We start from the raw sequence: 59,925 nt of genomic DNA, 5'->3' as shown, positions 1-59,925 counted from the left end.
ACTAAATGCAGCAGAATTGTTCTTACAGGGCTGCACAATTTATCAAAATATTATTGAAATTGCAATATGGCCAAGTGCAATATCCAAAAAGGGGAAGCTGCAGTTTTTGATGAAGGTGAAAAACCGCATTATGATAAAGGGCTGCAGTAGAGCAGAGGTGTTCTGGCCTACAAATCTTGTCCTCCAGATGTGAGAAAACATGTTTGTTTGGTAAAGACCCCAACAAGTTTCCCATCATCATGATTTTATTGTTTTCTAGTTGTTTTTTTTAACTGAAAATGAATTCAAAATATCTGTCACAGTAATCGCAACATGAATCTTGTTGAGTAATGCTCCACAGTGGGAGAATAAAAACAAAAACTGACACACATTGTTATCATGAAATCACGATAGTTCAAAGGCCAGAAAAAATGTTTTCAGGCAAAGCACGTCTGACTGTAACTCAGTCTGCATTTCTAACCTTGTTGTTAAACCTTTATAGGTCAAAGTAACAGAGTGCATTTCGTGTAGTGCTTGTTTACACGTTTCCTTTGTTTGTATAGCAGTGTGAATCTTTCTCATGATGGTTGGTTTATCTAGAGGGTGGGAACTAGTGGGACAAATTCCTCCTTGAGAATACAGCAACAGGCCTGTTCTCTCTTTGCACATCTGCTGACTACCCCTCACAACTACACCGAAGGCTGTCTTTATAGCAGGTTTATGAAACAACAGCAGCTGTATGCGGTCTTGTTTTGAGCTGATAGGTGTGCAGTGGCTGGTTAGTTTGATCTGGGCCTAGCTCCCCTTGCTCCGAGTACTGCGTTTTAGCCTGCCTGTGCTAAACAAAAGACCAGCAGCCAGGAAATGCTCTAGCCAATCAGCAGCTGCCTTACATCTTGCTAGCATGCGTGGCCAGTCTCAGTGTGCCTTCTATCAGAGCAGTGAGTTGGACAGCTTGGAGAGCCGTGGCTATGCTCTGAGCAGGGTGAGGGCTGACAGGGCTGTCCTCCATGTTTTAATAAGCATTGACATATCACACAGAGTTTTTAGCCATGCATCCACAGAGGTAAGCCTTATTTTCATTCTTTCACATGTATACTATGTTGATAAGGCACCAGCCACTGTGTGTGATCCATGCCTGAGTAATAATACAGGTTTGCCTGACAGACTGGGGGAGGGGGAAGAGTGTTTGTCACCCCACAGCATAGGAGTGGAGCCTGGAGGAAGAGCATAGCATGGTTCAGTACAACAGGCTGCTTCTGCTAACTGGGTGGCTTTCTGGATACATGCAGTAGGGGGTCATGGGTCAAGTGTAAGGTCATTGTATATTCATAGTATACTGACTGAGAAAAACCTGCTTTCTTTTGTCAAGATCAAAGGAGGATTGAGTTTTTGTGGCTGCCCCAGGCCTACGCTGTCAAGATGGCAGGCCTGGTGAGGAATCCAGCAGGATGGAAGAGACAGGGAGCAGTGCAGAGGGGAGTCCCCAGAGGAATTAACAGATGGTAAACTGACAGCACAGCAAGTTTAATTTAGGCCTCAAACTGGCATGAGGATAAGGCAGCAGGGCATGGTTGTTAATCGTTTGCCAGACTAACATGGCAATGAAGAACAGGCTGTAAGTTGTCTAGTTGCCTAATCTTTCTACATATCACCCAAAACCCAGTTCACCTAACCATTATTCCCTTTTTTACTTGGTGAATAATAAACTTGCTTTTAACAGGCCTAATCCTGTAAGATGCTCACCAGTTCTCTAAAATAACCAATTATCTATGGACAAATATGCCGTAGCAGCTTATTTATCACAGGGTTAGAGGAATTGCCTGAGCCTAATGGTGTGCACTGCCTCCCAGTGTTGTTCTCTGCTGCCGAGTGTCAGCCATTTTAGAGAGCTTCCCCTTTCTGTCCCTCTGCTCCAAGCACACTGAGTATTTGTGTGTAAGGGAGAAGGAAAGGAGAAGGGAAGGACTTCCTCTGAAAAGGCTCTGCATAGAAACCTCATCTCATCCAGAGAGGGTTGAAAACCTGTCTGAAGTCGACCAGGTTAGAATGAATTCTGTATATATATATGTTGATGTTAGTTCTCTGTAATGCATGCATCATTAATAAATGTTAAATTTTGGTAATAATTATATCTATTTATGGCAGTTTATTAATATTGTTATTTTATTCTTGAACATTAGATATATTCCAGGTGGAATGTGATATGTGTTTTATCATTATTAGTGAATGATGCCACAAATCTCTGATTCAAATGTGACAAGGGGGACTACATGTATGTCCTGGATATAATGGCACACATAATGTTGCTTGACCAGGGTTCAGTCTGCATTGACTGAAACAGCAAATCCCCCCCTCAGTGTTTTGTGAATGGTGCTTGGTAATTCGTCTAATCCCTTCATTCCACTATGGAGTGAGGATTGGTGTGGGCACACTTAAATCTGCATTACACCGACACACACAGCCTGTTTAGTTTGGAGTGTGTCTTTAAAATATTCACCGGCTGACCTTCTCAGACCTGTGTAGACGATGTTGTTGGCCTTGACATTTTGGCCTGGATATGTTCCTCTTTTAAAGGATCGTTTATGGTTGTGTTGCACTGCATATGTACCTGTGTGTTTTAATTATGTGTATTGTTGGGTTTATGGTTTGAAGTCTAATAATGAATTAAATGAAATGCTTGTATTTGGAAATATGTTGCACTGAAAGATGGAAAAATTCTAGCATTGCTCTCAGTTGTGTTTTCACTGTGCTGTTGCTCACACTCAAATCTCCAGGCAGATATTGATTATGAGACAGTGTGCTGAAGAGCCATGTGTGAGAGAGGGAGGGGGTGGTGCCTTCAATGCTGTCTGAGAGGCCTGTGACATTTTCAGTCCTGTCTTTGTGTCCAGTATTCGGGCCCATGCTGCATATCAACATGCTGGGGCACACAATAAGCTGCATGTGGTCCTTTACAGGAGATTTGACTGGTGCCGTGTGTACGAGCTGTGTGTGTGGTGCGCACAGTGGTCAGAGAGAGAGAGAGAGAGCGAGAGAGAGAGTGTGTGTGTGTTCAAAATGGATGCCATACACATACAGTGGCTGAGAGCACAGCGAGGGAGGGAATCTGATCCTCTCCCTGACAAGCCTGTAGAGCTGCATCTACATGTCTGATAAAAGGCACACTGCCGTTGTATGTCTGAATGGGCTTTAAAGGCAGTGAGGGACTCGGTTTTCAGGAGGTTTTTTAGCAGGAGCAGTCTTCTCTGCATTGCAGCACTGTGGCTGAGGAGAGCGGGGAGAAGAGAGCCTGTGTGGCACACCGAGCTGAGCGCCCAATCAGGCACCTCCGTGTGGTGCTCAAGCCAATCGGCAGCCTGCAGCCGAGGTTAAAGATTGACAATTGCAGGAGAGAGCAGCAGGGAGAGAAGGCCTTCTGGGAAACCTGGACCCATCTTTTTCCCTCATCCCCCAACGCCCTCAATAATTGAAAAAGATTTAAGAATAGGCTGAAGAATCTGTGTGTGAGAAAGGAGAAAGGTATGCTGTTGATTTCCTACATTGAAGCATGGATGTTATGGCTGTGGTGGGTGTGGAAGGGGTTGTATGAGGAGGTTACAATAGGCTGTATCGTGTGATCTGTGGTGTGTGATTTCAAAATGTTTTTGTCAGGATGGGCAGCATTGATTTCCTCCTTGTGCCTGTCCATGTCTTTGTCTTTGTCTTTTGTTGCTGTATTTCCTGCCCTGGACAGGACAGGATGTTGCTGGGGTAGATTGTCTGAGGCTGTCCAGACAGGTTAGATGAGGAGGCCAGTGAAGCCATTTCACTGCACTCCTGTCTCTGCTGCTGTGCTGTGTCTCAGTCTGTCATTTTTATCCTTCTTTAGTGAGGGATGAGGAGGAGAGATTGTGAACAATATTATTGAAATAGAAGCAGTATTTTTGTTTTCAGTGAATGCCTGTCTATTTTTTTAACCCAAAACATTCAAATGGTGCTTTCCTGAGGAGCAAGTGAAATAAGTATTGGCAAAACTGAAGCCATCTGAACAGTGAGGCCGATGCATCTGCGTCAGAGAAAATGGCAACAATAACAGGATCGACAACAGGGCACCTGCAAACCAAGGTGAATCATGTTAGACTGATACTGAGAAAAACCTGTTGGGCACATTTTAAATAGAAGGTGCTTTACAGCAAATTGTCACTTGCATTTCAAGGAAATGTTTCTCAACTGAACTGGGGATGTGATTATGTAATCCATAACGATATGCTGTCTGTTATCAGGTCACTTGATCTTTTCTGTGGTTGTGTTAAAACAGCAGGCAAGTCTATTTACCTGCTTTTCACTTGTTGGATGTCAGATGGGTCAGACATTGCACATTCTACTGTTCTGTGTTTTCACGTCTACTATTTACAGACCCGTGGTCAGTTGAAAAAGGTGCTTGCTATTCATAATTACCTCTGCCAAGAGGGTTTTGTTCCTATCCGTTTGTTTGTTTGTTGGTTGGTTTGTCTGCAGAATTACACAAAACTACTGAACCGATTCCCAAAAAACTTGGATGGAGGCTGGCTCTCAGAATAGACCCCATTAGCTTTTGGTGCGGAACCGGATAAAGAGGCGAATAAAGATTTTTTTTCCCCCACATTTTTTAAGATTTGCGTGATAGATAGTTTTGGGGCATTTTTGTATTCTCAGGGAGTAATGCATTAATCTTGATGAAAAAAAACAGCCGTATTTAGTAGTAGTATTTAGTTTATTATTTGATGGGGATCCTAATAAAAATCTATTATTCGTTCACAACACAGTGAAAATCATGATTCCATCTGCATTGTTTTGTTTCCTTGTATTTGGCTGTCTTGTGAGCTTAAATTGTAGTTCAACAGTTATGGGTGGTTTAAAATTTAGAGTGACACAGGGCTGTTGAGTTTGATATTGGATTACACTTGATTGAATTAAATGGGACTGTTGGGCCTTGGTGGAGGTATGCGCTCTACTGATTGCCACTGTAATTCGAGAATGGCTTCACGCAGCTGCCTTTGCCCAAGTATTGGTAAACGTTTGACTTAACTGAGTTTAAGATATTATTGAGTCACCAAGCTATGGTTGGATTAAAATGATTTTGCATGTGTCTTTAACCTGTTGATGTATTGCTTGAGTAATACACATCAGATCTTGAATGAATTCAAGTTGAAAATCTTTACTGGTGTACATTGTCAACCCATTGAGGGCTGGATTCAAAATCACACAAAAATTTAAATCACAGGGTGATCTAACTTGCATGAATTTTATCACGGCAACTTATCGACGACTCAGTTGTGTGTATGGCCCTTGCGTGCATGTATGCACTCCCAACAACGTCTGGGCATGCTCCTGATGAGTCGACGGATGTTGTCCTGGGGGATCTCCTCCCAGACCTGGATCAGGGCATCAGTGAGCTGCTGGACAGACTGTGGCGGTACTTGGCAGCGTCGGATGCACCGATACATAATGTCCCATAGGTGCTCAATTGGATTTAGGTCAGGGGAACAAGAGGGCCAGTCCATGCCTTTGTCATCCAGGAACTGCCTATTAACTCTGGCCACATGAGGCCGTGGTGTCCTGCACTAGGAGGAACCCATGGCCCACTGCAGCAATGTAAGGTCTGACAATCGCTCTGAGGATTTCATCCCAGAACAGTACCTAACAGCAGTCAGGGTATCGTTGGCTATGACATGGAGGTCTGTGCGACCCTCTATGGATATTCCTACCCAGACCATCACTGACCCACCACCAAACTGGTCATGCTGAATTATGTCAAAGGTAGCATAACTTTCACCACGGTGTCTCCAGACTCTTTCACACCTGTCACATGTGCTCAGTGTCAAGTGCCAGTGCCAATCAAGCTGCACGGTGCTGGGCTATGAGCACAGGTCCCACTACAGGATGTCGGGCCCTCATGCCACCCTCATGGAGTCTGTTTCTGACAGTTTGGTCAGAAACATGCACACCAGTAACCTGGAAGTCGTTTTGTAGGGATCTGTCAGTGCTCCTCCTGTTCCTCCTCACACAAAGGAGTAGATACCGGTCCTATTGCTGGGTTGATGCCCTTCTACGGCCCTGTCCAGCTCTCCTCGTGTAACAGCCGGTCTCCTGGTATCTCCTCTGTGCTCTTGAGACTGTGCTGGGAGACACAGCAAACCTTCTTGTGACCGCATGTATAGATGTGCCATCCTGGAGGAGCTGGACTACCTGTGCAACCTGATTGGGCTGCAGGTACTGCCTCATGCTAACAGTAGTGACAAGGACACTAGCAGAACACAAACTGGAGAAGAATCAGTCAGGAAGGATAAGGAGGGAGAAATTGTCTGTGGCCAACACATGCAAAACCATTCCCTTTTTGGGGGTTATCTTGCTTTTGCCTCTCCATTGCAGCTGTAGTCACTTTTATTTGCACCAAAGCAGGTGAAATGATGCACTTGTGCTTCCTAAATGGACAGATTGATAACCCTGAAGTTTAACTGACTTGGTGTTATACTGTGACAATGAAGTGTTCCCTTAATTTTTTTGAGCAGTGTATAATTTTTTTGAGCAGTGTATAATTGCTATATTATCATTTTGTTTTCAGTCAGCAGTCACAGTTTATTTTTGTTAAAAAGTCTAAACAGTACCTGTATCATAGACAATACTCTATGTCTGTTATTAGGTATTTTGCAGACTCTTTCCAGTGATCCTTTAATAGTCACGCAGTATAGTCCTACATTTGTTTATTTTGTAATAATCAGAAGTCACATAACTTTAGTAGAGTGGAAAACAGATGTTATGGTCAACTGCACATTGTGGTGTTAGAATCACAATTTACTTGTCATATTTCAGGATTTTACAATCCCAGACAAATAGAATATCTTGATGAGTTGTTGTTGAAAAAACAGGCAAAATGTAGCAATTTATGATGCTTCTTTCCTAACTGAGCACACTGAAATGTACCGACAATTATGTTAGCATCAAGAGAGAGGAAACACTGACCTTTCTTATCTAGAATAACCCCATTTCAGTCGGATGAGGAGAGTGTATTGAGCGGTAGGTGAGACTGGTGTTAGATAAACTTCTGCAGAAATGTATTACAGTCTCAGCACTGAATATTTGATCTGAGAGTCATAAGCAGAGTTGTTTGGATTATGTTGATACTTTGCCTCTGAACCAGTCTGTGCTTTGTTTAATGATATAAGATGCTCAGATTCAACGTCAGATTTGACTCCACTTATGACTTTTAAATAAAAAATATTGATGAAATCCCAGCATCTTTCAGTTAACTAGAGCTACGATGCTGCTTCATGCCCTAAGGACATAATGTTCTCTAAACGCTATAGTGTACATCTTTTTTTGTGGGTAGGAAATCTGCTTTTAAAGGATAGAGTGTAGTAGAGAGCTAGCAGGAAATGGGGGGCCTACATCTTAAACCTCTTGGCCACAAGGATGCCCCAACTATAATGTACCTCCAAAGAACTTGTTGCTCTGAGGAACAATCTCAAATAATGTAACTTTATGGTCACTTTATGGATAAGACAGATCTTCAGCTGTAGTGTAAGTTTGACTGGCAAACCTTTGACAATGCTCTTTCCTACATCAGTGTGCCAGAGGAGGAGGGAAAAACTGAGATTACAGCAGAAGGAATGGAGATCTCAACACGTTCCAAAGGTAGGAACATACTATACAAGTTTGTTTTTACATAGGACGGCAGAGCTTCTTTTCTGTATTAAGGTAGTAAAGTGTAAAGTGGTTTTGTTTTATATCATATATTAGATATATACTGTATATGTATCTCATCATGTTTACTGAAAACTGGCTGTGTGAGTGCAGGATAACTGTGGTGTGTCATTTCTGATTTTTGTCCTGCTCTAAGTAAGCCATCAGAGTGCCCCTCTTGGTTTGTGTAATCTTTGACCTTTTTGACCTTTGTTTGCAATACCAGACACGGGGTCAACAGAGCGGACGACCCAAAAACGAAAGATGCCGAGTCCCTCTCACTCATCTAATGGTCATTCATCTGCTGAAACCTCGCCCTGCCCGACGAAAAAGAAGAAGAAACCAGGTGCTCTTGGCAGCAGCAAAGACCAGGTAACTATTGCTGTCACCCCCAAACTGATTGATTGATTGTCACAGCAGCTTCTGAGAATTTTTTAATCATCGAGAGGTCAAGCCGAAAGATATGAATAGATTTAATATGATAATAAAATGTATAGTTTATATAAATCAGTTCACCCAAATCACTACAAACATATTTATCAGCCTACCCCCAGTCGTATATAGCAATGTGGATAGTTCTGGAGATATCTGCAAATGAGACGTCTGCTGCCACCCTCAAACATGTTACTTCAAATGAAATATTTGTTGTATATTGTTAGTTAAAACATGGTAAGGACTCTAATGTTATTTCCAATAATTACAACTGAATTCACATGAATTACTATGAAATAGTAATGGTTTCTGTTACTAATCATGGGTTAGTTTAACCCCAGATGAATATTGCACCAAATAGACATCTTATTTTGTTTTCAGCTCTCCTGGACATTTTTGTTGTGAGATTAATTTTCAAGATTACAAATTGGTAGAAATCACAAAGCATCAACAACACAAATGTATATCTGCATTTTTTACTCCCTATTTTTACTTAATTTGAAGGACATAAGCATGATCTGCTGCTAGTTTTCTTTTTTTTGGTCAGCCCTCAAATTCAGTAAATTAGGGGCACTGATATGATCTATACACACAGATACTTTTGATGACACAAGCTTTTTGCTGTGGGGAAGAAATGGTTTGTTGTGATCAGTGATTCATATTCTCCTGCTCTCCTACCCTTCTCCACATCACCATACATTACACACAGATGCATGCTTCCACACCTGGAAGCTGCCCAGTATAACCACAATCTGAACTGTTGGCCACATAGCAGGTCTGTTGGAAAAGATGAGGATGTTCTTTATTTTGGAGTTCTTTAGCCTGATTCATTAATTAAATGTAAAAAAAAAAAAAAAAAAAGAGAGCGAGAGAGAGATGCTGTATATGCAGATTTTTATGTTATTCTCAAATGAGCCCATTTTGCCATTCAGTACTGCTTAGCTGGCATCAGTGGCACAGCCGTTTAAGCTCTGACCTGTTCTATGTTTGATACTGAAGACTTTTGTAATATTGACATTTGAATAATAGCACATGTTTTTATGTAACTGAAACTCTAGCTATGACAGATAGCTATGCCAGCTATCTGTTATCCATTTAATCAGGGGCCAAATATTTTGAAAGTATTACAATATAACTCATATGATATATATGAGTTACCCTGTGGTTTCCACATCTAGTCTACTTCTGTAAGTTCTAGTTAGTTCTAGTATTTCAGTATGTCATGCACTATAGTAGCATATTTTGCTACTGTGTTTTACAGTTTTATGTTTAGGGTTGTCTACCATATAAATAAACATACATAACATAACTGTTCAATGTCATTTGAAACTACTGATGACAGATCTTCCCTTAGCATTGGCCCATGATATACATCTGCTCCAATATTATCTTCTGATGATACTATCTGTTCACATCCAATTTTAACAAATGCTTTTAGTTGCAACTGTTTGAGTAATATTCTCCCAAATCTTAAAAAGTATTAGTTAACTTTTGTTATTTACATGCTTGGCTGCCTTTGTGCTTAAAGCAGTTCACAAAGACACAGTGGGTAAATGAATGCTCATACCTTATGCTTGGCACACATAGACAGGCCTATGTCCACACTTCGTTTTAGCTCTGTGTCATCTGGAGAAAGGTCTGGCTAAACCATTGTCATTCTGGTACTGGGGGAAATGGCTCTAGTTTGTTTGTATTTCTTTAAAACCGATCACAGTTGACCTGGGTGGCACTAAACCCAGGATGCAGCGAGGGTGCCCCTGCCAAATAGTGTTGATGCAGAAAAATGGCTTAATCCCTGCAAAACAGCCAAGCAGGCCTGCGTCATTTCACCATCCATATCTCACCAAAACTTGCCATTTTCAGTATGTAGGGCTATTAGCTAGCTGTTGCTGTTGTTTCATGTAGTGACAGGGACTTTGAACGTTAACATGCAGATAGTAGAAGGGGAGGAGAATACTGACTGAAATATTCGGCGAGGCAAACTAATATCAATAGCCTACTTCCTGTGAATCAGACTAGGTTGACCTTTGTAAATGATTAGTATCTATCGACTCTAGCTTTTGCTGGTTTAATCAAGGCTGTACACCATGTTTACTTTTGTGCAAAATGGTGACATTTGTGTACCAAACTACAGACTTAAATCAGAGAAATCAGTTACATGACTTTATCCTATTTTCAGGCCATTTCCAGCAAAATATGTGATTTTGACTTGTCATTCTCTCACCTCATCGACCAGCAGTTAGTATGTAACACTTGTTCTTACCATGACTCACTGCAGTCTGTGTTTAGGACTTGTGGGTGTCTTTTGTTGATGCTTTGCATGTCTGCTTGGCTTCTCTAATCTCTGGCCTGATTTTGACCTTCCCCAACTTTGTGTTTCTTTTGCCTGCGTTCCAGTCAGAACTAAGACATGGTCCCTTTTACTATGTGAAGCAGCCAGCACTCACCACAGACCCTGTTGATGTTGTACCGCAGGACGGCAGAAATGACTTCTACTGCTGGCTGTGCCACCGCGAGGGCCAGGTGCTCTGCTGTGAGCTCTGCCCCAGGGTGTACCACGCCAAGTGCCTCAAACTACCAGCCGAGCCCGAGGGCGACTGGTTCTGTCCGGAGTGTGAGGTACTCAACCAGGAATGTGTAGAGTGTATGTGTGTTGTAAGCGACATCCCAGAGCCTGTAGTCAAAACCTATAAGAATATTTTTATAGTTACGATGGCGTCTCAGTAAGTTTTGACGAAGTGTTAAAAACATAAACAACAAAATTATGATAACAAAACTATTTTCCCCTTGATGTCTTCCAGAAAATAACAGTTGCTGAGTGTATAGAGACTCAGAGCAAAGCCATGATGATGCTAACATTAGACCAGCTGTCTTACCTACTAAAGTTTGCCCTTCAGAAGATGAAACAGCCAGGTGTAAGTATTCTGGTCCCTCTGTCTTTTTAGTGATTTTATGCTACTAAACAGATTACATTCTATTGAGGCAGACAGTCTAATTACTGATGGGGTACTCTTTTTATTCTCATTTTATTTTCACTTGGATATTGGCATGTATTCTTTTCTGGCTAGTCTCAATTTTTATATTGCTTATGCAACCAAAATACACGCTTTTTCTGGTCATCATATTCCCAACAGTCGTGCCAGATGTTAAGATCTGTACCCTGAACTGCTGCCTGTCCATATATCAGTCCAGCATGATATACTATTGATTTGCATGTGCAAATGATTTCTAATAACAGAACTAACAATCATAGTCTTGTACTATAATGGGCCTGTCATGGCTGGAAACCATGAAGGTGAACATGCTAGCTGGTGGTGAGGATACAGCTGCCCCTCTCGCTCTCTTTCAGGATCATCCCCGCTTGTCATCTCGCCCCCCCCATGCAGCTTCCACGCAGAGAAAGACTTTTAATTGGGTAATCAATTACACCACTAACAAGACCCCGTCATGATTTCTTCCTCCACTGGTTCTCCTTTTGTTTGAAGCGGCTTTTAGAGTAGTAGTAGCATGGTGGTAGCATGTTCTTGTGTGCTATAGGGGAAGGGTGTGCAGTAAGCTCAGCCTGAGAGTTTGTCTACCTTCACTTTCTTTTCTGTCTTCTGAATTTTATAGACCGAACCCTTCCAGAAACCTGTCTCTCTTGAACAGCATCCAGATTATGCAGAGTACATTTTTCACCCTATGGATCTTTGCACACTTGAAAAGGTAAACCACAAGCTGTCACATATTTGTCTTTGATAGTATATATGTAGAAATGTTTGTCAGTTTTACACAATCTTTTCTTTTTGCATCACAGAACATTAAAAAGAAAATGTATGGCTGCACAGAGGCCTTCTTGGCTGATGCAAAATGGATTCTGCACAACTGTATTATATACAATGGAGGTATGTTTCGTTAAGTAAGGCTGGGTAACATTGATTAAATCATTATCATGCCATTAATTAGAATACATATATTCTATGTCATGAAATAGTTTAGTTTAGAGTTCCACTGCTGACTGTCAGATGTTGATAACTTATTTTGATAATTTTAATCGCATAAAATATGGTTAATAACATGCTGTCACTACAATACAATTTCAATGAAGGTCCATTAACTATATTGAATCACTCTGTCTAGTGTATATTTAAATTAACATAAATGTTTTTCTTTCAGGCAATCACAAACTTACAGCTACTGCGAAAGTGATAGTAAAAATCTGTGAGCATGAGGTGGGTATGTGGTTTGGGTCAGAAAATGTTTTATATTCGAGCTGAGTTTTGATTTGTTGATTGATTTAAACACAAGACAGGACAGTTGAAACTTAATTTAATGTCTTTCATTCTTTAATTGCAGATGAACGAGATTGAAGTTTGTCCTGAGTGTTATCTGTCTGCTTGCCAAAAGAGAGACAACTGGTTCTGTGAGCCTTGTGTAAGCTAGCTGAGTAACTTGGAAGTTTCTGTTGATGATTCCACCAGATTGTTTACTCATTCAACCATAGATCACTGGAATACCACCACTTAGTTCCAGTGTTTTACTGTATGTCTGCAGAGTAACCCGCACCCTCTGGTGTGGGCCAAACTGAAAGGATTTCCATTCTGGCCTGCTAAAGCTCTGCGGGACAAAGATGGACAGGTGGATGCTCGCTTTTTTGGCCAGCATGACAGGTACATTTACATTTAGGGCATTTAGCCGACACTTTTGTCCAAAGGTATCAGCCCTTTGTGCTTCACTTACTTGGACTATGAGGCACATTTCAGGGTTTGCTTATGATGTGAATCTTTATCCCTTAGGGCTTGGGTTCCTTTAAACAATTGCTACCTCATGTCCAAAGAGATTCCATTCTCTGTGAAGAAGACCAAAAGCATCTTCAACAGTGCCATGCAAGAGATGGAGGTCTACGTGGAGAACATGAGGAAGAAGTTTGGAGTATTTAACTATGCCCCCTTCAGGACACCCTACACTCCTGACAACAACTTCCAGATGCTGCTGGATCCCTCGAACCCCTCATCCACCCCGATCAAACCTGAGAAACAGGAGAAGATCAAGCTGAGCTTTGATATGACGGCATCACCCAAGATCTCTTTGGCCAGGACCATGTTGTCTGGGGCTGGAGTGGGAGGGAGCACAGCAGGCCGGCGGCTCCCTCTCAGTGACATGCCTCGCTCCCCCATGAGCACCAACTCCTCTGCCCATACCGGTTCAGATGGGGAACAGGAGACAGCAGACAAGTCCCAGACAAAAGCTCCAAACAATCAGTATAGTACGGGCGAAGAGTCCATGGACTGTACAGGTATTTCACCAGGTGCTTTTTGATGTACCAACATGTATGGTGTGTCCTAAGGGAAGAGACTTTGTTTAATGGTTTAATTTCTCTAAACAGCATCGCCTGCTCATCCTCGACCTGGTCCTGCAGGCAGTTCCTTGGACAGTCCTAAACCATTCCACTCTCAAGCTCCTGGCATCAACAAGCAGGAGAAGACACCACCGACTGGAAGCATTCTGAACCTCAATCTAGGTGAATCTTTAATGTCAATAACATAAAATGCATCAAAGTGTTAAATAATGTTCATTCTGTGTGATTGGACATGATTCTGTAAGAAACACAGTCCTTCTCTTGTGCAGATATTGCTATTTGTAATTTTTTTTATGATGTATTCTTCCAGATCGTAGTAAAGCAGAAATGGACCTAAAGGAACTTAGTGAAACGGTTCAGCAGAAACAAGGAGCCACACCAGTCCTCACATCTCCAAAGAGACAGATCAAGAGCCGTTTCCAGCTGAACTTGGACAAAACCATCGAGAGTTGCAAGGCACAGCTGGGTCAGTAGATTTCTCATGGAAAAACAAAATTCTGAAGTATATCTGTTGTTGATTGTGGGTAGAATCATTGCCCAAATTGCTTAACAAAATGCATTTTGGGAATGTGACATTGAATATAATGTTGTGTTGTGGTGCGGTAACGAGTAGGGATAGACTAAACATTTACCTGGCTTATTATCGGATCCAATATTTCATATACTTCCAATTATTGGAAATTGCTTTTTTTTTGTCCTATTGCTGATTTAATACATTTTTATTTTTAAAAAATGCGCTACTTGGGCTCTGATGCAGCCAAAATTAGCAGAAAATGCAAACAATGTACCTCAAAACTGTACTTTAGTACAATACTTGAGTACATTTTTACATTCCATCACTGTTTTTTTTAAAATTTGTGAATAAGAATATAATTTTTACAGCAAATGTATACTGGTTATCAGTTTTTTTCTTTACCAATAATCAGTATTGGTATTGGCCCTGATAAAACATATTGGTGTATCCCTAGTTTTGAATAATTCTGGTCCAGTTACTTGCTTACTTGTGCTTGCTCCTCTGTAGCTGAACCCTGTAACTTCCGCATCTTGGTGTGATGACCCCCCTATTCCTTTGTTTTTCAGGTATAGATGAGATATCTGTTGATGTGTATAAAGGTGTGGAACACAGTGACTCAGAGGACTCTGATAAATCTGACTCCAGTGACAGTGAATATGCCAGTGATGAGGAGCAAAAGACCAAGGACGGTCCGGATGCAGCACCCAGCGATGAAGCTCAGAAGGAGCCTAGTAAAAGTAAAGTCAAAGACCAACCTTCCTTGAGCCAGGAAAAGGAGAGTAAAGCTGATACACTTGCGACATCTGAGTGTACAGCAGGCGACACCACTCCAACAGCATCAGATGCTCCAACTAAAGAGAAAATAAGCAAAGATGCTGAAAAAGAGAGCCTGGACAAGACAAAAGCACCCCCAGCATCACCTAGTCCCAGAGAAAAGGCTCAGGTGAAAGAAGATGCAAAGAAGTCTGTGCCAGTGGAGGACTCTGACTCAGAGAGAGAGCTGGTTATTGACCTTGGAGAGGAACAGGGAGGAAAGGACAGAAAAAGGAGCAGGAAAGACAACGCCACTGGTAAAGACTCATCTGCTGGTAAACCTGAAGGTGAGAGTTTTTTCTTTTCTTGGCTGAGGGAGTAATCAAACACACACCAAATGTAATGCCCATTTTAGCATTTCTAACATCTGGAAACATCAGCCATTTTTGAATTGCTTAATGACATACGTACTGTCCCTTGTAGGTAAAGCCCTAACCCCATCGACACTCCCGTCTCAAAACAGTACAGCTCCTTCCACACCTTCCAGTGTTTCCACGCAGTCCCCTATGGCCATTCCTGTCACCATGGTCTCCTTCACTGCTCCCTCTCCTGCAACCATAAGCCTTACAACCGTGTCCAGTGCCACTGCAACACCCCCTTCTTCCTCCTCCTCCTCAGCCTCTGCCACACCAGCGTTGAAGAAACAGCGGCCTCTGCTGCCCAGAGAGACGGTGCCAGTGGTGCAGAGAGCCGTGGTGTGGAATCCCACTGCCAAGTTTCAGACTTCCTCTCAGAAGTGGCACATGCAGAAGGTGCAGCGGCAGCAACAGAACCAGCAACCTGCTGCAACCGCGCAGATACCGGCATCGTCTTCCAGACAAGGCCAGGCTCAAGGGCCGACCCAGACGCAGGCCGCTGGGAACGGCTCGACAGCAGTATCCTCATCTTCAGCACAGCAGTCTTCACAAAGCACACGCTATCAGACCAGGCAGGCAGTTAAAGGTAGAAAACATGGTATATATTCTCCATAATTCATGAGTTAAAATATTACAATTTACACACAACAGCAACAAATCAGTTAGTCTATAAAGATATTTCTTCTGATTGTTGTTTTAAATTCTAGCTGTTCAACAAAAAGATACGCCGCTCAGCACATCCACGTCAGCTGTCACCCTGGTATCCAGTAGCCCAGCTTCTGTTGCCATGATGGCAGCATCAAGTTTAGGCACAGCTGCCACATCTTCACCAGTGGAAACAGACCTGTATATTCCCACTGCCTCAGCGGATGTGGCTGCAGACATTGCCAAGTACACGAATAAAGTTAGTATAATTTTTGGCAACATTTACTTTGTATGGCGCCAAATCCACTGGATCTTAGCACTGACTGATCATTCTCTGGTTAAATAACTGAGATGGAAACAAGCCGTGGGCGCAATTTCGTTTAATTTTTCTGGGGGCGGGGGGAGTGTACAAATTTCTGGTGTCTTCACATTTTCACATTTGTTATTCTACTAAAAACAGAAGATATCAGTTCTTGATAGCTTTCAAAATGCATTTTTACTGCTAAATAACTTGAAGATGAAAAAACAAAGAACCAAATTGACACTGTTAGTTCATTTGTCAGTCTGATCCATCACAAAATATATCATTATTAAAGAAGACATCAGAATAATATTGTCCACTAGTGGTATCAGACGATATTTGTCTTGTTGACTGATATCAACCTATCAGCATTCAAGATGATATGCACTGAGTGTTTATCTGTTGTGTCACATAAATTTGGCAATGGCACATTCATGAGGTATTCACTCGTCAGATCACTGCCATGAGTTTGTAAGGCTATTTAAGTAATGAAGAATTTTTGTCATTGCGTAGGTAGATGTATATCAGGCTAAAAAGTATTTTTGAAGCAGTTAATTTTTTAAAAAAAGGTTATTTTTCATGTGAAAGATATTAAAGGTCATTTCCTGAATTTGTATGAACAAATCTCATGTTTTTTGAAATATATTGTAATGAAGGGCTGAATGACTTTAAAATAGTTACTTTTTAATAATAAGGATTTATTGGTTTCCCTGGCACAAAAAGGGGAATAAATAACAACAAATACAAAATAACAACAAAACCATATCGGCATCAGCTATTGGCCAAATTGTCCTTTTAAACATCTGTATCTTGCCAGACTTTCACAATGGCTGCATTCCTATTCACTATTTTTCAGATAATGGATGCAATCAAAGGTACAATGAATGAAATCTACAATGACCTCTCGAAGAGTACTTCAGGGAATACAATAGCAGAGGTAAGTGTTTGCTTTTGGCTCTTTAGACACAGAATACTATTCAGATCATTACAGTGGCTTTGCATGTGACCGCTTACTTACCCTAATGTGCCCATGGGTTTCAAATTCAGATCAGACGACTGAGAATCGAAATAGAAAAATTACAGTGGCTGCATCAACAAGAGTTGTCAGAAATGAAGCACAATCTTGGTGAGAACGTAATCAATCAGAAAATACCATGCTTGTAGTTTCGACTGTGTTATAAGTTTGTTATGTTTGATTATGTTTGTGTACTTCAATGTAGAGCTTACAATGGCAGAGATGAGGCAAAGTCTGGAACAAGAGAGAGAGAGGTTGGTGTCTGAAGTGAAGAAGCAGATGGAGCTGGAGAAGCAGCAGGCAGTGGATGAGACAAAGAAGAAACAGTGGTGTGCCAACTGCAGGAAAGAGGCCATCTTCTACTGCTGTTGGAACACCAGCTACTGTGATTACCCCTGTCAGCAAGCCCACTGGCCAGAACACATGAAGTCCTGCACCCAGTCAGGTAACAGCACGAGCCAGCATCAGCATGCTGTTGGTGGAATTCACAAAATAATAATAATAATAGTCCTTCTATTATTGTTTCTGTTTTTTTTTTCTTACGGCAGCTATTAACCCTGTCTGGGTGTCTCCAGTCCTTTGCTTGCCCGCATAACCACCAGCAGTAGCATTACTACTAACATTTTCATAGATGTAATGTATTTTTTCAATTTTGTTCTATTTGTAGCTACAGCCCCGCAGCAAGAACCTGAGGCTGAGTCGACAGCAGACCTCCCAAATAAAGGTTTAGGGCAGACTAGCAGTGGGCCCAACTCTCTCAGAGACACGCCGGTCTCTGCACCATCAGACAAAGACTGTGACATGGAGAAGAGCATTGACGTCGCTGTCACTTTGTCCTAACCAGGCTGATCATACTTGAAAATGTAAATGCATAGATGTTTTTTTCACTACAAGGATATGTATATGTAAAGTGTTCTGTTCGAGCAGCTGTTAAGGGAGCAATCTAAATTTAGTTATATATTTTTGTTTGCCTGTCAGGACTGACATCCTGCCCCCTGGTGCACTGTGGTCTTTGAAACATTCAAAATGTGGAAACAAGACTGGCATAGTTAGTAGCCACTAGAGGGGGCAGTTTAATAAATGTATACTGCCTATTCATGCACTCCTTTGCAATCTGCAGAGAGCTGTCCGTATAAAGATCTTAAGAGCATGCCTGAGTGTCACAAAACACACACGTAGTGTAAAGGACAACAGTTAAACAGTTTAAGACTGCAAGAAAAATGTTACTCATGTTAATGGATCGCCCCAGCTTTAGGTTAGAGGACTGTTGACAGAAATGTCTGTAAATTACTTATTTTGTATTCTATGTTAATTTATTTGTTATTCTAATGTTGCCTGCTGTATACTGCAAAGAAAATAACAAATACAAACGTTTTAAACAAGCTGTTTCTATGGTTACACCGTGGTCTAATAAGTTATGAAGCCGTCTGCCAACGGCTAGCATAGTTTCAACTGTGGGTAGAGTAGGTATGTAAACAAAGAAACTAATATCTGAACCATAAGCTCAGACAATCTTGAAGTATTGTTGGTCACAAACAGTGCAGTCTTAAATTGTATCACATAGTTATTTCAGAGGAGCTTGTACATGTGTTGGATTGGTTTTGGTGCATGTATATTCTATAAGACTATATGTTGTATTCTTTAGGTGTAGCACATTTTAATATTTCAGGACTCCGTACATCAGAGGTCCTGAATAAGAGGTTTGTTAGGTCATTTAATACAGAGTTATGAGAGGTCAGAGGCAGTTTTGTATCAAAAATCGCAAAAACAAGTCACAGATAAAAGTCAAAAATCAAGATTCCCTCAGCTCACAACTGCAACCTCTCACTCACAAGAATGAAAGTTTATCTGATGGACACATTTTTAAAAAAGTGACCAAATTCAATATACAGCAAAATGAAAAAAGTAAGACAACTGCCACAAATACTCAATATACGTATTGTCTGCTAAAGGTAGGCACATTCACATTTAGCTCAAGGTTGTTTCCAATAAAATATAAAATCACAAACTTTGCACTTTGTAAATGTTCATATTTGCTATTATTATTATATCCAAAGTATCCTCATAGCTTGAGACATAACTACAAACGCTAAAAGGCTGTGTAATTATCAACTTCTACTCTTTGGCATACAAGTTGAACAACCTCCTCCTGGCCAGTGGGGGCGCTGTAGACGCAGCCAGCGTATTCTAAACCGTCAGCCATCTGCCGCAGTCAGTTAGCTCCAGCGGGAATGGAAAATGGAGGATTGACCGAAGAGCGAGGGCATGCCATCGGTATTTCTAGCATGTAAGTGGGTAGAATGTATCAACTTAATATTTCAGTAACGTTAGTGTCGAGTTTAATTTTCGTGGGATGCTTCCCTGTCTCAGCTTTTGTCCCATGCAGGGGTTGTCCTGCTCCAAGGATTCGAGGCGATGTTGAACATGTTGCGCAGGACGTTAGCTGTAACGTTAACTTGTCTACAAACTACGCGATTACATCTGAGTCTGGTCATTCACATTGGTCAGTTAGATTTGACTATTGCTATACAATGAATGCCTCTCATAGTTCGCTTTTTGGTAGTTATGTGGTAAAGGGTTGGGGGTTATTTCAATAATATCTACAGGTTGAGGTTGCGTTTAGCTTGCCAGTGCTCGTGGTGGCTAATAGCGCTAGCTGGGCTTGCTAGCTACAAGTGCATGTTTCGTAAAAACTCAGCCCCTCGTTGTTAAACCAAACGCTAATAGACCTGAATTATATAAAGGAAGAATATATATGCAAATATGTGGTTACCGGTGCAAGGATATGCCAAGTGCAGCCCGCGCCCGGTAATGCAACACAATTTGTTCTTCTGTGGATTACGTTAGCTAACAGTAGCTGTTCAGTTGGTGGTTTGGCAGGATGTTGGCTTTGCGGCCATCATTGGTGTCGGGTGTGTTAAAGGAAAAAATCCTAGTCCGTTATCGTTGTTTGTTGTCCGATTTCTCTAATATATTCCAACGTATTTCATGCACATTTATAGGTCACGTTAGCTAATGTAAATCTGATAACGATGCATGGTTGTGATTTGGATTTTAGAGTTGTATCATTGTAAATAGGCCCTGTGCAGTTTCCCTCTTTCGGTGTCGGGCAGCCACTACTGAACATCAGTAAATGTATTACAAATACAGCATCACTAAACATGTAATAGAACTGAATCTTTCACGTTACATGTCAGGAAATTTATTTAATTGCTTGGTCTGGATATGTTATACGCTGGTGTTAAATTTGATCTTCGTTACGGGCCCCTCCCACCTTTCATAGCAACAGTTCCCCCTCTACATTCACGTGGCAGGGTGTCGTGACTACACGCGCACCATTGGAGGGATCCTGTTTAACCCCTTTCAGTGGATTTATTTCATGTGTTGACGGTGCAGTGTGCAAGGCTCATCAATACCTAGATTACAAGCAGAATTAATATGGATTAATTTAGGGCGTTATTTATTATTATTTATTTTTTTTACAAGTGCATTCAACTATTACATAATTTAAATGATTCACTCAGGGTTTCTACTGTGAATTGTCAACAAATTGCAAAAAGCTACCTCCTGTGTGCCCATTCATATTTTGTTCTTTTACCCATTTGCAGTTACTTTAATTAAGTCTGCAAAGTCATCATTGTGGTCCATTAAAATCATTGAGTATAAAGTCACTTTTGTTCCGTGTATTTTTTTTTTAATGGAATAATGTTCAGATTTCAATTGAGCAATATTCCAGTTAGTCGACGTCTTGCATTTCCAGTCAATGAATATGAACATATTTTTTTTAAATGATCCAAAACAAGACCTCCGAACCCTAACCCTCACTGTTGTTGCATCCTAGCCACTCTGTGAAGTAATGAGCACTTTGACTCTAACTTGTGTTTTCCTCTCTCTGGCAGATCCTTTATCCTTGCACCAAGGCCGATATTACCTGCTATGAAGCCTTTGTTGTCTTTGAAGATGCAATCTGTTTCCCATTTCTGCTGACCTGCAGGTACAGAAATTAGTTATTTTCATTATGTGCTCTTAAGTCAAAGATTTCTAAATTTGTCCTTGCAGAATCTTGTTTGAAGTACAGTTTCCTTAGTTCTCATTTGCAGTAAAACTAAAAAATTCAATATGGATCAATATGAACAATTTTCATAATGTGTTGGCCCATAATACATTTTGTTGTAGATTTGTGAATGCCTGAAATGGCTAGGCTATTAAACATTGTTTTTGAAGTTCTAATCCCAACTTTCAACCTAAAACTTAAATTCCAAATTATTCAAACAGCAAACCTTTTTTAAATTTTAGGTGAGAACATGTAAGATTTTAATTGTAATTTTCTACAAAAGTAGTCATTTTTCAATATTATTCAACCTTAAATTGCAGGATTAGACTTTAGAATGTATGCATGTGATGTGACCATAAAAAAATTAGGCCCATATTTTATAGACTGCAGTAGGCTTAACATCTGAATGTTTTGTCAGACCTGACCCACAAACAGAATGAATGAGATGAGGTTTACTCTCCTGTGTCTTGACACACACATACAGCATGTATTTGTGATAGGAAACTTGCCCACACCCAACCAATACTGGATTTTTGAGGCAGATACTGAAATTGAAATTTTGGAGTTTTAAAAAAAATCTGATAATGATGAGTCAGCTGATAGTAATTTTTCAACACTCACAACATAAACAGCAATCTTAATGTGTATTCCTGTGTGTGTATTAGATTAAAAAAATAAATCATTGTGACCAAGATTCGACCTGAGTGGGACATTTTACAGTTTTAAAATCAACTTGTCAGTGCTGTCTGGTAGACAACCTATGTGATATAGACAATAAATGAACTCTTGTTAATCCCTAATGTAACAATTTTTGTAACTTACCGACATTCACCAATACAATATATCAGCTAACTCTAAATTGTATCACATAGTTATTTCAGAGGAGCTTGTACATGTGTTGGATTGGTTTTGGTGCATGTATATTCTATAAGACTATATGTTGTATTCTTTAGGTGTAGCACATTTTAATATTTCAGGACTCCGTACATCAGAGGTCCTGAATAAAAGGTTTGTTAGGGCATTTAATACAGAGTTCTGAGAGGTCAGAGGCAGTTTTGTAAAAAATCACAAGAACAAGTCACAGATAAAAGTTAAAAATCAAGATTCCTTCAGCTCACAACTGCAACCTCTCACTCACAAGAATGAAAGTTTTTTCTGACACACATTTTTAGTGACCAAATTCAATATACAGCAGAATGAAAAAAGTAAGCCAACTGCCACAAATACTCAATATACGTATTATAATATATGTGCTAAAGGTAGGCAAATTCACATTTAGCTCAAGTTTTTATTGTTTCCAATAAAATATAAAATCACAAACCTTTCACTTTGGATATAGTAATGATAGCAAATATGAACATTTACAAAGTATCCTCATAGCTTGAGACATAAATACAAACGCTAAAAGGCTTTGTAATTATGAACTTCTACTCTTTGGCATAAAGTTGAACAACCTCAGCATTGTTCACTGTGTCTGTTCAGCCTTCCTCCTGACCAGTGTAATTCTAGTCCACAGAGCACTGTCTGTCAAGGGTGTGTATCAATTGTATGCATTAATATTAATACTGATGGCCTTAATGTTTTGAAGATATGTGTTTATGTTCATCCTCTTAGGGCCTCTATTGTATCACTCCCCATTCATAGCAGCCATAACGAGGTTGTTAACTACTCAGTGATGGCAGTGCTATCATATGCTACAGTGACGTTATTGCATACTCTGCGTACAGCTGCCATAACAAAAGATTTGTTGAATTAGCAATGCATGGTGCAAATACGTTTAATATTTGTCACAGTATTTGGAGCAAGAATGTAATAGAAAAGAGTATATTTATATTTTTAAGACCTGGAGCATACCCAGCACTGCCTACTAAATAAAAGTGCAGTATCTGTCATATAATGAACTGTAAAGAGTGACTCACAGCTGGTCTCTTTTGCTCTTCTGTAGTTTTGAAAGTAGTGGTTGACTCCATCATCTATGGAGAAGAATGAGAGGCCTGAGCTCTGTCTAACTCGTGTGCCAGAGCAGAGCCAGGACTGTATGGATAGCTTCTCTCAAGGTACCTTGGATGAGCTTCTTTTCCCTTTTTAATAAAAGGGTGGGGACCTTGTAGTAATACTAATGGTGGTGTCAAGTTCTATGATCTTCGAATGATTTTAAATTTTGCTAAAAATGTAGGGTAAGTAAGGGTCCTATCCAAATCAAGCAATCATTTTCGAATTAATTTGATTCATGTGTATGCTTAATCACAAAATAATCAGTGGTTTCTTTGCTATGGTGTTATTTTGCACTTTGGGGATTGCATGCTGTTATTTTTTGCAAACAGCCATCTTTGATCGTCTGTTGACAGGTTTTGGAGAAGGGGATAGTGAGCAGAAGGAACAGTTTGACACCGAAAACGAAAATGTGGCAAAAGAGACACTAGAGGAGCCAGATAAATCTTCCAAGGCCTACAGTGAAGTGAAGAAGACTTGGGGTTTCCGACGGTCCACTGTTGCAAAGAGAGAGATGCCAGTAGAGGCAGCAACCGACAGCCCTGAAAACCGCTGTCCTGTACGTCGCAGCGGCAGGCAGTCTAAGCGCACCGACAAACTAGAGGAATTCCTCTTGACTGCCAAAAGAGGTTCAAGAAAGAGTGCCCCTCCCAGTCTGGAAAGTGGGGATCCTCCCTCCCAAACTCCAACCGATGCAGAGACTGCCTCAGAGGCCAGCTTTGATGGTAATGCTGACACCAAGACTGTAGAGGACAAGGTAGAGTCCCCTGAGAGAAGAACCAGAAGTGTCGCAAGGAAGCCAACGCAACGGAGAACTCGAGGTGGTAGGCAGGCACGAGGAGCCGGTAGAGTGTCAGTCAAAGATGAGGGAAGCTCTGAGAATGAGGAGGATGGCAGAGATCCTGCTGATAAGGACCAGTTACTGGAGAAAAAGGATGAAAATAGTTATTCCAAGCCTGAAGATGTAGAGAGCACTAATACCGTACAGCCTCAGCCAGAGCCAAACTCTGAGAAGAACACGGGGGCCGTCGAGCAGAAGAACGAACATGGAGGTGAAAATGACAAAGTGGAAACGAAGGAAGAGACTGATGAAGAGACTGAGGACGATGACACAGACGAGCCTGCAGCTATATCAGTAAAGCGTGGACCAATAAGAACTTACATAAATAAAAAGAGGGCAGCTAATAAGAACACTCCCTCTGTTAAAACTCCTGCTCCTGTCAAGAGGGAGACCTTGGCCAGAGCTACCCAAGCTTCTGGAAAGACACACCAGCCCCAGACACAAGAGGACAATGATGGTGAGGAGGAGGAGGATGAGGAGGAGGAGGATGATGATGAGGATGACTCCTCAACATCTTCTTCTTCATCATCGTCTTCATCAGAAGATGGAGGTTATGACCCCAATGCACTTTACTGCATCTGTCGACAGAAACACAACAAAAGGTATATTGTTCTCTTTCTATCCATTATTGGTTTTATTATGATCACAGTGCCTGCAGTGACTGTTTAACGTGTTAACAATGAAATGCATTGTACACTTCAATGAACATATCGCATTTAATGGCTGCAACTACTGATTATTTTCATTATTGATCAATCATTTAGTCTTAAAAATGTCAAAGAAATTGTGAAAAATGCTCCTTACAATAACGAACAGCCCAAAGTGATGTCTTCACATTACTTCTTTTGTCCAACCAAAAGTCCAAAACCCACAGACTCCATAAATGATAGAAACAAGCAGCAAATTCTCACCTTTTAAGAAGCTGGCACCAGCAAATGTTTGACATTTTTACTTGAAAAATGACTGAAACGATTAATACATTTTCAAAACAGTTGCTAATTGATTTTCTTCTGATTGGCTAATTTATTTATCAACTGATTGTTGCAGTTCTGTTATGATTTTTTCTTTCCCTCGATGTTGTCACAGGCAACACAGGCTAGAGTTCAAAGCATTACTTTGAAGAAAGGTGGCACTGTAAATATTCTGTCCTTACCAGGTTCATGATCTGCTGCGACCGCTGCGAGGAGTGGTTCCATGGAGACTGTGTGGGCATCACTGAGGCCCGGGGCCGCCTGATGGAGAGAAATGGCGAAGACTACATCTGCCCGAATTGCACAGCTAAGAAAAACCAGGTGCTTAGACCAGCCACATCTATCCTCTATCCCGGCACAGAGATCGGGAAGCTAAAAGCTGAAGTCTCGACTTGTACTCCTGCTGTTTCTGCTGCAACTGTTCAGATAACCAATACCATTGGAGTTGACCCCAGTCAGTCAGCTGTTCAGGCTGTAGCAGCACCTCTGTCCTCCACATCTGCTGGAACTGAGGAGAAGGGAGCAGAGGACCTGGGCATCAAAGGCAGGATCGAGAAAGCTACTAATCCAACTGGGAAAAAGAAGATAAAGATCTTTCAGCCGGTAGGTTAAAACTTAAAGGCTTTCAATAACTGTGTTATTATGAGTTCAGCTATTAAATCATTGTCCGAGTTTTTCTGCTGTGTTCAATGCTTCATAGTGCATGACAAGTTTTGATCTGATAATCTACATTGAAGTTCCCCATGACTCCAACTGTTACTGTCTTATGAGTTGGCATGGGTGTTATTCCTGTCTTTAGAGAATCCAGATTAGGACCCAAAAAGTAGAGGCTCCAGATTGTAAACCTTTATGTGGACAATGCGGAAAGACACTGCAACTGACAACTGTTTTGCTAAATTTAGTACACATATTATACAAATCACTGTTGCTATCAATAGAATGAGCAGTAAATTCAGAAAGCTGGTGTTGTGAAAACACTACATAAAAGGGCATTACTCGTCATTAGTGGTTAATTTCATTGTGTACTGACTTGGAGCAGACTATACAGCAGCCAGCCCAACCCAAAGCAGCCCAGCCATCGGCCCTGACTGTGGGAAAGAAGGCAGCACCTGCAGCAGAGCAGAAAGCACCAAAAGACGCAGAGCAGAAAGTGGCGTCAAATGTGGAGGTGAAAACGACACCAACAGCAGAGGTGCCGGAGGAGAATGCCGTGCAGAAGGCTGAAGACGAGTCTTCCCTTCCCAAGTGTATCGGGCCTGGCTGCGATAATAACGCCCAGCCAGACTCTGTGTACTGTGGCAACGACTGTATCCTGAGACATGCTGCTGCGGCCATGAAGTCTATCACTGATGTCAAAGAGCCCAAGCAGAAGGAAAAGGCCAAGGCTCCGAAAACCAAGTCTACACCAAAGGTAACTCGGACCATAGCCTTTACCTGTCCTTAAAGCAAAAATGCTGAGGCCCTTTGTCTCATGAGAAAAGCTGTGTTGGGTTGTGGAAAGCATTTTCTTAGAAGTTGTTGGTGTCACATTTGAGAATTTATTTCTCGAAGTGCGCTGTCTTGTTTGCTAAATGTATAGCTTCTTTTTAGTGTTTTGGGGCATTGAATCCATGGGTCTGATGTTACTTTTTTATGCCCTGTCTCTAAACAGCTTTAATCAGAACCTGGTAACCGACATGCTTTCATATAAGAGTGCATATGTAGCTGCAGGGATGTGACCTGGAAAGTTTTATTTCACTGGTAATTGGCATGACAGAAAACTCGCATTCATGTCTATTCAACAATCATTACCAAATATGATCGCACACAAATTCATATTGGGAATTCAAAATAATATTTAAAAATTCCCATTTTGTGATTTGTCATGGCAGTATTTAAACAAATCTCTTTTTACTGCAACTACATTTTAATAATGTCACAAAGTCAAATCTCTGCATGATTAAATTGGTTCAGAAAGCTTTGCTGTTCCTCTAAAATCCTTCTTGGAAGTGGAAATGCTTAACAATTGGTATCAGCTGCTCCTTTCTGATTTCAGAACGTCTTGGTGTTTAAGTGCCTGTTTAAAGAAGCAAATGTAGTGGGTTAGGGGCCATATTTTGGTCTTAACACAGACTCTGTTGTGATATGAAATTAGCCCAATAAGGCCCCAATTGCATTTCTAATGCCCTGTGTCATTCACATTTAAAGTTATAGTTATTAGTGACATGACGGGGGGAATAACTCTTGAGGTATAGGCTTGAAATATCAACAATATGTAACAGCCTGGGCCGTATTCTTGCTTGTACTGTGATAACTGTTTTTTATGGTTTAATTTTGTGCATTCGTTCTGCATCTTTTATTAGCCTCATATTAACCTAAGTTTGCCTCTGCAACAAAGAAAATTCCCCACAGGAGTGAGCAGTCCTGCTCTTGTGTTAAATAGTCCACTTGTCATATGTTGCTTTTAGAACTGATTGGCAAACCCTGCCTATTTCATGTGCTTTCATGGCTGTATTGTGATCTCATTATTCTGATGGACTTCTGTGAGATTGAAACGTTAACTGCTGGTGGAGCGAGTAAACAGTAATGAACACTAAAGCTGCATGTCTTACCCTACATGCATTATAATCATACAATCATTTCAGATAATATGTATGTTCAGGGAAATGATCTTTATAGGGTTTGAACTTAACGTCTACTACTTCTTGAAGAGAGCCTGACAATGTTGAACTTGCCTTGTAATGTACACGGCCCTCTTTTGAAGAACTTTTTAGCTCACTAGTTAAAACCTTCCAAGAATAATTGAGTACACAGTGCACAATTTTCTAAACGTATGTCAAGGTTTACAGAAGCTTAGATTCTTCATGCAGAACAATGTAAAAATGGCTGCCAGCCAGAGCCTGGTCTATGCAGAGATGCTTTTAATTTAGTCTGAATTGTTCAATAAACACGGCGACTACAGTGGTCAGAAAGAGGGGGGAAAAAAGAAAAGTAGGCACACCAAAGACTGTAAGAGTTTTGTTGATCAATGACAGATTTTACTGCATTTGGCGGTACTTCAAAGGGTTAATCTATTTTAAAAAGCCAGCATAGCTCAAGTCAAACTGTATATTGATTCAAGTGTTAATCAAACAATGCTCGCTGAGTGCTGTCACTAAAACGTCTGAATGTGTGTTTGTTCCCGTCCACCCAGAGGGGCGGTGCTGGTGGGAAGAAGTCGCAGAAGAGGACCCGGGAGGAGTCGGACAGCGAGGAAGACTACAGTCCTGATCCAGACGAGGACGACGAAGATGAGCATAGCGAGGAACACCCGCCCCCGCCGGCCACTGCATCCTGGTCCAGCGACCATAATTACATTGCAGTAACACCAGAAAAGACTACACCCATATCACCAACAGTGTTAAACAAAAAGTGTATGTATCTCTTTGAAGGTCTCAGGCTGTTGTTGAAACCACATTGTTGTTTTTCTTCCATAAGTGTGGTTCCTGTCACGCGAACATGATTTAGAAATGATCCGTTCATTTGTGGATGAACATGAGAGCTCTGGAGATGAACTCAGCTGCATGTTAGACTTCACAATGATCTGCAAAGTGTTGTGATTTTTATAATGTAAGGGTTTGATTACTTAATGAAATGTTCGCACCTGTGGAAAAGGTAAGTAATATTTGTGGCTGTTGGTAAGTATTCAATAATCAGAACGTATTTATTTTAAAAGGGGCACTCCACAGATTGCACTCAAGATTGCTTTATAAATCAAGGTGGGGGGTACCAAACTTGTGAATGCAATAATTTAAAGTCTGCTGTTGCTCTGGAAGAGCTTTGCAAAGCCTGAAAAACCTCATCCTGATGATTTCACCAGGCGTATCTTGTAGCTTTGGTGCCTTTAAATTCCCAACAGAAAGCCTGAAGGCAGGAGTTTGAAAGATGTCGGCATTTACCGGACAGGAAAGGTCTAAAAATGATACTTGTGCATTATGGGTAATGTAGTATTCAGTGAGGTCTTGTTTTTTGCATCTTGACCTATGCTATGGACTAAAAATGAGGATGGTTTAGCCTCTGCCGTTACAATATTGAGCATTTAATTTTGAATACGATTCTTCAATCCCTCTTGGTGCAATACTAAAGTGCTGGAGTACCCCTTTTGAATACCTCATAGCTCAATTGCAGGGCTGATGAAAACCTATAAAAGAACATGTGGTAGAGATGAAAAACGAGGAGGTCAGTAATCTCAGTCAGAGCTCTCCCCAGAATGCTGTACCGTGAAGAGGTATGGATGTGATGAATGGGCTGGTGCTTGTGTGTGTCTGTGTGCGTGGGATATCAAATGACCTGCTCAAGTCTCTCCACTTCCTGGGTTCATCACCTCAGCTGTTGGACCCATTAAAAAGATCTGTCCCCTCCCTTTCTCCAGCAGGTAGGTGTCTCAGAATTCCCCCATGTTAATGTGGACTGAAGCTAACATAGCTCATATTGAGCTGTTAAGCACGACGTTGTGTATTTTTTTCTACCATTAATTTTGTGGTCTTCTTTCAAAGTTTTTGATTCATATTGAATATGATGCCTCACTTTTCAGTTGGAAACTGGCTTTAAAATAAAAGGTGATTTAACAGATTTTAGGATGACTCCATTGATTATGTGAGCAGTGTTGGCTTGCTGTAGGATATCCTGACCAGTTCAACTTAAACAAGCATATACATCTGATAAATCTACACACACTGTGGAGACGTGACACTCAAGAGGCCCCCAGATGGTGGAAGACCAGAGAAGGAAGCAGCTCTGCTATGGAGACCAGACCAAGTGGAGATACTGCAGTAAAGTTCAGATCGGCTACAGCAGAAGAAAGAAGCTGAAGACGAGGTTCAGAAGAGGGAGCCCCATGCTCGAGTTTCTCACACACATTTTTGCACCTGATGACATATTAGAGGAACGTTTGTGCAATGAAATGTGGACATTTAACCTTTCCTTTATTAGAGGTCATTGAAGGCACTAGAATTATGTTAAGTGATAAGATGGCAAGTGTTAATCTGAAATGAATGCATCCTCTCAAGTCAGATCAGTATGATTGTTGTGTGATTAACAGTAGAAGGAAATTATGGCTCATTGATTTGGGCTTTCATAGCCTATATTTTGCTGCTTGATATTGTGATTGGTGTGACAGCCTGTCTTCAGAAGATGATTGACTGGTTGGTCTTGGTCTCAGAACTGTTGCTCTACACAATATTATTGTTTATATTTTAGAGGGTGTATAGTTTGTGTGTTAAAGTGGGTTGATGCTTATACTAGAACTACGTGCAGTAACTTGGATGCACAAGATGACACATTAGCATCTGCAGATGACAGTTTGAAGAGATTTGAGAAGGGTGTATTGCCATATAATCGTGATGCTTATTGGTTGATATACTTTTATGTATACATATATATTTGAAGAGAGTAGTTTTAAAGAAATGTATTCATGTTTGCTTGCATAATTAATTCATAAGACAGAATCATTAAGACCTGGCTGGGTACTTTTGAGGTTAGAACTCATCGCCTCATTAGCTGTTGTGACAGTGGTTAGTTAGAAGCTGAGTTAATGATATAAATGAATGTCAAAATTTATTTCATTAGAATGAGCAATTTATTAACTTCATTGTTCTTCATTCCTTTTATTCTGATCCACATAGTCCATGCACGTAGTGCAGTGAAGCATTTATGCTTTAGTAGGCAGTGAAAAAGGTGGGCTAAACATCTTAGCTAGTGAGTAACTGATTGATGCTGCTGGTCTCACAATCAAATGAGAGGAACCTGGTAGTTGTAGTCTTCAGTAACTGCTGACAGTTAACAGTTTGCGCAAGACTGAAGTGCATCAGTGCCTTTTCTCCTGTACAGACCCACGTGTGCTAAGTTGTCTACTGAGGAGGTACCCGTATGCCCTTCTCACAGATCAATGCCATCCATTAATGTTGAAGAAGAAAAGAAGAAAATACTTCCTTCTCAAATGGACCTTCACAAACAGCTCAATGTATCTGCTTTCCACTGCCACAAATAAAGAAGGGCTTTCCATCTGCCCAGTTGTCAACTTTGTGTTTATTTTAGAATGTTTAACACAATGCTCAATGTGTGTGCAGACAAATAATGATGTGAAGGTATTTATTGTTTCGATCAATTGATGGAGGGCTGCATTATACATTTTGCAATGTTTCACTTTCTGATTTTAGTTTTTTCAGCTGTGAAAATTTCAAATTTGCTGCTTTTTTAGTAGTATTGGTCTTTAAATTATAGACCAGAACACTCCATTATTTGCAGTGTCAGTAAAATACTGTCACACCACCTGTTGCATCTGCTTATATGGTAAATGACGGCATGTTTTAAAATGTTTGATCTTGTTCTTGTTCCCAGCTCCCCCCAAAGAAGAGAAGCAGAGTGAGAAAGAGAAGGAACCAGCCCCGGCTCCTGAGAAACCCCCAGCATCCGCAACACCAGTCAAAGGAAGCAAGAAGGCCCCGACGACTAGAGCAGCCAAGGTGTCCCCGAAGGACAAGAAGCCTTCCTCTCAGACTACAAGCTCAAAGGCGTCCAAGAAACCTGTGACACCCCCTAGTAAGTCTGGGGCAAAGTCCAAGAAACCAGGCCCATCTCCCGTCCATACCAAGTCTCTCTACCCTCCAGGTCCGATCCATGTCACAGGAGCGCTGAGAGTCACCAAGTCCAACTTCACTATTCCTAAGAAGCAGCCACAACAAAAGGATGTGCCATCCCACAGTCAATCATCCTCCAGAGTCCCATCATCTCCAGTTTCTTCAGCTCCCTCCAGTCACTCTTCCTCGAGACCTCCACATCCAGCTGCTTCAGTGCCCCCTGCGTCTCCCATGCCACCTCCACCCAACAACCAGATGAGACAGAACATCCGCCGCTCGCTGACAGACATTCTCTATAAGAGGTAAGCCCCAGAAAACATTGTTCAGAGTACCTAAGTTATTACTAAAATATCTGCAGTAAATGTTTGGTTAAATACCTTTAGACAAGCACCAATGTTTGTTGTGTTTGTTAACACCAGGGTGAGCGACAGTGATGATCTGAATATGACTGAGAGTGAGGTGGGAAGGCTGGCAGTTGCAATTGAAAAGGAAATGTTCAACCTCTGCCTTAGCACTGACAGCAAGTACAAGAACAAATACAGGTCCCTCATGTTCAACCTGAAAGATCCAAAAAACAAAGTGAGTCAACGGAAACATGCATGCTGTTATGTTTATAGTCAAGTACACATGTTGTGTTTACAATGTTGTGTATATACAGGCAATTCCCACAGTCTGAAAAGTCTTTGTTTTCTGAGTTTACTTGATGTCGGTCAAGTTGAGATGTTAATGCTGTGAGGTATGTTTGTCTCAGGGCTTGTTCTACAGGGTGGTGGGTGGTGAGGTTAGCCCCTTCAGACTGGTGAGACTAAGTGCTGAAGAGCTGCTTTCCAAAGAGATTTCTGAGTGGAGGAAGCCAGATGCTCATGAGGTAAATACTGCTTCATTTACACCAACCACCAAGCACAGGAGAGTTGGTAGTTAACAAACTGTTGTACAGTATGTATAAGATTGCTACAGTGTATTTTGTTGTCTCCTGCCGACCCAGTCTCCCAGTGCAAGAGCCCATTCGGGGCAGTCCAAACTGGGCAACAGACATGACTCTGGCTCACATAGCATGGATATGGAGGATGCTCCACCAACATCAGATGCAGATGTATGTATATCTGCCACCACTTCCTCTGCTCGCATGGCCTCTGCTGCAGTAAGTGGTGGCATGCTGTCTTTCTTGAGCTTTCACACTTTTCTTTCTTTCACCTTTTCATGGGATTCTTAGTATAAAAACTGTTAGAACAATCTGGCAAATACAGCTTACTTATCTTGCCAAATATCCTGTTCTTCAATGCAATTTATTCCTTTTCAGGAGCTTTGTCTTTCTTCCTTCTTTTTAGGCATTTAACCCATTTACATCCACCTTGCACCAATTACAACATTGTGCATCATAATAATCCAGATTTATAGGTGTTATGTGAATCATTTGACGGTGAGATGCTTTTCTCTGTGTCCACAGGACCAAGATGATTGTCCTTCAGCTGCAGCTCAGCCCTCTGCTGTAGAGGGGAGCAGCGGCATCAGCATGCCAGACATTTTCAGTAGCATGCTCAAAGACACCACTTCTGAACACAGGACTCATCTATTCGACCTCAACTGTAAAATATGCACTGGTAAATAAGAGGCTGAGAAGGTTACATTCATCCAGTGGATTAAACAACAGATAACCTGATTATTATTTTTTAATTCCACCCTCTAGGTCAGAAGATGGAAGATGAGCCTGCAGCTAAGAAAGCCAAGCTGACAAAGAAGCCTGAAACAAAGCTGCCCAGACAAGAGTTGCATTCATCCAGGTCCGGTGATGTCCCTCCTGCTGGCCAACCACAGGTCTCCACAGCTTACCAGCACTCGACCCCTCCATCCTACCAGTCTAACCTGGAGCCAGCTGTCCCAGAATCACAGCCGCAGCTTCATCAGGAGGACCTAAATATGATGCAAACTTTGGCCCCTACACCTGTCATCCCTGCCGTGTCCTCTGTCACCATCACCCGCAGAGACCCGCGCATGGCCAGGCACAGCGCCGGTGTGACTGTCACCTACACCGCTCCAGAAAAACCCATCAACATCTTAGCAGAACCACTCCCAGCTCCTGTCATTGTTCCAGCGGAGGTCGCACCCAAGGCACCACTGCCGATGCCCCCAGCTCCACCACCTTCAGTAGCTGTGTCCAAACCATCAAAAACAAGGTGCTCAACAGTTTTTTAGCTCCTCCTGGCTTTGCAGGTTTTTTTTAGTGTACTGACATTTGTTAGCAGGATATTTTGTATACTGTGTGCTAAAATTGCATGAGAATATATATGTATATGTCAATGTTGTAGTGTTTCAGAAAAGCCCTGTAGAAGATAAACAGTTTGGCTTCAGACTAGGGTTTTGACTTTTCTCTAAAAGAAAGATGGTTTTGGTTTTACAGTACATCTGAGCCTCCTCCTGAGGGTGAGACGGCAATCTTCCTCCATGGTCAAGAGAAGATTTGGAAAGGACTCATCAACATGCAGGGGGTAGCAAAGTTTGTGACCAAGGCTTATCTGGTGTCAGGGTCCTTTGAACATCTGAAGGAGGTTAGTCATTTTTCTGTGGTCATTAGGCTCATACTTAACTTTAAACTCATTAATTATTGAAAGCAAATACTTTGGACAAGCAAAAGCATCATACTTGTCAATGTTGTGCAGGATTTGCCAGACACCATTCATGTTGGAGGACGTATATCTCCAAACACAGTTTGGGACTATGTCGGGAAACTGAAAACTTCACTTTCTAAGGTTTGTTCAGGGAAGAATTTTTGTATAAACCCTTAACATTTTTATTTAAATGCCTTGTATCACTTATTCACTGGTGTCTGATCTCTCTGTGTTTGCAGGAATTGTGTCTGATCCGTTTCCATCCGGCCACAGAGGAAGAGGAGGTGGCATATGTTTCTCTCTTCTCTTACTTTAGCAGCAGGAAGCGATTCGGTGTGGTGGCTAACAACAACCGTCGCATCAAAGATCTCTATCTCATCCCACTCGGCTCAAAGGACCCATTACCCTCCAAACTCTTACCGTTTGATGGGCCAGGTAAGCATTTAAAGGGATACACAAATACTTTGGTGGTGACATAAACGTAAATGTATTTATTTAAATGTCTTTGCTGTTACATTTAGTTGTTTCTTGTCTTTGTACATGTGGTAAGTATATTTGGTGTAACCTTTGTTTTTGGAAACAGGTTGAAATGAGAGCTTGTTTGATTCATGGGTTTGTACTGTAGGGGGCACTCACACATCTTGTTGAGTCTGCCCTTGAAAACCCCCTCTGTGCTTATAACAGCTGCTGTGTTCACTGCTGTGTATCTGACTTTGTATCACTCATTTCTAATAAAGGAAGTTTGAATCTCAGGTCGGTGCCATTTGAGTCCAGTTTCAGCCTTTTGTTTCTTAAGACTTGGCTCCTACATAAACAGAACTGAACATCTGTTTAATCAATAAATTGCTGTGAGGTAACTTGTCACTTATTTTATACCACTGCACTGCACTGGTGTGCATATGGTAATGTGCTGCACAGCTGGAATGAACCAAAAATGTTCTTAACATGTCCCACTAAATGAAGAATCAACACTTGATCTATACTTTTCAACCAGTGATTATACAACACTGTTAAGAGTACACTCATAACTACCCAGCTGTGGTAAGTACAGAGGTTGTCCTTCTCATCAGTAGATTTACTGCATATTGTGCCTCAACAAGAGAATATTGGATGTATGAGGTTTTTCCGTATATGAAGAGAGTAGCTTCAGATATATACATTTTCACACCATCGAATAAGTCTGATGTTTCTGTGGCCCGGCTGGTAGTGATCCCAAATTAAATTTTAAGAGGAACTAATTAACCAGAATAATATTGTAGTGTACCATCTGTTACAATCTGTCTCGCATTTGTTTTTAGACAATTCCATGATAGAGTCTAGTGTTGCCAGTGAATGATTCAGAATGATTTTAATTATTTCAGTTTGTGTCTGTTAAATTTGGCTGCACCTCTACAAATCACCTCGAACACCTACCTACATATGCCTATTGATAACAAATGTCTCTCAGCAGCTGGCACGTATTTGCTAATGTCAGACTTTTGCTTTGGATTTTGAATTCAACAAATTAAATGCCTGCTGGCTTATTGCTGAATTGTAGTCTAGGAAACTTGCACAGTCATTTACATTGTCATTTGTTGTAAACAACGATATACGTTAAACTTGATAAGACTTTGGCTTTATAACTAATAAAGCCCTTTAGTGCTACTGGTTCTTTCTGTGTGTATCGGGGAAGCTCTCATTTCACCTGTGTTATGTTTCTGTAATGTATTTGTCAGAGAGGCTCAATCAGACCTTTTGTTTACGCAGTTTTGGAGAAAGAATGGAAGTCTATTTTGTCTAATTGTAAGTATGCGAATGCTTTCTAAGACTTCTGTTTTGTCCATCTTGCAGGCCTTGAACCAGCTCGTCCCAACCTTCTCCTGGGGTTGCTGATCTGCCAGAAGGACAGAAAGCGATCTGCTTTGCTACCGGAAATTGAGGAAAAACGGTCAAAGATTCAAACCAAAGATGCCGATGACACTGGCCTTCCAAAGCCATCTCCTTTGGTCAAAGCAGAAAGAACCACACGACAGAGTCATGAAATCACTTTCAGCACAACTCCTCCAGGGTCACCCCCATCCAGCTCCTCTGAGAACTCAAACAGCACTGTGACCCCCTCCTCAGTCCTTTCCTTCTTGTCCTCTGTCAAAGCTCCAGCCATATCCACTACTACTGGAAAGGACTCTCCATCTTCATCCACCTCTGTTGCTTCCTCTGCAGCAACTGCCTCTCCTCTTCAGACCATCCTGAACACTCTTTTTAGAAAGAAAAAGCATGACTCTGAAGCTTCCAATTCGCCATCTGATCAGGGCGGGGAACTCTCCATACCACCTGCTACAATGCTAGACCCCATTGTGCGGCAGTTTGCACAGAGTTCAAAAGAGAAACAGGTGGAGGAAGACGAGGATGACCGACCATATGATCCAGAAGAAGAGTATGACCCCAGTAGGGGTTATAATGTGCCTAAGAAGCCTGTTGAAGTAGTAAGCAAACCTGAAGTGTCTAAGTTGCCCGAGGTGGTCATGAATGAAGGTGATGATGTGGCATATGACCCAGAGGATGACTCCCTCTTTGACGATGTCAAAACTTTAGTACCTGGTCAAGCTAAAGCTGCAACTGAACCTATAACTGATCCACAAAAGATCTTGGAGAGCCTTAAACAGATTGGTGATCAAACATTCCAGAAACAGGATGAACAGCAAATGTTATCTTCAGTGACACCTGCTGCGTCATTGACACTTCCAGACACACTCTTAACTCAACCACCCAAATCCCTCTTGGCCAACACTCAGCTGCTGCAGCTTGGCAAAAAGGTTGAGGAACTAGTGAAGTCTTCATCAGTTGCTCCCTTGATCAACCAGAGGAGAGATCCCCGACAGAGCAGGGATCCTCGCCATGCTGCGGCTGTCAGGAAACCGTCTGATGAACCTGAGGAGATGGAGGAGACATCTTCTTTGTTGCCCGAATCTACTCCTTTACAACCTGTGGCTCAAGAGCCTGAGCTGTCTAATGTAGCTGAACTCCCAGACTCCTCACAAGGCCCAGAGACATCACCGCCTCAAGAGGAAGTGAAAAGCGAGATGCTACCCTTCATGGACTCTGTCACGCCGGAGGTGTCAATTCCATTATTGGGAGAGGAGGTGGAACCTGATATGGAGGTCAACTACTTGGATGAAAAAGAAGTGAAAACTGAGGAAGCTGAGCCAATCAAGGAGGAAACAGAGATGGACAAGTACAGTATTTGGCCAAATGCTGCCAGTATTTTAAAAGCTGCTGAGGACTATGAGGAGAATAGCCAAGATACACCCACCACAGGTTATTATAATGAGCCTACAAACACATCCACAATAACTTCAACAATCCCAGTACTCACTCAGAGCGCAACAATGGTTGACACTCAGTCCCATCACATGCCGCATCATATGTCAGCGTCAGGCTTCGACAGCAAGTACCAACCTGCAGCTGACATTCCCCCACCGTCCAACTTCCCTCCGCAACATCTGATGCAGGGTCAAAACCTGATGATGAGGCCTCCGCCGATGTCTTTGCCACCACCTATACAGGGTCTTCCTCCAATGTCATGCCCCCCTCCTATACAGGGACCCCCACCACCCATCCATGTTCCTCCCCCTGTACGTGGTCCTCCCCCCATGCAGGGTGACAGCAGCCAGCAATACGGTCCACCTCCAGCTGCATATTCTCCTTATCAGAACCAGTGGCCAGGCACACAGCCACCACCGCAGCAGCAGCCTCTCCCTGGACCACCACCTCAGAATATCATGCCACTCAGAGGACCACCACCACCATTCCCTCCAATGGCCCAGAGAGGACCTGCTCCCCAAATATTTGATCCCTCCATTCCCCCACAGCGACTTGGACAACAAGGCCTCCCTCCAGGCATGCCCCCACCTCCTGCTTTTGATGGACAGAACAGTTTACCTCCACCTAGATTTGCTGGACCTCCACCACCATTCAGTTTCCCTGCAAACAGAGGTCCCCCTCCACCTTTCACAGGGCCACCTCCCGCTCACTTTGATAACAGACTCCCTCCTCCGTCCCATTTCCCAGGGCCTAGGGGCCCCCCGCCATCTCAGTATGGTGACCATGGGACTCAACCCTCGATGGTAGACCAACCTCGAGGCCCCGCAGAACAGTATAATAAAGACAGTTCAAACTCTTTTAAGCTAAATGTGGACCAGAATCCAAACTCTCTCCATATTTTTAAAGACAATCAGGCTACCCCACCAGGTCCAGCTTACCGAGGACCTCCACCTAACCAGTATGAGGACAGAAGAGGACAACCTTCCAGTGGCGAGATTAGTGGACAGCACTTTAGTACACATAACCAATACGGGAGCTCAAGACCACACTCCTCACCACCACATAGAGGATCTTTTGATGAGCACAGAGGTCCTCTCCTTCATGAGAATAGACCCCACCCGTCTCACCACTTTGGAGGATCGGAGCGGTACCGCTTGGATAAATACTCTGACGAGGCTCGACCTGTTCGACACAGCGGACCGTTACTGCCAACTCCTCCAGAGGCACCCATAGGTCCTCCGACTCGCATGGGAGCCCACAGTCCAGACCAGCACAGGGATGACCACTGGCGCCGCCACTCTCCTGAAATGAGGAGGAGAAGCAGCACCACCCGAGAGGACTCAGAACCCCGCAGTGGAGATCGCTTCAGTCGTTTCGAGGGAGGACACCGAGAACCTGCCCCTGGTCCCTCACAACCTTCCGAAGAAAGGCCAAGGGAGCTGTCTGAGGACCGCCGGAGGGAAAGAGAGCGGGAAGTACCCCATGCTGGCAGGCCGTCATGGGACAGGGGCCAGGTAAAGCGGTGGAGCAGAGAGCGAGAATGGGATAGAGGCAGAGAAAGGGACCGCGATCGGGAGCGTAGTCGAGAAAGAGACCGCAGCAGAGGGAGGGAGGGTGAGAGGCACAGGGAGACGGAGGGAGAGCGACACAGGGATCAAGACACAGACAAGAGGAGAGACCGGGAGAGAGAGAGGGAAAGAGACAGACCCAGGGATTCTGACAGGAGGGACTGTGACCGTGACAGAGGGAGGAACCGTGACCGTGACCGTGACCGAGAGCGAGAGCGAGAGCGTGACCGTGATAGAGAGCGGGACAAGAGACGGGACAGATCCCGAAGCAGGGAACGCGACAGGGACAGAGACCGAGACCGTGGGAAAGACCGGGGCAGGGACAGAGACAGAGAAAGGGAGAGAGATAGAGAGAGAGATAGAGACAAAGACAAAGAAAGAGACAAAGAAAGAGACAAAGACCGGGACAGGGACAGGGACAGAGACAAAGACAGGGACAGGGACAGGGACAAAGACAGGGATCGCCGGGACAGGAGCAAAAGCAGAGAAAAAAGAGAGGAGAAAAAGGAAAGTAAACATGATACACACAAGGAGAGTGATAAAACTGCAGAAAATGACAAGAGCACGTCTTAGTCTCTGTTTTATGGACACTAAATGACAGTTTTGAGAGACACTTAAATCTTTCACCAGTTGAAGACATCACTGTAAATGTAGACGGACAGTATTTCATTGAATTTCCAGTTTTTGTTCCTACTAGAAATAAAGTTCGACAATGTTTGTAATTGTTTTTTTTTTCACTTAAAAGTTTCTAATTTGTTTCATCACCTTTGAAAAACAAAAAACTGAAGGCCATCTAAGTTGCTTGTGTTCGAGATGTATTAAGTAGGTACAGAGTCTTATTACATGTACCTTTCACCTGTCAAAGCATTTCTTTTTTTTAAGCAAACAATAATGTAACTGATTAACACACCATTTGCAATATGTAAATATGAATGTATTTCTGTATATACTGATGTTTTTAATCATACTTTTCTAAGTAGAGAAATTAAAAGCCATATATCTGAGATGGATAACGTGAAAGATAAGGCAACACTGTTTACCTGCATATGTGTGTTTATATGTCCAGCAGGTTTGAACGTAACGGCTCCAACTATCTACAGCATCCCATTAATGGTTGTTAATGAAATGTCCTGATTTTTTTTTTCCAGCTCAACCAATTAAACCTGTTTGATGACATGTGTTTGTCTCTGTTGTTTTAAGTATGAGACAGCTTAGCCTTCACATTGTTGCTGAGTAATACAAGCATAGAAGAGTTAATTCTGGCTGGTAAGAAGTCACATGACATCTCAGTTAGGCCAATACCAGGGTTGCTTTTGCAGTACTACCAAAATAGTACATACTTAGCTGACTCTTTGGCATCATTGGGCATCCATACACTGCATATCCACATTTATCAAAGCACAAGTCACACAAACCACTGAGAAATGATTTTGGAACCAAATGACTAATTTTTTATTTCTAAGAACAATCAAAAAGTATTTGACAAACATGTTGTGTCAGAAAAGATATTACAACTTATATATTTTTTTTTAACATCATTCAAAATTTAAAAAGCAAAACAAAAAAACCCAGTATCTCTTACTTCTTTACCATTTAGTCACTTTACTGCAGTTAACCACTGATGTAAGTTCCCAACATAAAACTCAGAGTAGAATGCACCTTATTCTTTCAGTGATAATCAACCCTGAAATGCAACATTACCAGTACAGAACTACTATTTTACATTACTTTGACCATAAACTGACAAAAATGTTATGTGAATCTTATCAGGTTAATGTAAATAATTAATTAGTTATTAATAAAAAAAATAATTACCTTAACGGGAATAAAAGCAAGTGTGAGGAATCTATGATAACGTAAGGCATTTTGGTGTAAAATAGAGCATCTAAACGAGAAAACGGCAGATTTCAGACAGAATTGCGAACAGTCGTTTCATGCTAATTAACAGTCAAACAGATGCTCAATTATTACAATCCTTCATTTGTGCCACTAATGCACACCACACCATAACATAATATGAAATCTTGGATAACAAAACAATAAATATAAAATGTTAGGCAACACTTTATGATGTCTATTTGTCAAGATTAAAGCAGCTACAAGGCACTTAAATTTGTTGTAAATTTTTAGCTGATTCTGGTGGCACTTCTGGACAAATGAGCACCATTGCCTTCAATGATAAAGATATGGATGTGGCCAGCATGTGCATTTGTTTTGAAAGCGAGTAAAAGAAAGAGGCGATGCATTTTTAATATGAATTTTCTTTGTAACAGCTGCAAACACAGCTGTTTGCAGGATGCATAGCAATGAGGTATCTAATCACTTAAATATGACCATGGTGACCAACTTTTAGTGCCATGCCACCAGTTAAAAAATCCATGTAGTAGGTTTAAGTGGCAGTGAGATTCTAAAGCAGCAGTCTCATTGTAAACCAACATATTTGATCATTAGTATGCAGGACATACTGTATAGATTCAGTATGGATTAAGGGGCACGGTGATAGATTCTTCTTTGGCAGCTGTATTTGCCTGGTCTTTGGTTTTATCTTCATGGTCAGTACTCAAAAACTCTTCATTCCCTGCTGTGCCTGAGATGACCAAATCCTCTGAATTTTCTTTGGGCACCACACAAACTCATCTTGACGGTCATAATTTGAATAGGCAAACTTGAGGAGATTCCTGCGTTCCTTCTTATCAAGGACAGCAAACACAAAGTAGTTGAGAACACTCTCCTTGACGTTTGGGAGCTGTCCGTTGACGAGAGTTTCCTCCAGGAAGAATTGGACCAGGGGGGCTTGGTAGTGGACGTAACCCAGGTTTCCCAGGCACTTCAAGATGCGGGTGATGCGCAGGTTGTTGTGAGTGTGACTGTCAACGACAAGCAGCAAAAAGTCAAACAGAAAGGAGATTATTGAGAGCGTTCTGTTCCTTTTAGCGAACAATATGATTAAAATTCAGAGCTCACGTGTCGAGGTTGTTGAATCTCTCTCTCCAGTTGTGCGCCTTCTTGACTTCTCCTGTTTCCTCATCACACAACTTGATACCATAGAAGTCCAGCATGAGCACGTAGGACTTCAGCAGATTTTCCTTCGCACTGCTGTTATTCAGAAAACCCTGAGGCAAAGGTAGAACGTCTGTCAGAATATGTTTTTTTTTTTTTTTTTTACTTTGTACTTTGTAACCTTTTTTTTTTTTTAGCAGTTTACCTGAATTTCTTCTTTTGTCAGGGGACTGGCCTCATAGTTCACCCCTGGTTCTTGCAGTGGGAACAACCTTTTCAGAGAAGAATGTTTTAAAAAATGGTAGAAACAAATTAAACATTGTACATTACATCTGTGATAATCGAGTGACATACCATTGAATGTAGGTGTGTACATGCTCCAGTGCGTCATAGTTTCCAGTCCATTCGTCGTGGAAAGTGTTGATGTAGACACCTGTTGGCCCAAGGTAAATCGATATGTAAATAGATGTTAATGTAGTTGCACGGATCAAGATTAATCCAGTGGTTCTGAGCCTGGTGGTGGTACCAGATGTTTCTGCTACACAAAATAAAACTATCTGCTGAAATACTCAACTGTCTCTTACACCTTCAGGCCTCTTAAAGTTATTCACATGAAACAAAGCAAGATGGGAGAATTGCTCTGTGGCATCAAACCTGTGACTAGGGCTGACACTGCTTTGTTTTAAAAGATTGACATTTCAGTTACACTGATCTGACAAATTAAATTAAAATAAAGAGCTTATCTAATTGATGTCAGTGGACTTCACACAGTGTGTTTGTAACTGTAGGCTCACCATCAGGTTCAGAGGGCTTCCATCCGAGGTAGAAGTTCAAGTTAGGCTTGTCATCCTGCTCAAGAAGAAGTGGAAGAACATATTATGTAGACGTGTTTTGGTTTTATATTAATAAGCATGTCATATGAGTCAGTGTACTTACAGATGCTGGTCTTGTCCAGCGTTGTGGCCTGTTCTGTGGGGAGACATAAAAGAACATCTTTGAATCTTTGTGTACATGGCTTAGGCTTGAACATGGGACAGAGTGTGTTTGCAGAGAGCACTGTAGGCTGCGTGTGTGTGTGTGTGTGTGTGTGTGTGTGTGTGTGTGTGTGTGTGTGTAAAACTTACAGGGTAGTCATGCCTGTAGTTCTGCATGTCTTTTGCGGCACTTTCAAATCTGCTGAACTTGTACTGGTGAATAGAAGATAAGTCAGTTTAAACTCAAGACATTTAGTATTTAGTGGTGGTGGAAATGTAACTAAGTACATGTACTGTTGTGTACTTAAGTACAATTTTGAGGTTCTTATACTTTCCATTTTATGCAACTTTATACCTCTATTCCACTACATCTCAGAGGCAAATACTGTACTTTTACTTCACTATGTTTTTCTGACAGCTTTAGTAACTAGTGTCTTTTCAGATTAACATTTTTCATACCTGTCCTGTTCAGTGAAAAAACATGCTGCATTGTTAAGTCTGGTGAATTTGAATTTTTCTGATAACCTGACGGATGAAGTGTTCCTTCATGAGTAGAGAAAATTCTCCTACATCTTAAGCAAAATAAATTATTTAAAAACCCTCGTGGATTAGCTGGAAAATGCATCGTCACAAAGCTGAAAACAGGCTGTACAAACATATGATGACTTTATAGAAGATGATGCATTGTTTTAGATGAAACTACCCGACAGTATGTACAGTGGTTCTCCTGCAGATGGAGTACTTATATAGTAGTTATATTAGGTCTAACAACAAACACTGCAGTGAATTCTGAGTAGTCATCAAGGTATAAAAAAAATGTGACAACTGTCCTTAAATTGCAGTAAAGTCATTTTCATCATATAATCTAATGATAAAGTCACCATAAGATCGTAAACAGACACACCTTTGACCCACAGACAGCACATTACTCAGTCCTAAAGTGAAAGCAGGCCTGAGCTGTGCATGCTGCGGGCCTGTGGTGTACTCACTGATCTGGACGCTGCTGACCGCCTGTTGGGGCCCCTGGGTGGGCTCCTCTGGTTCTCCTCAGTCTCCCACGTTGAATCATAGCCACAGTACAAGTCATCTGTGGTCTCGACTCTATACTTCCCGTCGTCCTCATCCTCACTCTCGTCATCTGTCAGCTCTCCGTCGGAGGCTCCGGCCCTCCCCCGGCTGTCCCCAGGCCCCGGCTCACAGCCAGGGGGTCTGACCTGCTCTGGGAACACTTTCACCGGACCTTCGTCCTCGTCGTCGCTTATTACAGGCTCTTCTATGCTTCTTCCGCCATCTTTTCGCCAGCCTAATGCTGCAATAAACGAGATCACTGGACGAAATATGAGTTGAACGCAGCGCCCTAAGATTAAGAATCTGTCCCACAGCCACTGTAACAGTGGATACAGGCGGGTCGGGGTGTACCAGGCCATCAGGGAAACAACGTGCCTGCCAAGGCCGTACAGCACTGACAGGGTCCCCATAAGAGCGCACTGTCCTGAACAACCAGTCTGTTTCACTTTCACTTTAACTCGAGCTGCCGTTACAGCCTTTACAGAAAATAGAAACCTAACCAGAGACAACCAACACCCACAAATAGGATAGTTACATCATCAGGGTCATGTTGTTGTCTTGTGATTGGAGCAGAAACAAGCAGAGATAATAATATCATGGCTGAAAAGTGACGATGTTAGAGATAATGAACATTAAGAGGTGAGGTCTTGTTGTTTTAACAGCATATAAATAACTTTAGGGTCAAACTGTCACAAGGTCAAATGTGTGTCCAAGCAGGCTGTAGGCCAAACACAGGGCAACATGAGGGGTCTTAAAGGACAAGTTCACCCAAAAATGAAAATTCAGTCATGATCCACTCACCCGAATGCCAGTGGAACACACTGACAAGCTGTGTGGAGCCATTTTATGTTTTGTTGGGCTGTTTTTGTTTTTGTGTTTTTTAACGTTTTTTAAAAAAAGTCCCCATCTACTTCATTTTTTCAGGATAATTTGTGTGAAGCTCCAGAAATGTATTACGGACTACGAAATGTCACCCGACTCTCCGTCAGCGTGAGGGCAAGTAGATAGTGACAGAATTTTCATTTTCAGGCAAACTTATCCTTTAACTGTTAAAGTCAGATCGCGACATAAACGCCATCATTTAAAGATATCAACGAAACTTACCTCACGACACTGGGGCAGTGACCGAAAAACACATGACTACAAAATGTAATGCCTCAAGATAAGTCAATCAGCAAAGGGAGTGAGAAATATGAGCAGCCATGACTGCATCCAGGGTCATTTCATCAGGACAATCAACAGATGTGTACTCAGACCTAATTTAAATCTAAGCAAGGCGTTCTATTGAAACTTAATTGGATAGGTAACTGGTGGATATGTTAATGGAAAGCAATATTTTGAAGTGTTTTTAAAAGAATTTGCTATCTGCACCAAAAGCTTTCCCTTACAAACTTAAAAACTTTCATTTTTCAATTAAGGGTTATTTTTATGGAGTTTTTAACACCTTAATTTGTGTAGATAATCCTTTGAAAATGTTAAAAACCCATTTATCTATTCATTAATTAAGCCTACATTTGAGGCGTGTGAATTTGCACACTAATTAATAAATGTAGGTACAAATTAAGGGTTACCTAGAATGTCAAGTGGTTTTTACCCCTCTGCAGAAAACCTATGAAAAACTCCTCACTATAACAACCCCAAATATGGGACGCTATTGAAAATCTGAACATTGGAACAATACAGAACAAAATCCCAATTGCAACATCACCTTTATCTGATAACCTAATTAATGGATTTGTCAAATATTTCAAATTCATGTGTGCATTAATGCAACTAATCCCACCAAATCCTACTTAATGTTTAAGGATTTTGAAATATTAATTAATCACTGGCTAACATTCCAAATTTCTCGATTCAGATGAAGATATTTTCTGTATTTTCAGCAGTAAATTAAGGATTAATGAGTGTTGTTGTTTCACATGTGAAGTGAATTGTCAAGTTCATTTGAACCACAGTCAAAGAATTTTACAATTGAGCCTCAAATGTTATTCACATACTATTGTTATATGATGATTATTTTAATTGACTTGGGTGAGCACCTTTTCCAGCTGACTCTCTTTGACTTATAGAACAGTCATGTGAGTTTTCTGACCTTTCCAGGTTAGTGCTCATTCTTTAATTAAACATGAGCATATATCTACAAAGAATCTGTAGTTTTTGACTCCTTTTCCATTTTTTTCCTATTCAACTTACTTATTAATACTCTAAATTGTGGGCATCAAAGCCAAAGGTAGTCTACTTATCAGAACATTTTCAGGAAAAAAATGACCCTGGTGTCAAAACATAGACAGATTTTTATGTTAACTCTTAACATAAAAATGTTAAGTGTGTTAAATCTTGTACAGAAAATGACACAGTGACTACAACTTCAAAGCAAAAAAGCTGCAGTCAGCTGAAATTTACTGTTTGAGAAAACAGTAATTTAACATAATAACATTTATAATAACTGATCTATATAATTTAACCCCAAAAAACAACCCACACACTTTGTTTCTGTTGCCACAACCATCCACTCAACAGGTGCCTTCACCAGAACGAGGCACGTCTCTCTGAAGGTGATGTAGAGGAATTAAAGATGATGTCTCTGCCCTTTTGGCTAATAAGGCTCAAACGACTGGCTGCAAAGTTCAAGCCTGTTGCCCTCTATCACACTCACGACAATAGCCTGCAAGTTCATACAAAGCATTTTTAATTAAACAGGCCTGTTTAAATGTTGTTTTGATGATAAAAATACACCTGGTCTCTGCACTAAATGATCATCTAACGACCGTCTTTTTATTTCTACCTGCTGTTATCAGTGTAAAGATAGCCTCATGTTTGCAGTGTATTTCCCCCCTCCTCATTTTCAACGTTGATGGCACTTGGACAGATGAGTGTCTTAACTCCAGTCAGTGGACATCCTGCCCCTTAATGCCTTCCTGTGGGCGATAAAGGGCTTTATGCATCATTGTGTAGAACAGAAAGATATGAGATGAGGACATCAGATAACACGAGCATCATAACTTCATGACTAAAGAGTTGTTAAACCACAGGATCCTTATTAAAAACACGTCACTTCTCCTTTGTGGTCATTGCACAATACACAGCTGAATTGATGTTTCTAAGTATGACTTTTTAAACTTCTTCTGTGGCTTATTTGTTTCCCACATACAATGTAAAATTAACATAAGGGGTTGATGTTGAATAATACTGATGTAAGCACTGTATGCTCTCAATGAGTGGACTCTGGCGGGGCTGTTATCTCTCAGGGACTCCTTTCAAAAGGAGATAATTGCTCTCAGTTCCAGTGGAGAAAATCAAGACGCGTCTGCGTGTTCACATCTGCTCAGCAGCAGACAGTGGATTCATTTGTGCTTACTAAAGCAGGATAAGGTCCTGCGCCGTCTCTGGAAGATATAAACACAGTGTGGAGATAGCCATATGTTCTATATGGAATGGAGGCAATAAATGTGGATTTTAATGACAGATCTCGGGCTCTTTATGGCCTGCTTTAGTGCATGAATAGGCCCCACAAATTGGAATGCCCTCCTGAAATAGATGGGAGCTTCACGCAGGATATGAAAGTGAAATAACTTGCGGCATGGAGCTACAGCAGACAGCCTATTTTCTGGTTGCTGTGCTGTGAACCCAATTAGCATGACACTGAGCAAGAGCCCACCAGATGCCACTGAAAACCTCAGTGAGGCTCCACGAAGCAGGCCTCTGTTTTGCTGCGCTGATACACAAATCATCTCCACTTTCTCACTCAGTCTGTGTGTTGGACTTAGTTAATGATGAAGGCTCGCTGGATCACTCAGCGACTAAGTGTGCTTGATAAAGGTCAGCGCCGCCACCGGCTAATGCTTCATCGCTCAGAGTAATACTTTAGCCGAGCGCATTGTGAATACTCTGCACATGAACGCTTCACAGGGCAAAATAATCAAGAGCGTACAGTCTGTAAAGGCCAGCTGTTTCTGCAGCCAGAGACACAACACACACACACAGACACTCTGACACTTGTGTATCCCAGACCTCTCCAAACACCGGGTCAGTGATTCACAGCTGGGAGAAGATCTGCAACACATTTTATTTTTCTGTGGCAGCCCTGTAAACGTACGGAAAAGAAATAAGTCCGATTTGGAATAAAGTGGCTGTGAAAATCTTTGATATCCAGCCTGCACTGATTTATTTCTGCTTACTTAAAATCATTATTTACATTTTTCTTCCTTATTCAGTTTTGCAAAACTCTCAGAACTGTGAAGCACTGACAATCCTTTTACCATACCAATACCACGACCAAATACCATGAATATAACATTACAATGTACAAGCATGCACACTCACGTGCACATATAAATTGGATAAGAAGAGGAAATGTTCATTTTACTTATATATTTCGTTATTTGCAATAATGCAATATATTGTTTTTTTTTAATCAATCAAATCGCAATATGCCATATTATCCAACAAGAACCCACATCAAACATGTTTTATGACATTACACAGCAACCTCTGATTCAAATAATGTGTGTCTCTGATTTAAATAATGTAAACACAATAGAAGCAGGGGAAAATAAAACAGAAAATAGAAAAAATTGCACTAAGGCAACCCTAAGGAGCTTCTGTTGGCTGCAGCAGATCTCTGATGTAGGTAGGTGTGTGACCATGTAGAGCTCTATGAGCGACTACAAGAACATTGGATTCCTTATTTGATGGAGTGGAAAGCAATCAAAATCAGAGTCACATGTGACATGGGAGGAAAACAGACATACAGCTAAGAATGAGGATGACAAATAAGGTAAAGAATGTTGAAAAATAACGGATGGAGTGTCAGGAGTGTGTATGCAAATGTTCAACTGAATAGTTTAAATGCTGGACACAAGATGTCTCCTACTTCACTGAAAAGTCACCGGAGCCTTCAGGTTTTCACATCACACTTTCTTAAGCTGCATATTAGACCACTGATGGCAGCTGTGTTGTCACAAAGCCATGGTTGTGCACTCTAGTCTTAAAGGAAAAGTTCACCCAAAAATGAAAATATAGTCATCATCTACTCACCCACATGCTGATGGAAAGTCAGGTGAAGTTTCGTAGTCCACGAAACATTTCTGGAGCTTCACAGCTTGACAGCGTTGCAGTATTCTCCTAAACAACTGAAGTAGATGGGGACTTGTTTTAAAAACGGAATATAAACACAAGCTCGACTGCACATTGAGGGTGCAAATAACATCTTTTCAAATCAATTTGGGATCTTGGGGCCTCCAGAGACTTGGATTGTGCTGGACGAGCTGTATGGAGCCATTTTATTTTGTTTTTGGCTGTTTTTTAAACATTTTAAATCAAGTCCCCATCTACTTCAGATGTTCAGGATAATGCAGCAATGCTGTTTTGCTGTGAAGCGAAATGTTTTATTTTGAAGACAAAACACCTGACTTTCCATCGGCAGGGGTGGTGAAAAGATAATGACTACTTTTTCATTTTTTGGTTAACTATCCTTTAAACTCAGAGCATAAATGCGCATAAATGTAAAAACAACACACAGTGTCAAACTCAGCACAAACATCATTCTGCAACATGTTTTGAGTGCATTGGGACTGGACTGATATTTGTTCACACCTGTGTGTGAGCACCTGTAAAAGACAGGATCACATGAGCCTGCACACCAGATACTTTAAGGTCAGTGATGCTGTGTGGGCACCTTTAACTATCATCCTGTGGAAAGTCAAAGTGCTGCCAGCTCCTGAGCTCAGGTAACTTATGCAGACACTTGGATGCACAACAGAACAGGCTACAATTTCAACCCGCCACATATATTGTTATGTTGTAATCCTAGCAGGGCAGAGGGGCCTCACCACTCCAACATGTTGGATGGATGATGCTCTTGTGCGTCTGTCTCTGAGAGCAGCACCCTGCCTCCCGCCTCCTCCTCCCTCCCTCCGCTCAGCGCGCACTCAGAGTTGAGGATGAAGACGCAGAACATCAGGACGCTGTGTCTCATCCTCTCCATCGTCTTCTACCTGCTCGTAGGAGCCGCCGTGTTTGACGCGCTGGAGTCGGACAGTGAGAGTTCAAAGAAAAAGGCGCTGGAGCAGAAGCTGAACGAGCTAAAGAAGAAGTACGGCTTCACGGAGGATGACTACAGGGAGATCGAGAGAGTGGTCCTCCTGGCGGAGCCGCACCGCGCCGGGAGGCAGTGGAAGTTCACCGGCTCCTTTTACTTTGCCATCACGGTTATCACCACGATCGGTAAGTAAGATTTACCCGTAGTTGCTTCTTAACTGACAACAAACACAAAAAAAGTTGGAGCTGTGTCACAGGGCCCCAGATTGATGGTTCACTTTGGAGCAGAGCAGGGAAACTTACTACAATGGGTCCTCATGCATTGCCTGTGACTTTACAAATAGAAAATACAGATGCTGTTGTCATTGGATGATTTCCCACCGATTAACACCGTGTAAACAATAAACGATAACTTAATGACCAGCACTGTGACATGTAAAATTACTTTAAGGGATATTCCACCAAAAACTCTCTTTTGGTGTGAAACATTACCCACTGTAGGGTTGACAGGTAGCCTAGTACACTGGAAGAAATGTCACCTTCAAAATAAGTGGGAAAAATGAATGGAAGGTGTTTCTTACTTGTAATACACTACTCAGGGAGTCAGGGATAGTGAGATATGGGTGCATATATGCATGTGCATGGATGTGCAAAAAAAGTGGAATGAAACGTGTCGCCAGGACCAAAAATATTCACAGAACACAAATTAAAACTTCATGTGTCATGTCACAGAATGAACAATCAGTTAAAACACTAAAATATCCCTAACTAATTTAAAGTAGTATGATTAAAAAAGACCAAACTCAGACTTCAAAGCAGACACATGTGACAGTAGCTTGCAGTGTAAACATGTCAGGGTCCTGATGAGGCTTGTGATGGTAGGTCTGTCTATTGTCGGCCTGTTTAGCTGTACTCTGATGAAAATATGAATTGAACAGAGTGAGCGTATATATGGAGGGCAGACAACTACACCAAATACTGTCGGGGTGCAGTCATTTTTACTAATTTTTATGGACTCACTGTTAGAATCCAGGAAATTCAGCAGAGCACAGCCTGTGGGCTCCACAGAGGACGAAACTAACAGCTTCCATTTGAGCTCTTCAGAGGGTGATTGTTACTCAGGTATCTCCATGTTCTTATCTACGTTTTGCATAATGCATCTAAATGTCGTCATGATGACAGGAAACAGTTGCATATTTACACATCAAGCAGTTACAGCTCTTACAAAAAAATATTTTGTTCAAGTGTGCAACTTTTTTAAAACAATAGTAAGAGTATGCTTTTAAGTTTACTTTTTATGTAGCCTAATTATCAGAGATGTACTTTCTAAAGTTATACTTAAGTGTATCTACTGACAAGTATACAGAAAAATCGAAGGTCCAATTTGTGAGAAAATTGATTTTTGAGTCTCATTCCCAACTCGCTGGGGGATGGCGGCTGACCCGTCCTACGAGTTAGGAATGAGACTGAAGAATCACCTTTTCTTACAAAGTGGACCTTTAATCTTTTGATCAAGATATACTTAATAAAGTTAATAAATTTAAATATTAAGATAGGATAAGGTAAGGAAAATGCTTTATTGATCCCCAGACGGGAAATTGGAGTGTTGCAGCAGCACAAAGAGAAAGGACCAAGTAGGAAGCACAAATGAAAATGTAACTAGGATAGATAAATAAAGATAAATATACATAAAAATAGAATAAAATAAAAAAGGAGGTAACTGCAATTGTTATATGAATATTATAGTGTCTATACATTCTGTGCAGTAAATGGCAAGTTAAAGTGACAAGTGATGAAAAAAAGCGACATTGGAAGTAGAGGTAATGGAGAGGAATGAGTTTGTTGACACTTGTATGTCATCATCAGTAGAGGAAGTGTTGATCACTGCTGGTCTGTGTGAGATTTTAGTGCTCAGTGGTCTTCATTCAGGGTCGATCTACAGAGAGGAAAGCACAGTAGTTTACATAAAGCTTCTAGATGATGTTTTTGTTTTCATTGTTTTTATTGTACTTTTTAAAAACATTTTTTCTGTCTCCTAGGATCTTTGCTGGTGTGCAGGGGCAATTGTTGTTTTTATGACTTGTTGTGATCAATTGAGAACCAAGTGGAGTCCAGTTCAGCAAGTTAGTGAAGTACACAGGAATTTATACAGTCAGGGACAAAATCTTACGCAATGCTTAATAAGAAAGAGGCACATGGAAACAAGTAGGTAGTTATAAAATATCAATGTTGGTCTCAAAACAACGGGATGGGCAGGGAATGGAAACAGCCTGTGTCAGAATGAGTCAAGGTCAGATAAAAAGGCTATGTTCAGGGTCCAGGGAGTGATGAGAGTGGAATGAGATATTTCCAAACATGATGGATCCTTTAAAAAGAGAAATCTCTGTTATCAAACAAACTGCTGAAGTAGGCCTACATCACTGCAGGAAAATCTCAGAAAAGCTGCAGAGCTGGAGGATGATCTTTTATTTAAGAAGGCTCAAGCTCACAAGCTGCAGCACAAACTGAGCAAGATCAACAACGCTCTTCTAAGACAGGAGGACGCTAAGAAAGACTGTGGAAAGAACCAAGGCTTCTCTTCGCGTCCAGCTCGAAGAACATAAAGCGGAGACCAGGAAGTTTTTTCATCATCTGGAGACAGAGCGCCTCCACTGGCAGCAGGGAAACCCCCCCCTGCTTGAAGAGGGGGATAAATCCAGAGCTCTTCATGTGGCTCAGCTTGACAAGCAGGAACAGGAGAACAACATCCTCCTGACTGCTCTTCAAAACAGCGAGCAGCAGTTGGAGAGCCATCGTATTGAGTGGCAGGAGGACAAGACATCCCTCCTTCAAGCCACTGATGGCCTCAAGAAGACTCTCCAGGAAAAGGAGGAGGAGGAGTGGGAGGAGGAAGAGAGCTCCATGAAGACCCAGCTAGAAGATCTCGAGAGCCAGATCGACAAGAAGAAAAAGAAGAAGTGGTCTAAAAACCGCCGCTAGTGCCCAGATCCAGACTCAGGAACAGAGACTTACTAAAAACATGCACTTGTTCTTGTATAACTGAAAACACTTACAAAACAGTAATTTATTCAAGTGTGCTATTAACAGATTTCTTAAAACTACAAATAAGAGGGCATGCTTTAAGTTGACTTTTTATGTACTAAGCAGAGATATACAGTACTTGAATCTGAACTGTAGTATACTTGGTTCATACTGACAAGTACAGAAAAGTCTAACATGTACCCAATTGTACTTAACTTTATATTCGAGATGTACTTGGGATAGTATAGTAATATATACTTCTGTAATATAGACGTATACTCTGTAAAAATGGGCCAAATTAGTCCCAAGAACTAGTACTACAAGTAAACTGATATTAGTGTGCTTACTCCATAAACTCTGGAAATATACTTGAACTGTACTTAAGTTGACTTGATAAAATCAACTTGAAAGTATATGACTTTTCTGTCATTGTCATTCATTTGGAGTCCTTTTTTGGCCACTTGACAAATGTATTTCCAGTATTCACTCTATTGTAGCTCTGTTTTCAGTCCCTACCAGCTCCTCAGGGAAATATCTGACTTTTCAGCTGCTATATGCTCCACTGTGTTTGTGGCCGAAAACGACACTATGAGAAAATATGAACTGACCCAATAAAACAATTACATCTGGCAAAGACTGACACGTCTGCATAAATCAAATACGACTTGCAAACATTGATCAGTTTATTCAACTTTTCATATACCTGAATCAATGTGGGTCTCTTTTTGCAAATTAGGACCATCACTGTTGGTAGTATTGAGATGGGTCACTAAGTCCTTGTGAGCAGAGGAATATGACAGAATCAGGACCACTTAGCTAATGAACTAAGACAAAGATATAAAGTTGAAAGGAAATTTCTCCTGTGTCATGTTTCCTGGCCAGTTTTATCAGACCCCACACACCCATGGTCCACCCGCTCATGTGTTTTCACTTCTTTTGTCTGATTAGAACTTGTTTGAGGACGCCAACCATATCACTGTGCAGGAGGAGGCGTGCATCTACTCATGGACGAGAGGCTAGTTCATGAAGCTAACTAAACTAACATTACAGCTCAGCCTCGGAGGACGCCACTAATGTTTAAAAATGTTTAAAAACGTGTATGGGTGTGCAGGAGTTTTAATATTAAGCAATGTAGCCTTGCAGTGTGTAATAAAGCAGTAATCTTGATGACTGAATCTTTATAGACACATTATGTGACCTGCACTATACTGTGACTTTGTAGGTTATGGCCACGCTACACCACGCACTGATGCTGGCAAGACCTTCTGTATGTTTTACGCTGTCTTGGGCATCCCTCTGACACTGGTCATGTTCCAGAGCCTGGGCGAGAGGATCAACACTTTAGTCCGCTACCTCCTGCGTAGAGCCAAGCAAGGCCTGGGCTTACAGAAGACGGAGGTGTCCATGGGGAACATGGTCCTGGTAGGTCTGCTGTCATGCATGAGCACGCTGTGTATCGGCGCCGCAGCCTTCTCCCACTTTGAGGGCTGGACTTTCTTCAATGCCTACTACTACTGCTTCATCACGCTCACCACCATTGGTTTTGGCGATTTTGTGGCGCTGCAGAAGAAAGATGCTCTCCAGAAGCGACCCCCCTATGTTGCATTCAGCTTTATGTACATTTTGGTCGGGCTGACAGTAATTGGGGCTTTTCTTAACCTGGTGGTCCTAAGGTTTCTCACTGTCAGCACAGAGGAGCCTGACGGGAGGCCTGAGGCCGGGGCAGAGGAGCGGGGAAGTCAACCTAAGGACATGCAGGGGGATAGGGAGGTGTCAGAGGCTGCAGCAGAAACTGCTGATGCTGCATATAAAGAAGACGTACGCAGCAGCTTGTGCAACCTGAGCCTTCCCATGGAGGGGGGCACCAGCTGTATGAATCTCCTCCCCTCTCCTGTAGAGGAGCGCAGACGTGTTTTATCTGAGCACTCAAAGCTGTCTGAGCCCAGCAAACTCAGGGCCTTATTCTGCTGCATGTGCTGTAGCCGGGACATTTACGACAACCCATCTCCACCTCACCATGATGAGGCAGGTGGCCACAGCAACCCCGTCTTTTATAACTCCATCTCTTACAGGGTGGACCAGGCCTCATGTAGCTCCTGCACCGGGTCATCACAGGCCTCCCCCGGCAGCGGAGTGCCCCCCCTGGGCAAGAACAACACCCACACAAGGAGGAAGTCATTATAGTGCCTGAACTTTTTACTTATGTCTAAGTGACATTTGTTTTGGACTTTTTGTACACACCATAGAAGAAGACAAAACCCTCTGATTTTGCATTCCTAGTCATGAATGTATATTACTTGCTAGCAGAAAAAATGTAGCATAAAAAACAGTTGTAATGTATTTTTCTACATTAAATATTACTGCTAAAGTTAAATGTGTAAAAGTATGTGACTTATATAACATCATGTTTTTCCACTATTGCCTTGTGTGTTTTATAAAAGTTTTTTTTGTCAGGAAATGTGTGAGCAACTAGCAGAAAATGCGACACGTACCTGAGAAAGGTGGGGTTATCTGCATTAATATTTTAGGTGTCAGACGCGCTGCAGCAGTGTCACCTGTGACCTTCAGTTATTTCCGCTCAGTAGTTATCGGTGTCTTCTAATAGGAATGTACACTCTGTCGCTCTGGCTGGTTCCCTTGGTAACGTTTCCATCCTCAGTGCTTAGTGCGGTGGAAAAAAACTGGAGACAGACACGTACAGTACAGTGAGCGGTGATTGTCTCATGCAGTCAAATCCGTGCTCTGTGATGAATGAGTGTGTCAACAAAGAATAGAAAATGAGCGGCCGCACTGAAAACGTGGCAAATTAGAAATGTCCCCAAATGACTGTTTAATTGCTTCTTAGACGTGTGGTTAAATCACACATTGCTATTAGTCAAATTAAAATTTTAATACTCACCATGAGACGAGGAAATTGTGCCTCTGATCACACTTTTTAAGTATTTGAAATAAAATGTTTTGTTTGTTTAATGCAGAAAATAAGGCCTTTGTTGAAAGCTTCAACTTAAAGGGCTACTCCACACAATTTCAGAATCAGTCAAGGAGCACTGATCAGCCTGTGAAATCTATTATAAAATGCCCTCTGTGGTTTTGGAGGAGCTTTCAAAATCCTGGTGACATCATCAGGTGATTATATCATCAGCGTTTTCTTGACTGCAAAATTTATAACCACAAGCCTGCATTAAAGAGGAGGTTGAAAGAGGTTGGCATTAGCCAGGCCAAACTAAATTATGCAGTGGGTTGCATTATGGGAATTGTAAGCTGTGGTGTTTTTGGTACTTGTCCCATATTATTATATTTATATTATAAATCAGGAAATATCGGCATCGGATTGCTTTAATTGGAATTTTCTCTTAGAGATTCAATTTGTAAGAACTGACCACTTGTTGAATCCATACTAGCCCACTCGCTAATTGCTAGAGTAACTGCTAACTGCTTCCAACTGTAGCTGCAGTTAGCTAGTTGGCTCAATTTGCCATGCAGCTAGCAGTCCAGACTATAAGCTCGGAGCACCGGGGAAGTGTTGGTGTTTCATAAATCCAAAACTGTTATTCCTCCACAGTCTGTTGATAGCTTGAGTCAAGTTCCCAATGTTTTTAACCAAAGTTCTTATATATTGCATCTTTAAATCTGTCTCTTGTAGAAAGAGTGCAATACTAAATTGTTGGAGTGACCCTTTAAATATCAGATTTCAGTGGTTGTTTAATATATAATCTGGCTCAAGTCATGCAAATAAAGAGGAGTATGTTCATAGTTTGATCTGTAGAACTGAATTTTAACAGGTCATCTTCCATCGCAGCCTCACATTTGTCATTTCTTCTTCTACTTCTTCTTTTACTCAGCAGGGTGACAGTGTTGAAAGCAGCTGTTTTCACATTCTTGACCTCAATTACACCAATCCTGCTATTTTTCTTTAATAGCAATCAAATCATCACCCACTTTCCACCTTACATTCGATGTTGTATTTGTAAAACTGTAAGAAGAACCAGTGGTTAATAGACTGTCTATTCACCAAAGGATCCATATTCATGCACTGCAAACATCTGCACTGATGAACACCACTGAAATGAGTCACTGAAGCTCGGCACCGTATGTGATTTTGAATCAGAAAAAGTTGACCACTGCCAGCCTCATTTGAAATTACAATTTTCTAAAATCTCCTCCCTGTTCATATTTCAGTAATGTGAAGCCAACCTGCACTCTGACCTCCCTGTGGAGGGTCAACTTGAGGATCACTCAAGTTTTGCATCACATTATGTTATTAATAGGAGCCTCTAGTGGTAACCATCAGTGACCTGCATTAAATGCCCTCTTCTTCCCATTTCTCACACCAGGGGGCAGCATTGGTCTATGTAACAGTCACATCTGCAATGTCTGACACTCAGTCTTTGCATGGTGAAGTTTTATTTTTGAGTTTACCAAACTTCAAGACTGATTCTACTGTGAAACGCAGCATGTACACTCATACGCTGTGTGTGTGTTTGTGTGTGTCAAGATATTCACAGCACAGAAGACAACATCTGTCTGAGCTCTACTGCTGCGTGCCATCACTGCTGTTTATGGAATTAAAGCATGACAGTTGGGATTTGTTTTCATCTGGCAGCTTGAACTATGACACAGATCACTTCTGTGGGAATAAGTGTTTGGGTTCTTGATAATTTAACACAGGCTCCTCAGTCAAGCATACAGACGTGTATCAGCTCCCAGTGTTATCAACAAGATGTTTGTGAAACAGCAGAAAGAAAAAAGGTCTGAACAAAGAGCTTCATAAAGATCACTGTTTTGTGAGTGGAAAAAAGCTGCTGTCTAATTTGCATAATTAGCCCATTAATGTTGCAGATGGTGCTTTGCTTTAATCTGCTGCGATGCCTCAGATGCCTCCTCTTATCTGCTCCAACTCCCTGAGCCTGAAAGTACTGACAACTATTTCCACAGGCCGCTGATCTAACACCACAACACAGAAGAGGGAAATGATGGTGTAAAATGAGGAGCTTCACTCCAGCACAAAGACCTTTGTATGATGATTTTCTGCTGTTAAATCACCTCATGCATGGCTGTGACAGAAAGCAGCACCCACACTGAACTTTATTCAAGCTTCTGCTCAGTGAGCGGCAATCCATTTAGCAGCTTCCCGTGAGGATAATAAGAGAAGTAATGTTATATTTTATGCTCATGTAATGGATGTTATTACAGGTGGCGAGCTCAAGGTGGTGGTAGCGATCTTTTTCAAGCATCCATATTCCGAATGCAGCACCTTATGTGAGTCCATGCACATACTTGAGCATGCATTTTCATGCTCAAATCAATAAAAAGGCAAAAATGGAATTAATGGTTGTTTTGTTTTAACGAAGAATCTCCACATATTTTACTAAATTTACCTCTGAGGTCACTGTACATCTGAAAACTTTTAATTCAAAATGTTAATACCCACACAACAGTGCTTTAGTTTATTAAAAAAAAAAAATACTAGCCTCGTTCATTGATAACCATGTTGAATTCCATCATCAAAGCAATGCACACATACTTATCTTCCTCTATATCATAGTTGTTCTTGCCTGAGAGTGTGGGTGAATAATTGATTGTATTGTTAGATATTTCTCTTTGTGAACACACCCTGTTAAGTCATTACCATCCCGTGTTGAAGGGTCTTTCATGTGCAGTCACATTGGCAGGGCACACCAGATTAAATCGGAAACGAGCCGGCGGTTCAAGCAGAGTGCAGATCCTCTCTTTTCTACAGGGTGAAAAGCTTTAATATGGCAGAAATATGAGCAGGAGATTCATAATAGAAGCTGCACGCAAACACAGTATTTATGAATGCGCAAATAAACTGAACCAATAGCGGTTGCCATGTTTTGATTATGGAGAAATATGTTTGCCTGTGTACACTGTATTCACAGCCTTTCAGCTCGGAGATTATGAGTTATTTTCTTGGACGAGCATCAAAATGCAAAAGCACATTCTTCCTGGCTCACAGGGAACACAATGAAAGATTAAGGAACTAAAAACAAGTGTCATATTTATTCAGATTGATTAAATAAGTAGAAATTAGGTTTCAGTCGGGGGGCATTGAGAAAACAGGCATTAATAGAAGTTCATTGGTGGGGTAATTGCTCATTAGTTTTAATTTCCAGCCAATTTGCTGCTTGTGTTGAACAGTTTGAAAAGGCTGTTTTTACTCTGTGGTTGTCTTCTCCAATCAGAATGCCTTTGACATGCTGTATCTCTTTGACATTTTGTGCCGCTTGATTAATTGGAGTTTAAATTGAGTCTTAAAGGAGAATTTGAATCGGCCCTTAATCAACGGGCCTACACCTCCACAATAATGACATCCAAATGTGATAACACTAATCATAAACTGGCAATCAAATCAAATGAATAATGCCTCTCTTTGTTTGCTCTTAATTGCTACATCACCATCGAACTAGTCGATCTGAGACTTCAGGTAACCACGGCGTGCTTTGAGAGTTTGACTTTGACTTTCTTAATTCTATAAACATTTCCCATTAGCTGCCACATAGTCTTCCTGGGGTCCCAGCAAAACAAGAAGGACAAAAGGACAACAAACTAATTTAAATAAAGTCAAGAAACTGAAATACCAGCCAAATACAAAACTCAGAAATAAAGTGAACTGGACAGTGTCGAATATTTCCTCGTCTTTTAGTGTCGCACTGAATTCATGTTCCACAGAAGCCAAGGTGTTTTCAGGTATGTTGTCTCACAGGTATTGTGAGTTAATTGCATTGAACATACCTCAAAGTGTGGCAATGTTGGTTGGTCCACCACATTGGAATATTT

The 59,925-nt window shown here is 41.5% G+C and overlaps 4 protein-coding genes across 9 annotated transcripts; 3 read left to right on the top strand and 1 right to left on the bottom strand.

Moving 5' to 3' along the window:
• The first annotated feature begins 978 nt into the window (after nucleotides 1-978).
• zmynd8 (zinc finger, MYND-type containing 8) lies at nucleotides 979-18,480 on the top strand. 5 transcript variants are annotated; one of them, XM_073468256.1, is made up of 21 exons: nucleotides 979-1,045; nucleotides 7,568-7,635; nucleotides 7,910-8,055; nucleotides 10,513-10,734; nucleotides 10,917-11,030; nucleotides 11,465-11,530; nucleotides 11,728-11,820; nucleotides 11,912-11,999; nucleotides 12,271-12,326; nucleotides 12,451-12,528; nucleotides 12,649-12,764; nucleotides 12,891-13,390; nucleotides 13,481-13,615; nucleotides 13,764-13,919; nucleotides 14,534-15,067; nucleotides 15,204-15,722; nucleotides 15,844-16,040; nucleotides 16,939-17,019; nucleotides 17,130-17,208; nucleotides 17,303-17,542; nucleotides 17,765-18,480. In XM_073468256.1, the coding sequence occupies exons 1-21, from the start codon at nucleotides 1,032-1,034 to the stop codon at nucleotides 17,935-17,937; spliced, it is 3,675 nt and encodes a 1,224-aa protein (XP_073324357.1). In that variant the 5' UTR covers nucleotides 979-1,031; the 3' UTR covers nucleotides 17,938-18,480. The 5 variants fall into 5 exon arrangements, with proteins under 5 accessions (XP_073324357.1, XP_073324358.1, XP_073324355.1 ...); XM_073468254.1 differs by lacking the exon at nucleotides 11,465-11,530 and adding an exon at nucleotides 1,352-1,484 and having other exon boundaries at nucleotides 983-1,045; XM_073468253.1 differs by lacking the exon at nucleotides 11,465-11,530 and adding an exon at nucleotides 1,352-1,484 and having other exon boundaries at nucleotides 983-1,045; nucleotides 15,204-15,734.
• An 843-nt stretch (nucleotides 18,481-19,323) lies between these two features.
• dido1 (death inducer-obliterator 1) lies at nucleotides 19,324-40,201 on the top strand. Of its 2 annotated transcripts, XM_073467749.1 has the most exons (18): nucleotides 19,324-19,384; nucleotides 20,997-21,091; nucleotides 23,097-23,208; nucleotides 23,500-24,586; nucleotides 25,141-25,276; nucleotides 25,382-25,558; nucleotides 25,995-26,366; nucleotides 28,128-28,347; nucleotides 31,313-31,853; nucleotides 31,971-32,130; nucleotides 32,303-32,419; nucleotides 32,531-32,692; nucleotides 32,999-33,152; nucleotides 33,239-33,725; nucleotides 33,950-34,097; nucleotides 34,209-34,298; nucleotides 34,397-34,592; nucleotides 35,988-40,201. In XM_073467749.1, exons 3-18 carry the CDS (start codon nucleotides 23,127-23,129, stop codon nucleotides 39,596-39,598), a joined length of 7,740 nt encoding a protein of 2,579 aa, XP_073323850.1. In that variant the 5' UTR covers nucleotides 19,324-19,384; nucleotides 20,997-21,091; nucleotides 23,097-23,126; the 3' UTR covers nucleotides 39,599-40,201. The 2 variants fall into 2 exon arrangements, with proteins under 2 accessions (XP_073323850.1, XP_073323849.1); XM_073467748.1 differs by having other exon boundaries at nucleotides 25,141-25,558; nucleotides 32,537-32,692.
• A 252-nt stretch (nucleotides 40,202-40,453) lies between these two features.
• LOC140998701 (opioid growth factor receptor-like) lies at nucleotides 40,454-44,504 on the bottom strand. Its single transcript, XM_073469059.1, has 8 exons — nucleotides 43,989-44,504; nucleotides 43,150-43,212; nucleotides 42,962-42,994; nucleotides 42,820-42,874; nucleotides 42,380-42,458; nucleotides 42,231-42,297; nucleotides 41,990-42,138; nucleotides 40,454-41,892 (listed from the first exon to the last, which is right to left on the bottom strand). Exons 1-8 carry the CDS (start codon nucleotides 44,475-44,477, stop codon nucleotides 41,586-41,588), a joined length of 1,242 nt encoding a protein of 413 aa, XP_073325160.1. The 5' UTR covers nucleotides 44,478-44,504; the 3' UTR covers nucleotides 40,454-41,585.
• Nucleotides 44,505-50,009: 5,505 nt separating this feature from the next.
• LOC140998718 (potassium channel subfamily K member 15-like) lies at nucleotides 50,010-55,311 on the top strand. Its single transcript, XM_073469077.1, has 3 exons — nucleotides 50,010-50,292; nucleotides 54,350-54,927; nucleotides 55,060-55,311. The coding sequence occupies exons 1-3, from the start codon at nucleotides 50,010-50,012 to the stop codon at nucleotides 55,309-55,311; spliced, it is 1,113 nt and encodes a 370-aa protein (XP_073325178.1).
• Nucleotides 55,312-59,925: the final 4,614 nt, after the last annotated feature.

This window comes from Pagrus major, chromosome 6 (assembly GCF_040436345.1).
Source record: "Pagrus major chromosome 6, Pma_NU_1.0".
NCBI classification, from domain to species: Eukaryota; Metazoa; Chordata; class Actinopteri; order Spariformes; family Sparidae; genus Pagrus; species Pagrus major.
The sequence above is the reverse complement of the archived record's forward strand: the minus strand, read 5'-3'. Positions and strand labels throughout refer to the sequence as shown.

What these genes read in the sequence shown, in the direction of transcription:
- zmynd8 (XM_073468253.1), top strand. Translation starts at nt 1,402, where the DNA reads ATGGCAGGCCTGGTGAGGAATCCAGCAGGATGGAAGAGACAGGGAGCA. An exon ending in GATCTCAACACGTTCCAAAG is followed by an intron (nt 7,636 to 7,909) that starts GTAGGAACATAC and finishes TTGCAATACCAG; the next exon opens with ACACGGGGTCAACAGAGCGG. An exon ending in AGAAGATGAAACAGCCAGGT is followed by an intron (nt 11,031 to 11,727) that starts GTAAGTATTCTG and finishes TGAATTTTATAG; the next exon opens with ACCGAACCCTTCCAGAAACC.
- dido1 (XM_073467748.1), top strand. Translation starts at nt 23,127, where the DNA reads ATGGAGAAGAATGAGAGGCCTGAGCTCTGTCTAACTCGTGTGCCAGAG. An exon ending in GGAAGCCAGATGCTCATGAG is followed by an intron (nt 32,420 to 32,536) that starts GTAAATACTGCT and finishes CTGCCGACCCAG; the next exon opens with TCTCCCAGTGCAAGAGCCCA. An exon ending in TGAAAACTTCACTTTCTAAG is followed by an intron (nt 34,299 to 34,396) that starts GTTTGTTCAGGG and finishes CTGTGTTTGCAG; the next exon opens with GAATTGTGTCTGATCCGTTT.
- LOC140998701 (XM_073469059.1), bottom strand. Translation starts at nt 44,477, where the DNA reads ATGGGGACCCTGTCAGTGCTGTACGGCCTTGGCAGGCACGTTGTTTCC. An exon ending in GGTCAGCAGCGTCCAGATCA is followed by an intron (nt 43,213 to 43,988) that starts GTGAGTACACCA and finishes TCTATTCACCAG; the next exon opens with TACAAGTTCAGCAGATTTGA. An exon ending in ACTACAGGCATGACTACCCT is followed by an intron (nt 42,995 to 43,149) that starts GTAAGTTTTACA and finishes GTCTCCCCACAG; the next exon opens with AACAGGCCACAACGCTGGAC.
- LOC140998718 (XM_073469077.1), top strand. Translation starts at nt 50,010, where the DNA reads ATGAAGACGCAGAACATCAGGACGCTGTGTCTCATCCTCTCCATCGTC. An exon ending in CACGGTTATCACCACGATCG is followed by an intron (nt 50,293 to 54,349) that starts GTAAGTAAGATT and finishes GTGACTTTGTAG; the next exon opens with GTTATGGCCACGCTACACCA. An exon ending in CTGCAGCAGAAACTGCTGAT is followed by an intron (nt 54,928 to 55,059) that starts GCTGCATATAAA and finishes GAGCACTCAAAG; the next exon opens with CTGTCTGAGCCCAGCAAACT.